The following is a 72,089-nucleotide window of genomic DNA, read 5'->3' on the forward strand; positions in this document are numbered from 1 at the left end:
GTGAATATCTGAGAAATTTTGGATGAGCTTGTAGCTATAGTACTGTTACATACCTCAGGTAGATTAAGTTTGGTTTATCCCTCATGTTTAACTCTCTGTACCTTCAGCAAAGCTAAGCAGGTTGCTCATAGCTGTATTATACATTGCTGCTTCTGTTTTCACAGTAAGTTTGGCCATCCTGAACTTTCAGGCTGTTTTGCTCTGTGGCACCATGCTTGCTAAACATGGTTATCTCTTTTATTTCTTCCATAAAGCTGAAACTTCTTATGCACAGCATGCCTCCATGTGCTATAAAGACAACAAGTATGCATTCTTTCCATGTGTGCCCTTCACTGAAAAGGCACAGAATTATAAAACGGGGCAGTGAGTTCCTCAGTCATCTTCAAAAGATCATATCCAGCTAGAAAATGAACACAAAAGCCCAAAGTAAAGCCCGAACTGAAGCACTAGAACAATCATGTTCATGGAACACACTGGCCTTAATTTACACCTCAGCTTTTGTCACCTAGAGTTTTCTGGATTGAGCATAATGCCGAGTGGATTTAACTTTTAGAAATGGTGAAATGCACCTTTTTGCCTTTCCGTTCACACTGCTGCTGTAAGCACTGGTCTTTCCTTACAAAAATTAAAAATGTCCATTATCTGGAGCTAATGCAGTTGTGCAGAAATAGAGGGTTGGTATTGGCAAACTGTAGCTGAAATTCTGTGGAAGATCAATAAAAGGAAGTTTGATTCCTGAGTAGTAAGCAAATCTGGATACGAATTCACTATGAAGGTCTTGGCTACTAAGTACCTTTGAAAGTAGTCAGGGAGGCTGATTTTTGTCAAGGAATTGTTGGATGTTACGCATTCAGTAAGCAGCTATTTTATGGAGGAAGTTTTAAATTAAATTTTATGATAACAAGTTGTTAAAGGTTTATGGAAACAGCATGGCTAATTTTATATGCATTATTTGGAGAGCATCATCATGGAAGCAATGAACGAACATAATTTCCTTTTCCAAGGGAAATGGTTGCTGCAGTAGAGATAAGGGGTTACAATTATAATGACAAGTAATTGAGATGATTTGAAGAGAACGTATTCAAAGTTAAATATTTCTGAAGTTTCTGTATTTTATGTGTGTGAACTGTAGAAGTACTTCCTGAGCTTGCTTCTTCTGCATAATTAGAAACAAGTTACATTGTTTCTGGTTGATAAGCCATTAGTTACTACTGTGGTGCTAAATTTGCCCTTGTACCAAATGACCCAAAGGGGGAAAGCTGTCTGATTACAATAATAGCTTTTAACAATCGGATTTACTTAGCTAGATGTTAATTGATCCACTTACAACCTTCTGCAAGAAGAGTTTGTGAATGTTACACAAGACTGCAGGGAGCTGCAGGCAAAAATTAGAAGACATCTGGTGAATTAAGGGTCATGAACTGCCAAGTTCTATTGAAGGAAAACTACATTATAAAAAAAGGTCTCGGTCAGTGCTGAACATTAAAAAGAATTATGCAAAGTTTAACTGTGGATAGTGGTGTGAACCATCTCCTTATTGTGTAGTTTCAATTTTCACATGTGAAGGAAAACATAGGTGGTCTGAAAAAAATTAAAATCTGTTATAAATGAGAAGTTGGAGTTAATTCCTTATTTTCCATTGTTCTCTTCTTTCCTTGGGGCTGAGGAGTGGAGAGATATCTGGAGAGTGTGCATGGTTATGAAATCGATAATTTAGAAACTTGAAGGAAAGATGTTTCTGTGTCCAGTAATCTTTCAAGAAAAACAAATGACTGATGCATGGAAATTTGGCAACTGGGATATCCCCAACCTTGTATAAGGTCATAGATAACATTTTAAGTAGACAGCTATTTGGAATTTCACTTAAGCAGAGCAGTATTTTTAACCTGAGACACACAGGTTTCTTACTCTTTTCCCTCTTCCACACCCTTTCTGTCTTATTTAACTTTAACCAGATTTGACCTACACCGCTCCAAATACAAGAAAACTTGATCACCATTTACTGCTGGTCTGTATATCAGCCAGGAGGGATATCCATTTAGTACTGGAAACAGCTAGATGGCTAACACATGAAGGAAAAACAGCTTCTGCATGTATCTGGTTGCTAGGTTCAAGTATAATTCCTAGACTCTTCCTTGGGCATGAGTATTACATATTGCCAAGAAAAAAATTTACAAGGGAATTTAAGGTAAACAATTGCATTACATATGTCTGTAATTTTTACTAGTATGAGCCACAGCTGTTGCAATAGTAACACAAGGATTTACATGGAGAGGGAGTATATTTCACCTGTTTATCACATAGGGATGCTTAAGTCTTCATGGATAATAATTTCTGTGTACTTTCTGATGTAAAGTAAAAAACAAAATTTTACAAAATTGAATTAGATGTCCATTACAGCACATCTGGTGCTACACTCCCAATATATATAGTACAGTTGAAATACCATGGCTCAGAAAATTTGTCATCCCTGCTCTACTAACTTTATAGTTTACGATGACTGTTTCTGAACCTACATTTCTTCATGTTAGATCAGGATGATAGCTTTTCTTAACAGGCTTAATAATAGTGCATATTTAAAAAATATCTCTGGTTAGTAGAGAATGGAGACATTTGTTCCCATTTACATGTCTAAAATTTCTCTCAGTCTCAGCACAGGGTACCCAAAGAAGTCAAAAGTAAATCTATGCACAGGAGTTGCAGCAGAGTAGGGAAAGGTATGTTCCCGCTTTAGAACAACTCAGACTCTGCCATAGCAACTGCCCCACTTCCCTGAAAATGGATAATAACCGTTGTTTCAGGAAACGCTTGTAACACTGTGCCACGTGGTAGAGGTCTGATCCAACCAGGCACCCTGTATCCTTGTGTCCTTTTGAACTTGATGTGAAGTGGTGGTGCTAATTGCATATCCGGTGTGTTGATAGGCTGAAAATATGACAATTTGGTTTGCAAATTACTATTACTGTAACTAGTGATTAAATCAGCATGGGAAACTTCTAGGCCAATGCTTTGTTACATGAGGGTTATGATGGGTCTTAAAAAAATCTGCAAATGATATTGTACAAAGCAATGCTAGTCATATATTCTGTGTGCTGTGTGTACAATTATATACAGTTTCTAGCAATGATCTATTAGTTTCTCCATAGTAAGAAAACAAAATGAATGGGCACATACTGGCTAAAGCAAAAGAACTGCCCCTTGACCACGCTTCCGTAAGTGCTGTTTTCCCAGACTACTGATCCATACGTTTATTTATTTTGAGAAATCGGATTTTTAGTTTTGGTGGAATACTTTCAGTGAAGTCCTTCTCCATTGGAGCTGATGGTAAAATTCTCACTGGCTTCAGTGAAATCAGGATTTAGGTGTAAGCCACATGCTACAGCTTTCAATCGCTTCTCTACAACTACAATTCAACAGCTAAAACAAGACTACATGGAGGCCTCTTGCTAAAGCTGTGGAAAGGTGATTTCCATTGTAAGTTAAAAAATTAGCTTACAAGTTCTTAAGCTCTACTATCTTGTTTTATACCAAACAGTGCTATTATGGCATAGTCAAGAATTATGGTACACATACATTTATAGCGTTTAGTATCTTTAATTGGCATTTCTAAAAAGTTTTATTTGCAGTTATTTCTTTAAAATGAGTTGTTAAAAATATTCTAATTTTACAGTTATAACGTGATCTTCATTGATGATGTTCGTTACTAGCATTCGGAGATTTGGCGGTAAGTCTGAAAATTCTACTGTTCTTCACTTCTGTATCAGCAGTAGGCTCACTGTACCTTCTTGAAGACCTGCTTACACTTGACTCCACACACTCTTATTTCCTAGGAAGAGAAAATAATTAAAACCCCCAACTTTTACATAAGACACATGCATTATACATTCATGTGTATGTTCAGCTTAATTTGAATCCACAAGTTTCTATCAAATTAGATTGTGTGGCTTATACATATTTTAGCCTATTTTTAATCCTTAAAGAATCCAGCTAGTCTGAGTTTGTTTTCTGGTGAAAGGTGGAGTAAGAGAAGTTATTTTGGGATCTCAGATCTTAACGGGCCAAATATGTTCCTGGTGCATTATTCTCTATTTGCAGTATGTGCAACTGCTTAGGTTTTTGAAATGGGCATTCTCTGTTTTGGACACCTAAGTTATTTGGGGATGGATGTGAATAACTGGTTCTGAATCTGTTGATGACTAGTAGTCCATTCTAACAACACAATGGTCATGGCTAGAAAAGGACAGGTAGTTGTGTACAAAGGATTTGATCTAGGTCTATAAATCACAGCACAGCAGTGAGTTTTGACTGAACTTGACCACACTGGATGCCTAATGGTGTCTGCTGTTCCTTTGCATTCCATAAGAGCTTTTCAAAAATCCCTACTTGCTAGTCATTGGATCACTGTGAATGGTGCATAAGCAGGTGCAATGATGCTTACATCCTGGGCACTGATTTGTGAGGCCTACTGTTGTTTACCTAATCTCACTGAAGATGCAGTTTAATCTTCTCCATTACAGAAACTATTTAAGTCAGACCTGAGACATGCACACAGTATGTGTGGGGATGTGTGGAGGTGCTGACTGGTTTTAGTGGAAGAAGTAAAAAGGGTGGAACTTCTTAAGCGACATAAAGACAAAGGTTATGTATGACCTGGAAGATGGGGTGTATTTTCTATTTCAAGATAAGAGTTTTAATAAGGCTGTCAGAATATTCTGAGGAAACAGGAGGCAGAGTATCCTGGGAAGTTATGCATATTTTCTTATGGGGGACTTTGATAAAATGACATACTTAGAAAACCTTACACTGACTAAACAACGTTATTGGCATATGTTGCTAGTCCCTAGTAAGAGAAGGTTCTTCATGATGAATTGATGAAACAAGCAGACAGATACAGTGATTTTAGTTAGGATGTATTTTGTTCACTTCTGTATAGGTAACCCAGACGCAGGACTGTGCAATAAGGGCTAAGAGATCTGCTGACAGTGACAAAAACTACAGAGCAGAAGCAATCAATACAATAGAAAAGGACAATAAAACTCAAAAGGAAATGGAGAATGGTCAAATAAGTCACTCACATAAAACAGAATCTAAGGAGGAAAAAGAACTATGAAGTACAGAACACAGAATGAAATGGAAAAAATAGGAGGCGATAAACTACTAAAGGATGTGGTACTACTCTCTACAGAACTGTGGAAAGAATTAAATTAACACTTGGTTCATTGTGTAAAGTTCAATAGGATCATAAAGCTATCGAAGTATCAATTTTTTAGAGGTAACTTCCCATTGAATCAAAGGACTCTCAAGAGTACAGGGCCCAGTAATCTCAGCTGGTCAAAAATAAGATACTAAATGGGACTCTCTTACTGTATGTTTAATGGAGAGAGTTACATTAACAAGGATTCAGAGAAATAAAGAGGACATCTTTTGAAGTTCATGAAACATGAAGAGTGATAAAATTGAAATATTGTGGACTGGCCTCTGAAATACTTCATTACTTCCTTTGCATGAAGTAATTTTGTACTGACTGTTGTGTACATGAGAGACAGATTGAGATAAATTGTACAAGTGCCAATCAGTGCATGGATGCCTGCATGAGCTGGCAGGTATGATACAGAACTCTTTGCAGCCTTCTGAAAAAGCAGTCTCAGATCATTCAGGTTACCTTGGGGTACCTAAAGTGGCACTAAACACATATGTTTGAGCAACTGAGTCTGAATTTATGACTTCTAAGATCAAACTCTTGACAGGGTCAAGTATAGAAAGTGGTCTGGCCTAGAGGTCCATGGCTAGGTTGTATGGCTAGAGCATGAACCAGAGTAAGGATAGCAGAATTTGGGGGTGAATAAATTGGTGTTGCAGACAGGACATGGGAAGAGAGAATGACTGCGGAGCTGGCAAGGGACCGAAACCATGATGCCAATACAGAGAAATCTAAGGGTAACTAGTGCTATTGCTTCATATATGTGCAGATGAGTGCAGCAAGGTGTAAGTTGAACTTCTAGGCCAGACAATCTATGGCTAATTGCGACCTGTTTGCTAGCATAGAATCTGAGAGGGCTGATGATTGGTGTGGTGGCACCAACTGTTGTGAAGCTGGGAGATAGTGTGCAAATACTGTAGTGTGTCTGTGTATAGATAGAGTGAATACGTATACACAGCAAATCCTGGAGTTTCCTTTTTATTGCTTCCCCCTACCTTCAGTGAGCCCACGACCTCAGCTATAAAGTGATCACTTACACAGTAACTTTCTCCCTGCCTGCGTTATATCAAGTATGTAGTCCAGATGGTAAGATCTGTCATATACATTCCTTTCCTGAACTGGTTTTTGGGACTTCCAGTATTTCCTGAAAATTTTGTTTAGTAATAAGGGATTTGGGGTCCTTTTGCAAAGATTTCATCACTCTGCTACTGATTTGAATATTTAGAGAACATCAGTTTAGACTGTTGAATGCTAATAGAACTGAACAGTGAACAGAAATGGAGGTTGGATTTTATTATCTCAGCAGAAAGACTGCCTTTTACTCACATTGATGAGAGAGTGAGGATGCTATAAAGAGATACATGAGGAAAGAATAGGCATCTTCTTTCAGGTCCTGTTAACTTAGAAAGATAAAAATGATGATCTGAAAGAACATGACATTTCAAAAACTTAATTGCTCTTTTAATTCTCTAGGCTATAATGCAGTCTGGCCTGTAATTATTTTAAAAGAACAATGGTGTATTTTCCCCTTATGGCTTATTGTTGGATGCATAATTTCACTAGCTCCCATTCTGTGTATTTCACAGACTGTATGAAGGACACTGTTAAATGTCTTCCACAGTGTAAACATTTCAAATTGGTATGTCTGGACAGATAGCTAACACAGAAAGAGTACTGCTTTGAAATCAGGCAGTCTTTGTAAGGGACATAAAAGCATAATGGCTCCAAATGAAATTGTTGCTTTAGAAAAAAGTCAAATGCCACACCGATACATAATTATGTCACAGTGAGCCAAGATAACACAGCACACAGCCTGCTGAATTACATCTAACCATTTTAATAGAGTGGCACTTAAAACCTGTTACATGATCTTACCAGGTGCATTTCATCTCCTTCAATCCACTGAGTCCAACCACGACCTTCTTTTTCTCCATTCTGCACACAAAGAAGCTTATCTCCATCCCAAGATACAGTGGTCTAACAAAACAGACATGTTCAGTGTTACTGTAGTATTCTCTGATATTATGATTAGTTTTCTTAAAGCAAAACTTCTCTCTAATATAATAAATGATTAGTGTGTCTCATAAGAGGAATAATTGTAGTGTTGTAACAGGATAATTACAAAAGAAATGAGCTTAAATAGAAAGTTGCTGCCCAACTGCCTGTCAAAACTTAAAAGGATGAGATAAAGCTGTTTAAATGCAAAAAAAAATATCCTAAAAATAATTGTGCAAGAGTGCACTCCTCTCTCCCTGTGGACAAACACAGCAGCAGAATGGATGTGCGGCCTAACACCGTATTTGTAAAGGGAGCTGAAAACTCCAGATTCAGTTTGTTTTTCCACTATGGAAGGATTCCTCAGCTGCTCTACCTGAAAAAAGTACCCATCTACTGGCATCTATGGATGAACAAAGCTTTTAAATCCTGAGCTGTTTTTCCCCATGTCTTAATCTAGCTTCTGTCATCGAGCAGAGTGGTTTTGAAGTATCAGCAAATTGGTAACTTTGCCAGCATCCCACTTTGTGTAACTGTAGCTGGAGAACTACTTGAGCCAGGACCAGCAGAATAAGAGTAAGGTGTTGCAGTGATCTTTTGTGAATATTGGTGCTGTCCTCAGTAGTTCAGCAGAACCTGATTCATAAAACTACTTAAATGTATGAGGGTGCATCCTACAGCTTGTCACTGTGGTTAGCCTTTACTGACAGTTTACCTTTCACGTCTCCCTAACATAAAGAGAAGCAATATTCTGTAAAATATTTAATGAGGGAAGCAGAAGAGCAGTGACAATTTGTGCTCCACGAGGATACTTTAACATCAATATTAGCATATGTCTTTTAAATCAGCTTGTTTGAAATGAATCTGAGGACTAAATATGGGATTACTGTCTACCTTGTAAAAGTCTTCAGCCACTGACGGTATGAGTTGTTAAATGTGGAGAGAAGATGAATTCTGATCTATCATTAAAGGAAAACTTACTGCATCCATCTTGTGTAGTTTCTAAGAAAAGAAATCAGCCTACATTTGTCATTCTGGGAACTAAAAGCAGTTCAACATTCAAGAACTACGCAGCCCTATTTATTTAATTTGTGTATGTCACAAACAATTAATTCTTAAATGATAACCATGATAGCCACTATCTTTAAATGAGTACAGCCAGCAGTCTCCACCCCTGGGAAGCTTTAGACTAAACAAGCATGGAAAATGAGTCACTAGAAAGAGTGCCAGCATAGCTAATCCTGGGCAAGGCATTGTTACTGATCCCATATAGTCTGTTTTCACCATATGGGGTCTCTGAAAGAGAAACTCATGTGTCCTTGCTAAAAATCTCTCCAATTTGGAAAATGCATTCACAAATTCTTCTGTTCCCTCTTTTAAAATTATGTACATAAACCAAGCAGTAGATCACATTTAAAAAAAGCCATATCCTTTTAATGTATAAAGGGCTAATGCAGGAAGGAACAACACATTTGGGTAAAGCCATAGTAATTGTGGTCATCATAGTTTAAATCCTCTTCCATATCTGTTTTTAATCTGCAGACATTCAGCTGGAGACAGACGATAACAAATAATACTAGTAAAGGTGGAAAAAGTTTAATTTAAATGTTAACAAATCTAAGAATTTCTGATTATTCTAAAAAATGAATATATTAGAAAATGAACATTATTACTACTGATGACTTGTAGATAGGAGGGATACTGTGGAATGAAGCCATTTTGCTTAGTAACCGCACTTATTTTTCTCCACTGAGTATTAGCTCAGCATAGTTTAATCATTAGACTAGCTTAATAGTTAAATTTTGTGGGTTTATATGTGAATTCAAAGGCAATATACCACGTAAGGTCCAACTTTATTAGTACTACTAATGTTCAATGTCAGTTATGAAAGTTACTAGTCTTGATAATATTCACTAGTTTCACTTGGGGGCAACTGAGAATGTTTGTAGCAGCACAAGGAAACATTATCTTTGTCAGCCTCTAAGGGTGATTGAAATAGTTTCATCTTAGAAAGCAACACATTTTTTTCTCAGCCTTTCTTGTTTTTCCAGTCAAGATTAGATACTACTTCTGGCAATTTGGTAATAACCAAAAAGAGTATAGTACCACATACCATTAACCAAACTGTTTTATCAGCCAATATTCTCGGTTATTATCCTCTGCCTTCCCTTTGAGAAATATAAATACTGAAAGGATATGAGTAAACCATACAGTTACTGATTTTTGTATGTAGCTATTTTGCTATGAAGGTTATAAAGCACAGAATATATTGCAGGAGAACATAATGTCCTCTTCTTTGTTAGCAGGATCAACCGCTTCATGAGAGTAAGATTAATCGGTAGCATTTTTATCTTTTCTTTATGTCAAACTGTAACGTCTCATATAGTAAAAGGCACAACTAATACAGAGGATAGAAACTTCTCTTTTAACTCAGATTGAAGTAAGCTCTTCTATTCCAAATATCTCTATTGAGATACACATTGAGTATTAGCTGAGGTTGGAGTTGCCATGGCTGTTATATAAGCAGTGAGTGTTGCGAATAGATAAAGAAATGCTTTACTTTTTATGTAAAGTAACTTTTCTTAGAAAAGTAGGCTTTTATCATTAACCATGTGTGGTTTTGACTATTTTGATTATAGCATGACCTAAGGTTTGTCCAATTACAGAGACAGAGCTACTGTCTCCTGTCTGCAATGACTGAAAATCTTTGCCAGGGTTTGGGGAGCACTGCATCCCCGGGCAGACAGTTCCTGTTCTTCATCTTCCTCCACAAGCAAGAGAAGCAATAAACTTTGAGGACACTGGAAAGCAGCAGTCTCCTGATGGTAACAGAATGAACTAAATGAAAACGTACTATTTCTCTAAAACTGGACTTCTGCCTTTTTGAGCATCTTGTACTACTTGTAGGATAAATAAAAGACTTCATTTCTTCCTTTCAACTACATAGTACACAACATCATAAGGAAGCTTAAGCTTTGCTTACTTACATGATCATACTTAAACCTAAGACAAATACTTCTTAGATCAAATGCATATAATTCTGTAGGAAACTTCAATAGAAAACAGATTAATGTGATTAGTCAATAGTGTGATTAAAAATACTGAAAAAGCACATGAAAAGTTAATGAAGTGAGATAAATAAGAGTGAGTCTTGCCTCAATTCAACTTTTCTCAAAAATTCTAACCACCAATATTGCACATCTTTTGGATTATATACTCTTTGTTCTTGAGGTGTAATAAATACAGAATGGAGCTCCTCTGGGAGGTGAAGAAGTCTTTGAAGCCTGAGAACACAAAAATGTTCAAACTTTCTTTAGTTGTATGATGTGATTTCTGTAGTCTTACACTTTTTTGGTGTACTTAGATATTTTCCTTTTATTACTTGGCCATTCACATACTTTTGTTAGTGATTTAATCTCTGTGTTACGAAGATTTAAATACATGTGCATAGCAACACCATCTTCCTGAAAATTAAAGCTAGAAGAAATGATAATTAAAGTACTGTTTTCAGTTATGAGACAAGGTAGATTTATTAAATGACTATGTATTGGCATTTTATCTAGTAGCAATAACAGCAGTGAAGTATTGCAGAATTACAACAGATACTACTTTCACCTTCTAGTGACAAGTCATACTGACACACAGCCAGAGATACTGACTTTTGTAATTTACTGAAGCTGTTGTCAAACTATTTTATCAGAGAACTTTGCATTTCCCAGTGATGTCTAAATGCAAAAACATTTCATGCTGACTTTGCACAATGTTTCTTATTCCAATGTTGACTCTTCCTAGAGTGTTTGCTTGTGTCATATGCTCTGCAGTTGAAGATACATAATGTATTTGACAGGTGAATGAAAGAAAATAACATTTTTTTTAAAGTAGTGCATGAACATTTTTTGTTAATGCTGCATAGATTATTGATGCATTGCATTTACAAATATGAACTGCAGCTACCATCTTTCATCAAAAATGTGGTATTGATTTCTCATCTGTAGGAGAAACACAGTTCTATTTTTCTTCTACTTCCCATCAGAGTGTTGTCTCTATATTATGGTGCAGCAAAAGACTGCAATGCTCTAAACTGCATGACACACACTGTGCTCCATCTCAGCCCAGTAATTCTCTGCTTATGAGAATGACCAGTCATTTTACAACTGTAATTATGATTTAAGAAGGATTAAACAATGGAAAGTAATTGTTTTGGTCAGATGACACAGGAGAACCCAATTTGAGATGTGTCCTCTATTGTGTTTACAAATAACACTGAAGAAAATATCCTAGAATTTTTGGTTAAACACGGTAATATATCCAGCAAGGTATTTAACAGCTTCTCAAGATAAAGCATTTTCATCTGTACTAAGCATCAAAGTGAAATAAAAAATCTCTGGTAAGCAGTCTGCAGGGGAAATTTTCATCAAATGAGGTGTTAATGGAATAAATGAATGTTGGTATCACTGACAAAATCTAATGTAACTGTGAAAGGGCATTGTGTAATGTTGTAGTCACTACCTATGACCTTCTGTGTAGGAGGCATGCTGCACACTGCTAACAGGAGGGCTACAACCATGTTCAGAGTTTGCCATCTCTCCATCCTCTAACTCCTTTCATCTCATCAAACTGGCATCTGGCAGGTTGATGACAGACAGATAAACTACTGAGAAAACAGCAAGAAACCCCAAAGAAAAATTAGTGGTAGGATTCTTGGACTTTTATCTCAAGATACTGTTGCTGGACAAAGGCTATACATATTTAGCCATCCTGTAGCTAAGTTGAATGATAAAGTCTATACCAACCTTTCCTTCCCTTACTGATTTTAGTTAACCCTGTAGAAGCACGTATAAATCTAACTTCCCATATCGTCATTCCTGTTTTCAGCCATGCAGCAACAAACTCCCAAAGTTAACTCATAGGAAATGGTTGGTAGTACAATACAATTAATTTCTCAGCTGCTTGTGGGGCTGCAGATGTGATGTCTCATAATAGGCATCTATAGTTACAGGACTCTGAAACATATTCATGACATTACAGACTTGCTCAGATTGTTATTGAAAGACAAGCTGGTTATAATGCGGGCATTCTGTACCTGACTGATAAGCTTACAGAAGTTCACTGTAGTCAAAAGATGAGACACTTCTGGAAGCACTATTTTGCTTCTGTGATTGTCAGCATCTCCATTGCTACCAAAGGAGCTTAGGACTGAATTGACAAATTTTAGATCAAAGGGTAAGCTGCTGTCAGATAGGATCAGATCTTAAATGTTCAAATTCCGTATTTTGAATGCTTGCTCATAAGAGCAATGAAGGAAAGCAATGACTAGAGACATGCTCCAGGGAGTAGGAAAGTAAATGTGTCAAAGCTCCAGGCTATGCAGGTGACAATATGTGGGAGGAGGAGGAGCATCAATATTTCTGATAGTGCATACTGTTTTATTTCTTAGGAATGGTGGATTTTTTTTTTCTTACTGAAATAAAATTGTATACAAATAATACAAAAATAGAAAGACTTGTGTATATCCTATGCCAGAAAAAAAGTACAAAACAGCACATCCAAGTCACTTTGTGCAAGGATGAGAATTGATTCTGACACTTACTGTTTAAATTAATGTGTATAATTGATTTATCCTCTGTGTAATTTTAGCAAGATGCAATTGTACATAACAGTAATGATTTGTCATTTAAAATTGGATTTGGCAAGTCTGGTTCTCAGGTTTATAGCTGATTGTTTATGATTGCACTTTCTGCATTCATAAATCTCTGAGCTTTTTAGGATTCACAAAAAGCTGAAATGCTAAGCCTCCACTACAAAGCTTCAGTATGTTAGCATTGGTTTTGTGACTAACTAGCTCAAAGCTTCTGATTAGTCTCGGGTTTTAGATGTGAATCCAGCACTGCAAAATTTGAAGTTAATGACATCTTAAATTATATGGCAAAAGATTCTAGAGATCTCATTTGATATCACTCTGCAAATGTGCTGAGCGTATCACTTACATGTAATAAGCAGTAATGCCAAAAGAGCATGCAGTGTGAAACAAGGCAGAAAAAAGGAAACTTCCTCTTTACTGAGACACAGAGACTGAATGAACCAGAGTTTTAGAGAGGCTGAGACAGACCCAAGAGTGGACCTCTGTTCTCTGGAGCCTCAGAGGGGTTGACTGGAGGACTGCTTTTTCTCACTCGTGGACAGCAGTTTGTATAAGGTCAAAAGTAGCAACAGAAAACCACATGAAGACTACCTCCTTTCAGTTAACCCCCCCCTCAAAAGTCAGAGATTATTCCAATGAGGACCTGGGGAATTCACAGTACTGCAAAAAGAGAGGGCACTAGATTTGAGAAAAGATTACTACATACGTACAGGCAATGCAAACACACACCTCCCAGCAACAGTCATTCTAGAATAAAACTTGTTCCAACAAAGTATATGAGAAAATACTTCCAAGCCAAAAAGAAAAGGACAGCATTTGAAGAGGTAAAGAAACAAAATAGTTAAATTAGAGGGATCAAGTAAAGACATACTGCTGATCTTGTGTCTTACTAGACAGGCAATTGATATTGAATCTTCTCATCCTGTGGGGGATCCCTACTGAAATTCCAAGTATTGGAATGTTGTTTGTTGGTTGTTCTTCTGGTAGCAAAGTCTTTATTCCAGTACCTACTCTAAACTAGATTAACAGCTGTGAATTCCATTTGTGGAAGAGAGGAACCCTGCCTAAATAGTTAAATAAGCTTCATGAACCATGTGATTTTATAACAGGGCTTTATTCTGACCTTGCAGCAGTATAAATCAAATTATGTCCAGAACAACTATACTTACTGCATTTTTCCTGAATACAAAACTAGAGAGAAATCAGTTTCACATTAGACATGTTTTTTTATTTAAAACAGAGCCATGATCAATTTTAAACAATTTACCTCCTTTCACTAGGATATGGCACATGTAACTAGCAGTGGTTTGTGTGACAGGCTTGGTCAGGTGCCTATGCACCTTATGTGGCTGTCGTAAACCTTAAATGACTATATATTTTCAGGAAGATACTTCATATGATAAGATGTATGATAGATCTGATGAGTGAATTCTACAACTCCCAAATCCCCCTCACCCTAACCCACCTCAGCAAGGCTTCCAATGATAGAACCCTAAACACCCATTTGATAACTTAATCCATGGTTATATTCTGCCTGTATTCTGGTTTGGTTAACTAAATGGTTAATATGTACAATTTCCCACTTCAGTTTCAAATTCTTGCTGTTTTATCTGTTTACCAGTCCCTGGTCATTGTCATTTCCTTACCTTCAATGTAAGAAGGAAATTACTAGGCCAAAGAGCACAACAAGGCTCTGAATTACTGAAGCATCCTTCACTCGCTTAGCCAAATATTCAGTTCTAATACAACTAATGCTGTTTTCAGTTATACAAGAAATTCTGCTGTTCTATATTTAGCACATAGAATCTTCCTTGATTTTTTTTAAATAGATCACTTGCCCTTAGTCTCTGTCAAAAGAGATTCATTCTAGAGAGTGTGAGCTAAAGCAATTCAGTCTCATTCAAATGCTTGAGCAGCAGATAAAAATTACAATGCAAAAACTCTCTGACTTTAGCAGAAAAATTATTAGAAAAGTAAAAATTCTAGGGAAGTATTTTTTGCATCAGAGCTATCCCATTATCAATCTGCTTTGATTCACTGGGTGCAAAGACTTGAAACGTGAAACTTCTGCCTGCATTTCAGCCTTTAATTTTTTTCATTTAACTTTTTTACAAACTTTTGACTGATGTACTAAGCAAATACACTGTGAAGGTACATAAGGCTAACTTTTCTGCTTAGATTCTGCCTGTTCTCATGCTTACTGGTACATATTTTTCATTGCAGATGTATCCTTGGCTTCGCTGTTTATTACTGATGGTGAAAAGGTAGGCAAAATTATCTGGTGATGAATGAGACATACTTTTGGAGATGCTTTTCAATCAGGTCTTGCCTCTTTTGTGCACAGTAAATTTTTTTCCACAGTAAAGTTTATTTGCATGAAACAAGGTTTTATACTTAGGGGAATACCTGAGATGTTCATTAAATTAATCTCAACTAGAGGTTATAGAATTTATCTTTAAAACTGAGGAAAGTTCGTAATGAGGCTGAAGCTTCACTGAGAATGAAGATATCAGGATCAAATACTCAGTTCAGGAAATACCAAAGTCATAGTTATCCATTTAACTTTAAATTTCTATCTTGTACACTATACATCTGATAGATGTCACCAATTAAAACCATGAACAAACTCTTCAAAGTAGTAGGAACTTTATCACATGGTCCAATTCAAACTTCACATCGTATAAGAAATAATTTAATAGTGCCTTTTTTAAGGGATGTCTTTCTATACCATCAAATGTGCACCTTGTAACATTTGCAAAGAATAAAAGATGCTCCTGAATACGTTAGCTTTCGTTTTACCTTTGTAGTTCACGCTGCCATTTAGGGTTTTTAACAGCCCTAAATATTAAGTATGATTAAACTTGCAGAAACACATCTTTCACAAAATTAACAAACAAATAGAGAAGCTCTTATTTAGCTATTATCTAGGAGATAAAATCTCTGGGGAAATGCTCCAGGAGAAGCACAACAGCATTATGGGAACTAAGTGAATGCAGATGTCTTGTCTGCATTTCTTAAGAGACCAGGCTGTGCTGCAGATTGCTTCATACATGGTTTCAGCAATGCTTAGAATGCATTGAGTATCAACTGTCTTCTTGGAAGTGCCTTGCGCTGTGATTAGTGATCTCTCCCGTGTTGTCAGCTGTCCTAATCTTTGGTTTTACACAACAGAGAAATTGCATCTTTAACTAAACTAGCAGGGCTTTTGAGTTTCTTGAGATTTCAAAGTAGCAAATTTTCACTTCCCAACAGAAACAAAGCCTTAAAGGAACTGATTTTATGAACTGCTGTTACCTATATCCCTTAAGAAAACAGAATCACCTAAAAGTGTGTTGCATACAAGAAAGTGACCATTTTGAACAGACTGCTAAGTTTTATCCAGCTCAATTAACTCACTGTTCCAGAAAGTTCAGATAGGTTTCCAGGAGTGACCAAGCATAAAAATGAAAAAAATCCTAACTGAAATGAAGGAGGGGGCCTAGCCTATCACAGGAGTATCAATTCCTACTGTCAAACCTTCAACTTCTAAAATAAGTACCAGCAAAACTTTTTAGCCTTTACTCATCTCAGACAGTATCTATTTGGGATTACTGTAGTTACACTCTACCCTGACTGACTCAAAGACGTGTTTTGGAACTGAAAGGTGAGCAGAATTTCAGTGAATTATACACAACATCTAACCTATTCACTGTTCTAATATTATTTTTACTGATATGTTAACTCTATTTAGATGATATATTCTTCATTAAAAGAAAAAAGTGATCTATACCTATTGGATGACTTATTTCTAAGGTTATGCTTGCTAGTCTCCTGATGATTGCTCTGCTGTACAGATTAATGTTTAATGTGTAATTTGTCTTATCCATGTTACTTTGTACTTCTGATACATTGAGCTACTTGGATAAAACTTGCCCAGTGGTCTGCTCAGTCCACAATATAAATAATGATAATTGATTCACATTGTCTCTCATTAGACAGGTTGACTATTAACGATTAAGCCATTTATGGCATGCAGTCTCACAAGCTATAGATGAGAAAAGGAAACACCAAGAATGATATCCAATCTTTGCTTTCATGATAGCTTTTTTTTCATAACACCACTCAGGGAGTGGTCCAGTATCTCTTCTATCACTCCATGACCCTTCTCTGACAAGAGTCTTTCTGGACCATTGGGACCATTGGAGTTATTTTGCTGCTTAACAACTGCAAGTGTTGCCTGATGTGGTTATCAGGTTTGGGCTGCAGTGCCTTCAGAATGACAGCTTCTTGTACTGTTTTGCCTTTGGGAAAACTGAGGTCTCAAGTCAAAAAGAAATCTTTAATAAGAAAATTAAACTATAAAGTATGATACATTGATACAGGCAAATAGAGAACCAGTGATCAGTGACCAACTGTACAGCTGCAGTTGGTATCTGTTGTTGGAGGCCATAAAGGGACATGGAAGATTTCTGAAAGTTTTTGTGGAGTTACGTGCCCAAGTGATTCTTAACTAAACTAACAGTCAGGGTTAGTGACTACTCCTTGGGTTCTTTTGGAAAAGGCAAAATGATACTGGTACTTTCTGCTTCCAATGCTGAGTGAGCATTTTGCACTAAACAGCCAATAGATAAAATGTTTAAGCAACCCTTGGAAGTAGGGTGAACTAGGTTCCACTCCAAACCAAATAGCTGTTGACTAGAATAATCTTTCTCTAATTTCTTCTTTCCGGTTCAACAATATGAATTCTTCCCTATCACTCAATTTAGCAAAATAGCATTGAGAATTTTGGCCTGTTACAGACGATAAAGTATTTAGAGTATTTGTCTGTTAATTAGAAGTTGTGTGTTAAATCTATTCAGCATTTCAAATGCAGGACTATGCAAGGGCCACATTTCCAGGTCTTCTGAATTTGATTTTTTTAGCGCAGTGGTTGTCTGAACTCATTGCAGGAACATGCTAGACAGCCTCAGGGCACAATTACTTATTTCTGCCATGTAGAGAATGTTTTAGTTCTCTTTTAGATGGAGTTTAATAATGTCTAAGTACAGATAAAGCTTAGATGGAGACAGTTCTGTATACACACAAACTAGTACTTCACCGACTCAAACACTGAGAACAGCACTTGAGCAGATGTTTTGAACGCTGCTATCTTTGACAGTGATTTAGCCACCTAAGTCTAAAGTCTTGTTTTGGGCTCATTACTGTTCAGTGGACCTGGATCTCACCATCTTGACTAAAAGCCTTCCAGCAGTCAAAAATGCATTATGACATTGGGGCACTTTCCTATACACAAATACACATTGCTTCCATGAATTCTGCATTCTGCACTCTATCATGCTTCTACACTCTCTATCAAGGGGTACAGAAGGATTAGATGAGGCACTCACTAGTTTGCCATTCTTTTTTTCTCATCTTCATGATCCTTCCCTTTCCTGCCATCACCCCAGCAAAAGCAATTCTGCATATCCTAGTGTAAGAGAACAGTATCAGTTTAAATGGCACTACTTAAATGGCCTATTAATTTCTCCTTTACAGTCGCTCCCAAGATAATTTTATTTTGCGTAACAACTTCTTCATTGTGGGATATTGCAGGTGTCATGCTTTCAAACTAACAGGAAAGAACTTTGTATTCTCAAGTTTTTCCCCTGTTAATTGGTATTTTTCAGCCATAAGTTAGAAAATATTGTCTCTCTGGCAAGCAAAAAGAGCTCATAAGGCAGAGTCCTAAGTGTTTGCTTATTGACTGCTGTAAGATTTGTTCCAGTAGGCTAATTAATGCATCTGCTCTAATGAATACACCCAGGAAGGAAAGAGCACAGGAACAAGCACAAGAAAGAAAAGCTGCAAATTCTAAGCACTTAGCCATTCTAATACATGGGGAATAGTGCCTGACCCTGCAATCAATGGATTTCCTTTACTGGGAAACATTACTCAGTGAAGAGATTCTGAAAGTCTGAACCTAAATGTCTTTTTGACCAACAAATATCCCAATATAATTGAGTAACGTTTCACTGAAGTTACTATTCATTCATTGATAAAACTGTACTGTGCTCCTGATTAAAATTAGCATTCCTTTAATGTAAACACATGCTAAAAACTGTGTGCACTTCTTGGAAACTGGGAAGGACAGAAATAATTTTAGGAATAGACACACAAAATGGTTAACAGATGTGGTCTGTGAATGGCCTCAGATTACTCCTTTTTTTTTTTGTCCATTGTTACAGTTCTAATTCTTACCATGCATTTGCGATCATCCACCCCAGCTAAATCCTCCTCAAACTCCTTTCCTACATCAAATTCCATGATGTAGTTTCTAAAAGTGCTTAGCGTTTTAATGATCATATGATCCCCATTCTGAAGGATTTCTTTGTCAGGTTTTAGCAAGTTTGCTATTTTTCTTACAGCAACATTTACATCTGAAAAAGAAAAAGAATTATTTTAATCTAGAAAAATCTACTGCAAAAAGAAGCTTGTAGCTCTTGGGAGACCTAAAATGAACAAAAATAAATGTCCAGATCTTTCTGGCCAGCTTTCACATCAGGAAAACTCCATAACATAATTATTTTAACTTTAATAAGTTAATGTTTTGATTTTATGATTATATGGAATCCTAAAAAATACCATTTGTATTTGACATTTAATAAGGCCTTTGATATTTATATCGAAATACTTTCACTTTATATCAATTGCAAACACACAAAATTACATTAGATACATTATTATCTCCTTATTATGCACAAAAAAATTTTACTGTTTCTCAAATTATGGTTTTATTTTAAAGTTTGAAGTCTGCCACTCACCTCTCTAAGCTATGTAGTTTAATCTCTGTTAATGTAAACTTCAAGACTGTAAAGAGTAGAGGCTGCTTAAGACAAAACAATTTTGCATAAGGCAATTCTTAGAGTGCATTCCTGAAGAAAATATTTCTCACAGAAAAGATTTGACTGTACAAAAAAAAATAATTTGTGTAAAGATTATGACAGGTTGCATTTATTGATTATTTATTAAAGAAACATGAAGGGAACCTTACCCAGAGCTTTCAGATACTCCTCAAAATTATCATTGCTGACCATTTTCCAGTAACCATTGAAATCTGCAGGCATCTCTACTTTAGGTAATTGTCAAAATCAAAGTCTCGGAACAGTGTGTTGATTCTGCACCACACAGCTCACTGCCCTTCTTTGTGGTGAGTTTGAACTCTAGTTTCTTTTATCTCTTTTTTAGACCATGTAGCTATGCAAGTCCTAATCCGATTATTCTTGAAGTGTTGCCTTTAAATCCCTCCACAAGGCTGAACCTCTGAGACTTCTAATGACAGCAGGATGACTTGATTTAAACAGAATGAAACATTCACCTTCCATAAAACTTCTGGAAGGGTACTGATTATCCGGAGATCCATTTTAACCATATTACTCTTCATTTTTCATGTCACTCACAAAAACCATTTTAAATAACTTTAGTTTAGGATATTAGCCAAAGCTATACAAGTGCTTATCTTGTATGCTTTTTGAGGTGAATCCTTCTTCCTTGCATATGTTCCAGCTACTTTATGACACCTTCTTTTCATAAAATGATCATACAGACCCTTTTAGTGAAAGCGGTTTGTGTCTGGCATGACTTTAACTCGTTCCACAAGCTCCTTAATTCTAGAGAACTAGAGTGGAAGCTGTTTGGCTAAATGAGGGCTCGAAAAGGGCCAGTAAAGTGGAAACTTGTATTAAGAAGCAGTAGTTAATTCTGTATATTGATAAATGCTACATCACTATTGAATGTATGCTTACAGTGAATTTAAGCAATATTGAAACACAGAAGTAGTACTTCAGAGAGATTCAATATTCTCTGAAGGTGTCTTCTGTCAAAAATGAGATAGACTGAATCTGCAGAATAGGCAACATAAGAGAATGGCTTTTTCTGGCTAACATTAGGGCTCAAATACCAAGACAGCCTCTTATGTATTTTATTTTCCACTGTGTATCTTCAAATGGTACAGCTAAAGTTCCTCTTGGATATGCTATCTACTCCAGGGCTATAGCAATTACTTACTCTTATAAAAGACTGCATCAGAGAAGCAAAGAAACCCACTTTAACTCTGGGGATGAGGACTGTCTGTCATTTGTGAATCTGGAGGCTTAAAAGTGACATGAACGGTGCATGCAGTTTTAAGTGCTTGCATGAAAGAAAGGTTTATTTCCATCTCTTGTTCAAACTGCCAAAACACAAAAAAGTTATTCAAGCCCCTAAAAAGTCAAAGTTTAGCAGTAATATATATTTAAAGATATACATGCATATTAAAAAAGTTATGGTTCATTTTATTTTGCTGCTTCAGAATAGTAAGGCATCTTCATGCTAAAACTGTCTGTAGGATTACAGAATTACAATTCAGGAAAGTACTGTGTTTGACTCTTAAGTATTACTGGAGATTAATATTTATTGTTAGATCTTTTATTTTCACAAGGAAGCTATTCTTTATATATTTTAAGCTATGTAGCTGAGCATCCTGATTTGTTTAAGCATTAACACACACAAACCCATGAATTTAAAACACCACATGAATTCCGGAAATTCTGGATTGATGATGTTCTCCTCATTAACAAGAAACAACTTTAAGAACTTTACATGGAAAAATGCCGGGTCCTTCCACTTCACACACTACAGACATCAGTCATTTAGTGGGTTTACTGTTCTGTTATGCAACTTAAGAGGCTGAAGCAAATCACCTTCATTCTTCCGCTCACTCTCTTCTGTGTAGATATTATGCTGTGCAATGTAGGATATAACAGAATCTGGTATGAGATATTTTACGCTTAATCCTCTGCACAAGGCATAGCGTATCTGTGTTGCACTGATTTCATTCTGAATCCATTCTTTCACCAGAAAGATATTGTGCTGAAATTTAGTTAAAAGGTCTGATTCATTGATGTACTGAGCAGGATCAGAGCCAGCACGGCTAATACAGACCAAACCAAACTTTTCCACTATTTCTTTGATGTGTTCTTCCTTCCAGAGATTGGGTGTCTTAAATGTCTGTAGAAAATCAGCCCCACAGAGCAGCTTTAATTCTGGTAGAACTGGAAAGACAAAAGGAAGGGAGACATTTCTATACTTGCTCAATTTTCTAGGAAGTTTATACTTAAAATTGGTTTTAACTCATCAATTTTTGTTGTTTTTTTGTGTTTTTTTTTTTTCTTTTATAAAATAATTTAGCTTTACTCCACTTTACTTTCAAAAGGTTGCAGGAAAAATTCAACTTGGATTTTATATGTCTGGTCACAATTACTTTATCACCTACTTCATGTCCACTCACAGCATACCAAATATTATCTGTACAATGTTAAAGGAACATTATTCCTCTACTCAGGGAAGCCAAAAAGGGCAAGAAGCAAATAAAGAAGAGAATTATTTTAGCACAAAGACTAGACTTGGTTGAACCTGGCTACTAGAGTCCAGCCTTCCCTGCTTGCTTTGCTCGGGTACTGTGGGAGCAGCCCCCACTAGCGAGGCCCTTGCCCCCGGCACTGTCACTGCAGACGGCTCCCCAGCCCGTCGGGAGCGGCTGCCCTGCTGCACTCTGGCACACAGACACTATGTTTGCATACTGTCACATCAGCCAGAGAACAACCTAGAATTTCACTTGGCTTTGTGCACCTGTATCATCTAAAACATGACAGATGGTATCTAATTTAACAACCCTTACTTGTACAATAAGCTAGTTAGTTGACCTATTAATTTTCATCTTATTTTTAGAGATATATGAACCAGTAGTGTATTATACAGATAATATTTTGTGTCACATGGCCATGGCATTTTCATTCCAGTATAAAGAGATCTAAAGCCAAATTTGCCATACCTTAAATAATGACCAACAACAATACTTCACTAGTACATTATTTATTATTTTCTCTCCATTTTTTACTTGCTGCCTGCTGCCTAAGCCCCAGTACAGAACTATCTCTTTCCTCAACGTCTATTCTACAGCACTCATCATTATACCATCCAAGTATTTTACAAACATTGACTAGGTATCTTCACAGCCTTGAATTCATGTGAAATGAAGGGGAAAGATGGAGATGTTGTCTCCATTTTACATTTATTTGTGGTCGCAGACAGTTAGCACATCTGCAAGTCTTATACAAACACCTTAAATCAGCCACTCAAAAAATAAGAAACATACCAGTGATGATGCACGAGAAGCATACCTTAAGTGCCTTAAGATACACTCAGTTTTGCAGAGGTTTAGTCTATACCATTGAGTTAACTACAAGCCCTTCTCTTCTTACACCCCTCACTACATACCTTCTAACCCTTACAACAATGGTGGCAGGGGTACTGTGCTGCACCTTCCTGTGCTCTGAATGCAGCATTACTACAGAAGAAGAGACAAGGCTACCCTGAAACATTCATGCCTGACAGTATCACCATAGACTGTCCACATACTTAAAAATATAATTCTGTTTTTTCCTGAGAGTTTATAATTAGCGTATTTGGTAGGAATGTGAAATTTTTGTAATGGCCTCCTCCCCCACAAACCACCCAGTAATTTTATTTTGATATCCACATCTGCAAGGTTGCAACCTTTAGATTCAGTGCTCTCAGCTCTGACACCTGAGCTAGTGCAGAACTACCTGCAAAAGTTGTCTGTGACCCCTGTGTGGACCAGGGCTACAAGAGTATGAAACTCTGAATGAATGTCCCAGATACTTCTGACAGCTGATGCACAACGAGACACCAAGAACCTTAGGATTCCCACAACCCTGGAAGCTCTATCATGATAAAGCTGATCTTTGCTAATTCATCCCTTTCAAGCTGTCCTCTGCCTATCTATTTCCTCACGCCAGTTCTAATCTTCTTGTCTTTTTACCCAGAGATTCTACTCTTCCTTTCTAGTTCCTGTCCCCTGCTTTCCAGGGCCTTACCTGGCTTTTATGTCACACCTTGATTTTTACTTAAGAGCAACCTCCACAATAAAACAGTACTCTGTTCCAAGCTGTACTAGAGCTATTGTTAGACCTTTTATAGTGTTGATGGTTTTTCTCTGAATGTACACGCATTGCAGTTCTACGTTACTGGAAGCTAAATTAACAGATTGTAGGCTTTACAAAAAGGCTGTCAATTTTACAAATACATCTCTGCATATCCCCACATCTGTGCCAATGAGAAAAGTGTCTTTGGCCTTTCAAGGGCACTTTGCTAAATGATGATCTGCAGCTTCCACTATAGAGAATGATATAAAACCCAAATGGCTGCTGCAGAGCTTCATTTTTTGATAAGTACAATAGCTTTTATTTCAGGCCATGGTCTTTCTGGTTCAGGGAAATTTTTGCTTGGTTTTGATTGGCTTAACTCAGTCAATGATGGCAGACGGAAATGAATTGCAATTCTTTGAAGTGTCGTTCATGGGAAAAGGAGAGGATAAACTAAAGGAGAAATAACTATTAACACAAAGGAAGCAGCTGGATTTAAGGTCTAATTAAGGGAGACTGCTGTTGGATTATGCCAGGGAAAAGCATTCAAGAAGTGACAACAAAGTTGTTCATGTAAGGCAACTGAGAGACTTGAAGTGCCGGGAATTCAATTAAAAACGAAATGAAGACAATTAACTATCTCTTGTAAGCAGAAGAAGAAATATTGCACGTGAAGCTATACTGGGTGAATCAAAGAGGGACAGCAAATCCCTGGACACTGAAAAACAGAGAAGAAGAACTCTGTAACCTTGTTCTTTTCATCTTCATCCTGAATGACTAGCACCAATAAGCTATTCTAAGTTTATTAAAACTGCAATCATTTGTCTAGTCTATAACTGTCCTCAGTGAACCTTTTTATTTGCAATATATATATATTAAAGTGACCTGATTATGGAACAAAACATATGGAACAAAATCATGAGGTTCAGCAGCATGCAAAGAAACCTTGGTGGGCATACATTCAGTAGAAAAATAGTATATTATAGAATTCTGCCACTACTTAATTGAGCCATCAAGCTGATCTTTGTGAAAATTCTGTTAGGTGACTGAGCCTTTCTATAAACTTCACAGAAGACCCCAATTTAACAGATTTCATTGTTAGGCGGGTTGGGTTGGTGGTTTTTTTGGTTTTTTTTTTCAGGGTTGGGTGGGTAACAGTTGCCTGCCATTAGAAAGTTTGGATGTATTCTGCTCTGGAGGTCTCGGTAGCTGTTGATCATTCCCCACACCATTCTGTTAGTAACCAAAGGCAGTGGGGACAAACCACTCCACTCCTTCTTGGTGAGCGACATGTTTAATATGGCCAAATCCGTATCACTGCCCAGTCAGTCAAAGCACTGAAGGCAGAAAATGTAAGTAACAAGAGGATACTAGCCTTTCTCTCTTCAAATAAACTGACTCATCTTTGTGGATAGCTGCCAGGTCATATTAAAAAAAAAAATTAAAAAAAAAATCCAACCACTATGTGCTAGACAGAGAAACCTGTTTCTTGCTGTCCTTCTCACCCAGTTTTTGCTATGCCTTCTGTTTTTAGAGGAAACCTGTGATAGCTGATTAATTCTAGACTTTATTGGGAAAGACAGTCTAGATTAAACATTTGTTTTCTTGATAATTTTTACACAAAATGCTACAGAGCTTGAAATAACTATAGCGAATAATAGTAAAATAATTTTTTGTAATGGAAAATTAAAATAATCTTTACTACTTTTACACTAATTTTCCTCAGTGTAGCAATGTGGAGTAATCTGATTTATCACTTGCCAACAACCATTAAACCCATCAGACACAAGATTCCACTACAGTCCAAGTGCCTTGAGACTTATTTTCTTCTACTATCTATAAAGATCTGAGAACTCATCTTTTGCACACGTTTGTATAACCACAAACAACTTAAATGCATTATTTATGTCTAAGAAGCGCTGCAATACTACAAGAAAAACGTAATGTATTACAAGTCTAGCAGTATCCTAGCAAGTCACAGGGCTAGGGAATAGGATAAAATCGGAAACCCAAAACTGACAGTGTTTCCAGAACTTCTGTATAATTCCATGTACTTCTAATGTCAATAAAAACTTTTCTGTCCAGAAATGCAGCAAATACCAATGCATCAGCATCGCTGGGGTGGTATCCATATACTTTGTCCATTGTCTAACACTAGAATTACACTTCTAAGCAAACCCTATACTCTTTGATATTTTTTATTTATATATTCTATACTTTGCAAAACCAGCAGGGCCAAAACATACATCTCTGACACAGCTAAAGAGATGCTTATAAAACCAAGAATTAATACAACTCCAAAGTAAGTCTCTTGTCTATGTGGGAGTTACTACAAAATAACTGCACCAGTGGTCATGCTGGCATTTGGCATGGCTTGTTATTAGCAGGCAGCTCCAACCCTCAAAACTTACCAGTTACTATGTTCGACTTGTTCATCAATTAGTCTAGTCTGGTAAAGCTGCATTGTCTTTAATGCTAAAGAAAGAGTTGTGTTTATATTTAGGAACCAACCTGAGTGCTGGTAAGAAAGCGAATCCTCTGTAGATCTTTCTATGGGCCGTTTGTTTTTCATGAATTCCTTCTTGAACTGGAGCAATCTGAGTGATTCATTGTAATGGTGCCTGCATTTAAAATAAAGGCTTCTGTGTGAGGTAATCCTCTCAGAGATGCACAAAGCGATTACCTGGCACTTTCAGATTCAAAAACACAGTCTGCTTTTATGCACTTTGGATTTAAACATGATTTGTTAAGAATTTAGCATATGCATTCTACCATGAGATTAGTATCAATGTAGTTAACATTTTGCAGAATTCATAAGAAACCTGTGTAATGGCATTCTGGTTTTCAATTCCTTTTTAAAATTCTACCATTATAGCAATTTTGATAGCAACATTACATCTGAAACATTGTGGAAGTTTTTGCTTGAAAAAGGATTAAGTCACACTTCAATCAGTAGATTTAATTTCTTGATTAAATACAACCCCTCATGATGATGTTTCTATAATGTGTGCTCAGAAGTTTCCAGGAGGAGACATTTTTGTTCTCTCACATCCTCTTCTCCACAAAGACATGTTCCCTGAGTTTTCACCTTGCAGTTTTCCCTTTCATTTTAATTAAAAGAATCACAATCCTGAGAAACTCAAAATATACAATTGTCATAAGATTTTTGACATCTGCTGTGCTTCTAATTTTACTGAGCTCAGACCCTTTTGTCATTTTTTCCAGGTTTTTATTACTTTATTCTTTTGCTGCTCCTGATCACTGCTCCCCCACTGCAATAGTGGTATTACCACCTTATGGTAGTGGCCCCTTCTTTAATCAAGGTGGCAAGTGCCAATCTCAGATCCAAACACCGAAACTTTCCTTCCAAATCAGCATGGCCTTGCCTGTTTAAAATAGTCCTTGACTTGCACCATCCTGAGCCATGCTTAAGCATTGCTCATCTGGGCATGAGCCATAATTCACAGAATCAACTAGGTTGGAAAGAACCTTGAAGATCATCCTATTGTTTCAGGACACAAGCTCATGGTTAAACAGGACAAGTAGACATAGACTCAAGCCAGTGTCTCATCTCTGTCTAGTACATATATAGCCAAAGTGACCATCAGGCCTTATATAGCTGTATCAAAGCAAAGATTATGAGTTGTACAGTCCAAATTCAGTATGTGCACAAAGTCATAGATAATAACCCTTTGAATGTCTGCTTTAAGGAATGAATTCATAGTTTAGCAGTTTAAATGTACACTCTTCAAATCATGCAAATACTTTTAGCCACTTGCACAAGTGTCAAGAACATACACCTAGACAGGTTGCATAACTATCTCCAGCAATTTTTGATGCTCAGCCATTGACTAAAGAAACTACATAGACAAGAGGTGAGGCACATATGGTAGTAGAGAGAAGGTAGCAGTAGCTTGGCCTGCTATTTTTAATCCTGCCTTGTTGTAAACAGGCTGACGCTATGTATAGTAAAGTACACTAACTTCGTATCATGGACTGACATTCTTGGGCCACGATTCAAAAAATAAGAACTCTTGGCAAAGAGCTCACTGTAGGACTAATGTTACAAGTACTGCAAAATCTTAACTGCCAAAAGGTCTGTTCAGCAGGTGTTTTAAGCGCTGGGGCAGGGAGGGTTACGTTATTTTAAAGATACACCAAAAGGGACAAACCAATCTGTCAGTTTATCAAGCATTTTCTGAACTCTGTATGAAGTTTTGAGTAACTATTTAATTAAAACAAGCACAATTCAATAAAAGTTGGGTAAGATAGGTCTTTGCCAATTCTACATTAATTCATATTATCTCTGCACCACAATCAGATCTACATTACCAGAGGAATGAGTGTAGTTCTTTGGTTACTGACAATACTGTTTTCTTGTCTAGAAAGAATATTCAGAAACCAAAGCTAAGTGGGAAATAGCTCCATCATGTTCTCTACTCCTCTCTAAAAAACCGCCTTGAGATAATCTCCAAAATTTCCATACTCAATGTAACAGGCAACTAATAGCTCCACCACAAGTGGAATATGAGCTTTGCTGCTTAAAATTATTTTATGTCATAAGTATTTGGAAGCCTTGGCAAAATCCAGAGATTTTGATGAAATATGACAAATTCACTGCACTCAGGTAAAACAAGTACTGTAGGAAAAGGCCATTCATGTGTCTCAGGACACAATGTTCTCCTGCAGTTAAGTGTATAATTCAAAATACTGACAAAAAGAGACATTTAGGTACAATAATATCTTCTGTCTTTGCCTTGCAATAGCAAAATCTCTTTCTATTGGTACTAAAGTCTTCTACCTGAAGGAGCTTATGGTGAAGGCAGCAATTGGTTCTTAGTTCTCTGACCAGGGAAGAATCTACAGATTAATCTTCAACACCTGTGAAGAAACACAACTTCACAAAAAACTATTGCCTATTTATACTTGGTAAGGATCTAGCCACCTCTTTTTTAATACTCACGTATGGCAATTAAAATACAATATAAAGCCAAAGTACCTGCACGTGCTATTTCATGAGGATGCCACTTCCCCATTCAGGGGACAGGTTTCAGCATTAGATTATGGCACTGGTTCAGCTCATTCGAGAAAAAAATGCTTTAAGCTCATTTCTCTCCTTAACAGGCATCCATGTTAATGTTCTGTAAATTTATTTATAAAACTAGAGGTCTGCTTTCTAGAGTGGCAGGAAGTTGGGCTGTTCATACCAGAGTGATACTGATTTCCCTGAGCAGAAATTTATATATACAGGTTTTATTTATTGTACCTCATATACTAAAGGACTCTGAAGTGGATTTACAATTTACAAACCCAGTCTTGCAAGTGGTACTCACTTCAGCTAGAGCTGTGCAAGATAAAAGCCTTTCTAAGTAGGATCACCTGATCTGTAAGATTTGTGGCTGCTTCTCTGGAGAAAAATAGTTTTACAAAACTGAACTTTAAGTGAAAAATCCCATACCCAACCAATACTGCAGGACAGACCTTTCTGTGATTTCTCACACTGGAATATACAAGTGTGATTAGAGAAAAGAGATGTTTTCTGCAAAGACAGGCTAGTGTTGCATAGTCTTTCTGCCACTCTGATCCTATTCTGCTGGCTGGAGAAAAGGGGCAAAAGAAGCAACTGGATGTCTATGTTCAGTCAGCAAAGCAAATAAAGCAGAACTAAAAGGCTCTACTAGTTGGGGGTTTTTTGAAAGTACATAGGGTATTCTTATGTATGTTTTTGTAAAGTAACAGGTCTGGTTTTTAACTGCATTCAAACAGAGCCATAAGAGCTTTCTGGGCAGTTGTTGGAAGGCACATTTTAGAGCCTTAAGCTATACACACAACTGTTTCCACGTAACCTAGAAAAATGTGGATAGAAATGAAGAATCATTGATAGTTCTTACAGCGCACTTGATTTCTTGAAAGACATTCATGAAGTTTTTCACTTTAACAGTATCTGTTGACTTCTGTAGCATCTATGTTTCCAAAAAGTGGTTAGCACATGAAGTTTGTCTTTTCATACCTTGCCCCATAATGCATTTATTACCAAGACCAACCATATGGGGAAGAGACATGTTTCACGATCCTTACATCAAGTTAACAGGTTTTGGACAAATTGTTTTGGTTTTCTTTCCAGCACAAAACCACAGTAAAGTCAGTGATTTTGAAGAAATCATCAGCAGTTATGGGCTTGGGTTTAACTTGCCGTTAGAGTTAATAAGAAAACTTTTCAAGGATGCATGAACAGATAAACCTGCAGGCATAATAATGCCAAGATAGCTAATCTGGAATAGGGGTGCTCCTGAAGAATAGGTTTGTTTATAAACTCTTACTTTCTGATTAAGATCTCTAGATTACCTGCTTAGAGACTTAAAAACAAGAGAAATAACATGAGCTAAGAACTTTGCTGTGGAACTTTTCAGTGACTTAATTTTGCAAGACTCTTTCTTGGCAGAGGCTTTCCACATGCATCTAACTACTTAAATGGCTCAAGTGCAACACTGGTGTACTGCATAGGTGTGGGGAAAGCCTACCTGCTTTGTACTAGGAAAGGAAAGGCTTCAGAGAGGGAGTACCACACTGACTAAGCAGCCTTTCTGAAGGAAAGTGATGTGAATTTTCATTGCTCACAGATCTAATACTTCATCTCACAGCAGATGATGCTATAAAGAAACATGTCCTGCTTTGCTTGGGTGTTTTACAAAGAGTGAGTTCTGTGCATTGATCTGGTAGCCTGGGAGATTTTTGGCAATCAGTAACTTCATAAAGAAATGGAAAAAGTGATTACCTTAATACTTTTACTGTCTCTGTCCATGTCTCCTGCTCACTCTCCCATGGATCAGCTCGAATCCAGTCAGATGTCTCCAGTGCTAGTTTAGCCATTGCTATCCGGTGCCTTGCTGAAACCAAGCCTTTCTTTCCATAGTCATCATTAACAGGAGATATTATGCCTTCAATCACCTGATACCTTCCTTTTGAAAAAAGAAAAGAAGAAAAGAAAAATAGGTAATCTTCACAGAATCTTGAAAATTTTAGACAGAACCTTGGGATTTAATCTGGTTCAACCTCTTCAAAGCGTGGTTAACTTAAAAGTTATAATCAGCTATGAACAACCTGATCTAGGTATTATTTTTAATATAGAAACAGCAATTTCAAAAGTTAAAAAGCATCCTTCTTGTTCCTCTATGAACTGCTCACAATTACTATCAATATGTTTATCCTATTAGATGTTTCAAAAAGGAAAGCTGGATGAACATACAATTTTCAAGCAAGTAGAAATGTTTATGATTTATGATGCAAACTATCAAAAATGCTAGATATAATTAAAGCTTTATATTCCAGTAAGTACAGCTTTTATATAGCCAGAGCAATGGATAACTTAACTGACCACTGCTTTGCTCTTAATCATCTGATGCTTGCTATTTATCAAAATCATCGTGTCTTTTCATTGTGTTAAAGCAAGAATTACAGCATATTACTGCAGCTGTGATTAATGCAAATCAGACAAATCAGAAGATTCAAGAAGAAAGATGGGGCTAATGGAGTCTAAAATGAGACTTACAGCACTATGCTCTAAACATCAGCTTAGCAGCCATTAAAGACCGTTTCTATCTGACTGATCATGTTAATTAAATTTGAAAATATGCCCATATTTTTCTACTCCTGTAACATAATGTAATCATTAAAACAACAAGTCCTTTTTGTTAGAGTTTGCAGTTCTGGCCTTAAAATCAGGAAGCAAAAATGTAGCTCTCATTTTAATGAATCGGCAGGGAAATAAAGCACTGATATGAACTGCATCCCTCAAGAAACAGAGAGGAGAGAAAGGGTATTTCAAAGAAATGGAAATGGAACAAAATTATTTGTAATATAACACATGCATTGTAAATAACTATGATAAATATGATCCTGAAGGAAGAAAAAAAACCCCAGACAACTTCCTTTTTCCTAATTCCATTATGTCAACAAAGAAACTTAAAGAAGGTAGCAAGTTCCCTCCGCTGCTTTGTAACCTCATAAATTTCTGATATGATACTGGCACATGATATTTTAATATTGTAAAATGACAATTTACTAACTTCACATTTATTTTGACATAATAAGGTGAAAGTTTCAAAAGAACTTAAGCAAGCTGGACTTAAAAACCAGCATCAGAACTCAGTGAGTTTTACAGGCCTGTCTCCTATTAAAATGTCAGTCCAAACTATCCTCTGTTTAAAAAAAATTCTCATTATAAGCAAAATGGTCAACAGAGCAAGATAAAATTTTGCAGAAACATGCAAAAATATGTATAAAATTAAGTCCATCTCTTGACCTGAATCTGGAAAAATTTTCACTTGACTTACAAACAACAATTAGTCGCTGATACTTTGATTATATACACTGCTATAACAAATTCTCATTTAAAGGGAAATTACAGTTTGAATTCATTAATATGTTGCCCTTATTAAAAGGTTTTTCTTACACAGTAATTTTCAACTTTTCAGTTTCTACAGATACAAATTATTCCCTTATATTATAAATGAATACATTAAATATAAAACTTAAAACTGTGTGAGAACATGCTAGCCAAGAATGACTACAACTCCACCATATCCTTGTGAGCTATAAAGATTGCAGTCTCTAGTCTGGCCTAGAACTGCACAAATTGGATGAGAATTTCTGATGCCACATCAACTTGTTCCAAAGCATAAATGAAACCAAATGGATGAGAAAAATCAAGGTTGCTAATATTTGAGGTACCAAAAGTCAAATACAATAACTGTTTGACATGATTCACAACAACTGAGTAGCCCAGAACTATGCACATGAGAACCTTTCACCTAAAAATACAAGCTTTACCCCTCAAAATATAGAGGAATATTTTATTACCGGGTCTAACTTGTGTCTTCTTCAGTAATTTCACCTATTTAAATTCAATTCATTAATTTCACCTATTCAAATATGTCCCTCAATTTTGTCAGGCATGCAAAGAGGAAATAATTAAATTCTGATATCTTTTTTTTGTTTTGTTTTTAATTTCCACTACAGTTGTCTTCTCTGTCCCATAAATTATTATAGGTAGTTTCAAGCCTTCCTTGGTCCAGAATTATCTTCAAATTATATTTCTTTGGAATGTTATTTGTTTTCATCACACAGTATGTTATTGTTGCTTGTCCTAAGTATGTGTAAAAATTCTCCAGGCCCTTACATGGCTCTATTTTTCAAAACATACCTATCAAAAGCAGCAGAAAATTTCCTCTTGCTACGAACTTATCCTAAGCAGTTCTTAGAGAATATAACTGGTTAAAAAACTAAATATAACAAAAGTGATGAAACAAAAAAATGTCCCTCAAACATGTTAAAGTAGTATTATTAATGCAAACATGTATTTAGTGTTCGGTTATAAAGGGCACTGTAAATTGTCACAAACACAAATTGTAATGCTGAATTAGTTTATTAATACTAAATCAAATTTATCAAATGCCAATTTAATAAAAAATTATATGTGTGCTTTGGCAGGGCTTTTAAAGATATAATTTAGTCTAGTATTAAGTCTGATTTACTATTAGAAACTATAGAAAAAGTAAGGGAATAACCACTATAGAAAACCAAATAAAAGAAATACTTCTATACATTTAACTCTGTCTTCCTCTCATGTCACAGGAAAATCCACAACAGATTGGGAAGCTCTGCAGCTTTATGGTGTTATCCTACCCAGCGAGCAGGAATGACCACAGCGCTGTTCTTCCTTGGGTCATCTCCAGAGCAGGTTGCAGAAGGACTTTGTGCCCAAGTGCTGCTTTACTTCACTGGTTTTCCAAGATGCTATTAAATAGGTATTATGGAATAGTAGTGTTTCAGGATAAACAGAGTTTCTAGAAACTTTACTCCATGTTGAACAGGGCTGACAAAATAAAAGCCTCTTCTGCACTTCTGTGACAATTGAGAATTAGGCACACCAGTTTATCCAGTCTGATTACTTATACCAAAGTAAAAGTAGTATATCTGAGATAAAAGTTTAGATTTATGGCACGTCACTACAAACATGAATGATGTACATTGGTACTGCCTAAGCAATGACAGTATCAAAAGATGCATGTTTCATGTTAAGCTTACTATGTGGAAGACTTTTATGGTTTCATACAACTGAAACCAGCAGATGAGCCAACACACACACACTTTAATGCAGTTTGGTACCTTCCTGTTAAAACTCTAAAGCTTTAAAAGTTTCACTGCTGTAGGCTTACATTAAAATATTACAGACGAATGCCAATCTCATCTCTAGGTTACAATGAAACTCCTTATCGTTCAGTATTCAGCTCTCAACTTATACTTTATAATAGAAAAAACTAGAGTTCGACTCACTGATGACATCAATTGCATATGACACCAACTCAGACATGCACATTTTCCCTTCCTGAAGATATGAACATGTTTAAAGACCATATAGCTGTCACTGACAGGGGAAAAAACCCCAACAAAACCCAACAAAAAACCCCAACAAAACCCCTCCAAAAACCACACCCAAACAACCCCAAAACCACCAAACCAAAAAACCCCAAACAGAAAAACCCCAAAAAATTCCTCCAAAATCCAAACACCAAAAAAACCCCTACAAACTCCAAAATCACACCCACCAACACAAACACACCCTACCCCACCCCCAAACACTGAAAACCAAACACGAGAAGAAACTTCCCTGCAAACTGCACACACCTTAATAAAAATTACAGTTTTTAACTCGTTGCCCAAGGTTTCTGTCCTATCTAATCTAAAGGCTGTAAGCATGAGCCAACAAAATTCCTTGGCCTAATTTATGTTTTTTTTCTGGATACTGCTCCAGTTTCCTTTTCAGCACTGGACAAGAGACTAACTTCAGTATGTAAGTGCATTAATGTGAACAACTGCAGGGAACAGGATTACAAAGTTTTGGTTTATTCATTAAGCCTGTTGTAAGGGCATAAAGTTACCCACATATCTAAGATTTAACAAAATCAGGCTGATGAACAGTTTAAATTTTACTGCATAGTATGTATGCAACATCAAGTACATAAATAACAAAAATCACTTGGATTGCTGAGGAGTCAGTCCTCCTTCATGAGGAAAGTGGCAGCTATTTCAAGATGTAAAATGATATAAAACTTCCTGTCAGAAGTGAATGATGTTGGAAAATAGTTACAATACAAGCTCATGTTCTAACCATCCAAGATGCAACAAGAGCTTGCATTAACTTAAGTTTTCATTTCTTCATTGAAATAACCACTGATACACTTGCTTTTACAAGTATGGTTAGTTAACTGGATTATTTAATTTCTTTTATCAGCCTTCTGTGTGTGACTACACATACATTAAATTCACATTATAAAATTCTGTATTGAAGTAACAGTAATAGTTTCCCTTGAACTCACAAGAAATCAGCAGTTATCCTCTCAGAACTCTCAGCTTACTGATGCTAGGAAAATAAATACAAGGATTTTTCATTTTTCCATTTAAACAAAAATGTTATTTTTATTTATAGGTTACAATTAACTGGGGTGGAGTGAGGGATATCTAACCTCTTTGTTCAGATGACATGTAGGGGAGGAAATGAAAACAAACCCACCAAGTAATGACTAGATACAAGTAACCCCCAAATTTGAGTTGTTCAAAACAATTTACACACTAAATATCAAAAAGATCCTATGCTTACATTACCATGACATGTATGTAGAGATTCCTAAGCATGAAAAAGGAAAAGAAAATAGGCAAGACTTCTTTAACTTCATGTTCAGTCACCTTCTCTGAGGGGATTTCTACAGAAGGAAAATCAAAGGGGTAAACAATTCAGCAATCCTTGCACTGAAAGTCAACATAAACAACAAATACATCAGAGCAGTAAGGGACAATCTTTTAGGATAGCTCCCATAGGATGGATGACTTTACCTTCACCGCTTCAGAGTGCTTGAAAGATGTATTCACTAAATTAGATGAGGTGTGCAAAAATTGTAGTGACAGATGTCATATGAGTACCTAGACAAACATAAATCATATCCACCTGGTTGAGTGAACTACAGGGCCTGAAGGTGCAGATTTACCTCTGTAGTCAGACAGCCACACAAATACACTGCAACTTCAGGAACTCTACTCCAGCAACGGAGTAACTGAGCGTGCACAATGATCAGTCCTCAAATAAATGCTGAATGATCACCACACATCACATCTATAATAAACATTTTGTATCAAAGCTTCCAAATACAGCTTCACTTTTATAGAGTTCACTTGATTTGGACAAAAAGAAGGAAAGGCAGTTTCTTGACAGCTATGAAAATTAGTATTTCCTCCAGAAAGGAAGGCTAAAACCGCTATCTCAAGAGCAAAAATGTGAATAAAGAGGGACTGTAGCTCTACTCACAGGACACCTGATTCTGAAATGCTCTCATCCAAGCTGACTTTTGCCATGTAACATGACTGCAAAGAAATGGTTCTCTTCAGAGATGCTACAAACCAGATGGCTAGGAATCCAAAGTCAAATATATGGGCATAACCCAAATACCACTGCAAGTAGGGGACACCCACCCCTTATTCCGCTGGGCTCCAGAGTAAGACAACAAAACTTGTGCAACAAAGATGCCTCCGCTTCTTCCATTTTGAAAAGCATTCCTTATGTTCAGAAAAAGGTTAGGACTTGAACTGTATGCACTGGTAACAGTATTCAGAAAACTGAATTTTATGTAACAAAAGCGTTTTCTTTAGGGATGTGGCATATCTTGAGATATCCTAAGACTTATGCTTTTGCTGCTTAAATTTGCACCTCTGCAAAGTGCACCCTATAGCTTTAATTCTTTCTGAATGCTAAGCCACATGTGCATCCCTCTCCTCTTCATGTGTCTTTCAAGGGTAGAGCCTAATAGCAAGAACCAAGTACTGCTCTATTTCAGCAAGCACTGCTGCAAACCTTGTAAGAAAAAAGTTTCATTTTCATTTTAAAAATTCAATTAATTTTAACGTCTCTCAATATTTATTGTATATGTATATTTATTGTATATTGTATAGCTAGTGAGTAACTACTGATGATCTGATCCTATTCCAACCATGCATCTGTATTGCTAGACACACTACCAAAACAGTAGGATCAAACCAGGGTTATTTTGTGTTGGTTTCAAATTCTGCTTATCAGAACTGTTGGAGGAAAACAGCTCAGTCTGTGCATTTATGATGACTTGCTGCTGTTACAATCTGTTCCTATCTCTTTTTTGAAAATACCAGTCCATTTTAATCAGATGCAGCCCCTGAACAACATAAACTTCTAAATTCACAAGGCTGGTTAGTGGCTAAGCACTCCTCGAACTTCTTAGGTCTGTTGCCCAGTGCTGCACCTGACAACGCATTGATTGTGTCGCATTTTTCCCAAGTTTTCATAAGATAGTAACTCATTCTCCTTCACCTCCCCCTTGCACCTGTCCTGTCAGATATGAAATGCAAGATGTTTCTATCTCCCTTCTTTGCCCTCTATCCCTGTTGGTCTTATGCGGAGAGTTGGTGATGTAAGCATCCACCACTGGCAATACCTGGGAAACAAGGTTTTAAACATGTTACATAGGTTGATTCTAGTACTATTTCTTTGGATCTTACAGTCAAATGAGAAAGGCAGTCAAAGAGAAATAAAAGCATCTGGCAGCAGATATCAACAGACTGGAAAGGCATTTACCACAGTCAGTGCAAGTTTCAAGAAACATTTTTAAAACAAGATTCTAGCTATGTGTGAAGACCTGTAAACAGTCAAATTCACATGAGTAGACACAAAATTCAGATAATCATTAGAGTTATTCAGTCACATGTAGCTACGTCTGTTATATTTTAAAAGCGGCACAACAAGATGTGTCAACCGATATTAACAGAAAAAGGATGAGCTGACATGTGGCAATGAAACTGCTGATATGGCTTCAACTATCAGAAACTCAATAAAATTCTCTACTTAAAATAGGGATGTATGAAAAATAAGATTAGACAGCATCTGAAACTGAAGTGATGTGCAAAAAGCTGGCAGACGAAATTACTGGAGATGTCAGCCAGGATGCACATCAGGGATAGTCATGTCATTCAGAGCAGTAAAACCTGACTGCGAAGTCAACTCCAGCCAGCCTACTGCACAACTCCTCATTTCTGCCCGATTTCTGATTGAGCAGAAATACTGAAGTAGCACCAGAAGTCATTCATTCTCACAGGTAGGAGACATCGCCCCTCATGCTAGTTATTTTTTCACTCATGCTAGTTATGTTTTCAGGCAGTCAGTGTGTACGTTAGCTCAGAAGTGCACTGTTCTCACTGAGAAGGGAATCAATTTGAATATGGCAGACCACTACCTCACTTCAAACAAGGTTTAGTCATGTGTAACCAGTGTCATCCAGCCCCATCATCAGCTCCCAGTCTACAACTAGTGCTTCTTCTTAGCAAATAAGCTCTCATTTTTCCTCTCCTTCCCTGGGTAACCACAGAAGCAGAAACAGGACCTGGGTGGCAATGGTTCTGTCATAAAACAGTCATCCAAAATCGATCATTTTTATAGCATGTTGCCAACCCCTTCTGTCTGAACCACAGCAAGAAAGACCATATACCAGACTTGTATGTATCCATACATATAAAACACATATATCTACATTTATAGTTACTTCAAATAAAGCTACCTCTACTTGGGATTGGTAAAATTTCCACAGGCTCACTGAGGATTCTTGGTTTGCAGATATCCTGGGTTAAGCATTCAGAAAGCACAATGATGACAGCGTAGGCAACCCAGACAGAAATGAAGTTGCCTTCTTTAACGCATGAAGTACTTCGACTAGAAAGATTCCACACATTAAACCAAGAAGTCAAAACACAAGTCACATCCCATCCAGAACTAAACACTAACGTTAGAGAGGTGCAATGTAACGCACAACTTTAATTTCAACCTTTCAAAATGTCATTTTTAATATGATTTTCACTAGACTTGTTTAGGTAAATTGCTCTGAGTAAGGGTTGGAGTCATCTCACAGACCCTAGAGCAGACTAGACAATGAATTGTGATTCAGACAGAAGCATAATTCATTTCCCAGTTCAATCCTTCTTTCAAGGCAGAGAATTAAGTTACTGGACAATAACACATGACTTAAATAGAAGTACCAATTGGTCTCACATTGCTTTTTTTACTCCATGCACACCCACACAGTAAAAACAGTTATAAAATTACAGTGAGAAAAGCAAATTCAAATCCATTTTTAACCCTTTATTTCTCATTCTGCAGGAACAACAAAATCATTTTACAGTTACAACAGAGATTCACAGAGGCAGCCCTCAGAGCCAGTTGTGTAATTCTTCCTCATTAAAGTCAAAGTATTCTCACAGTATATGGCAAGCATGTAGTTGCTGTGTTTACTGCACAACGGTATCAGTGGGTCACTAGTTTCTCTCTCCTCCCCACAATCTGACAGCCAAATTCCTTTTACTATTATTTTCTGCTCAGGTTCCTCTCTCCCTCCCTCAGAACTTCTTTGTTAAGGTTCCAGTAAACTGTCATTTCCTTCCAATCTCTTCCAGAAACATATGTGTATGTTTTAGCTGCCAGATGGAAAAAAAATAAAAGTCTCAGCAATTAAGTAGCTGATCAAGCTTAGAGTTCAATGCTTCTCAGTAGCTTTTCTGATCCTTCTTTAAGTTCCTGATGTTACCCACCTTCCTCCTTTGTTGCCGAAACCTTCTAACCTGCTGACATCTTGCTTTTCTGATCACCTTTATGAGGAAATTATTCTGCTAGGGGAGATAACTTGTACCTCTTAGTGAAGATGGATAATGAATAATTAACGTTTCATCTTTTCTCCAGGTTCAGCTGGCTGTCAAAACTGCTAACTGTAACACTTCTTCATATTAAAACACAATGTATCATAAAAGCACGAAATCCAAACGTAAATGTTTCTTCTCAGTTTCAAAATTGTTAAGCATACTCTTTCATAAGGCTCAGTCTGTTCCATGAATATGATCTTAAAACCGTTGATAAAACTTTCAGTTTATTTGCATGAATGCTCATTATGATACTTGTTTATGTACCAAATCAAAGGAAAAGGTAATGCTAGACTTCCTATACTGAATATGTCATGAAAGCTTCACATTGAATGATCAATAAACTATACTAAAATTAAGCCAGCTGTAAAGTGACAGCTTATCTATAGCGTGTGTTAAAAATCTTTACTCCTTTTCACAGTAAAACATGTATGTTCGTGGTCCTAACACACCTTACTGACCTGTTTGATGCAGGTGATCTCTAGCCACCTCAAATAAACGCATATGCATGTTTGTGATGGGGTTAAAGGAGCCACAGGCTAGAAGAATGAGAGGTATCCTGCTCTTCATTCTGACACCAGAACATTAAAACTCCACCCTAAAAAAAAAAAAAAAATTAAAATAAAAGATAAACTTGACAAAGAGCAGTCTGCCCACTGTTCCTCAGTCTAAAAGGAGCACTGTTTTCAGACCCTTGTATTCCTGGAATGCTAATAAAGTATCAGAAGATCAGTCCTCTGTATCATCACAGCACACAGGAAGTATTAGCTCAGAAACATGTGTTCTTGCTATTAATTTGGAGACCATCAACAAATTCTGTTTCCTCACATACAGAGATGGCTAGAAAGTATTTCTAGAAATTCATATTGTGACCTGGCCTCCAGCTCTCTCCATCAAGTAACAGTCTTCCTGCAGAAGACACTTGCATCCCAAATTTCAGAAGTCAGTCTTGGGTTAACAGACTGAAATCCGGTATGGATTCCGTGTTCTGTTTAGTCAAATCCTGTTCTCCATCTGACTGTACCAAAGCACTGTAGCTCAGAGCCTACCTCTCACTGTTCCCAGTCCTTATATTCCCTTATTTTTTTTTCCCTTTTCTAACTTAGAAAAACATAACAATAATAGTTGAAGCAATGTCAAGTTGATGTTTTATAGCTGCCAACTCTATCCGTTCCTTACAGAGGATTTATAACTTTGAAGACTGTACCATTTAACAGCATTCAGTGCACCTGGCAACAAGTTTTAATATTTTCACTTGTGACATGTTGGTAGTTTGCAAACTTTTTACAGAGAAAATTCTTTGAAGCATACATGCTATCTGTACCTTGAGCATCTAGTACTGAATATACATATAAAGATACTTTTATAATATTTTCATTTTACTTTACTCATTTCTCGTATTTCCCATCATACTAAGGGAGATATACTGGGGGAGAAAAGATCCACTGGCTGTACAGCCATTGAAAATTAGCAACGATTTTATGATCTACAGTTGGAGCAGCTGTAGGAAGCACATACCACAGCACTCTCCTCTGATTTACTATGCCTGTGTAGACACTAACAAACTCATATGTGAAAACTATGCAAACTTTACAGGTTCTTTATTCAGAAAAATCTAACTCAAAGTGTCCTTTTGTTCAATATCAGCAGTTCTGTAAATGTATCTTCATTGTATAAGGAAAGGTCTTTTTGCCTTGAAACAGGTAGCAAAACATTAGTAGCTGTGATTAGCTGCAAAATAAATTATTACTAGAATATCAAAGTGTTCTCCTATAGTCCCAACTTTTGCTAGATAAATTCTGTTGCTACAGATTAGTCAATGCTGAACTCTAAATGATACATCAATTAATTCCAGACTAAGAATTTTCTAGAAGTAGAAACTTTTTGCAGTCATAACTACAGTGATGTTGCTCAGCATCCAGCCCTGCAAACAGGCTTATGCAATCTTATACAACAACCTAAAATGAATGACAGAGTCACATAACTTTACCCAATTAACAAGCAGTATCAGTAAGCCCCTCACATAAACAACTACTTGTTCAGGAGGAAAAGCACAGACCCATTCTCCCCTATTACACACAGCAATAGCAGCTCTAGCTCTGATATACTTTCTTCTGTTCTGATGATGTGTAGTTTACATTTCCTTCACTGGTTTTGCCATCTTGAAAGTTATAAACAGATTTTTTTTTTATTTGAAAAGAAGCTTTTAATTCTATAGACTTCTCTATTTCTCACCTGAAAGAGATATGTTGGATGGTTTGATTGCAGCTCTTACTCATTTATACCTCTGAGACTAGTGAAAGACTTCAACCTGTAATTCTTAATAACAACCAGAGAGTACTGCTCATGGAAACTGAAAAAACAAATCAAATCAATAACAAAAAAGACAAAAAGAAAAAAAATTTCAAATCAAGAATGTACTAATAGTAAACATGTAGTAAAGAGGCGTTTGAAAAGGTATTTTGGTTCATAGATACCCCCCCACACACACCCCTATATATAAAATGTCTATATATGTAAATAAAAATTGAAACAGCAGTGTTTTTATTCCTACTATCCTTTATTTAGTGTATCCTAAACTTATTCAACAGAGCTATAGTGCAACTTTTCAGATTTCAAACAAAACTCCAGTTGCCATCTTGGCTGGTATTAAGTAAGGGTTTAAAATCACTAGAACACCCCCCAAAATAACAGGAAAAAAGGGACATAGCTGATTTTTCAGCTAAGCTCTCTTGAGAAATCAGAGGAGAAAAGTTTAAATACAAAGCTTTAAGCAGAGCAGAAAGCCTCTTCACTTGTTCATCTTACGTGATGCAATGGCAGTCACACTTTGAGTGCTACAGCATCCCAGTCTTCCTACAGTTACAGACTGCTCAAATATTCACTTCAAAGTCATATGCATTTTACCTACATGCATGAAGCAGACGGTCCTTAACTAGTTTCACCAACTGAATACAAGCTACAAACAAGTAGGTGACCATGCTGTTATCATGAATTTACTGAGTGTGCACCTTGCACCAGGGGAACAAATTTCTATTTCATATGTTCCATAAAAATAAGGCATTAAGCCAGTCCTGAATACTTCAATAAGCTCTCTTGCCAGATGGCCTACAGACCAAGAAAGCCGTAGTTTCTGCACCAATTTAAATATGATAATACCAATTTGCTCCTATTAGTTGCTCTATGTTTGCAAAAAAGTCACCCAAGTGTAACATCAGTAATGTACTTTTTAAAATAAATAATCAGGGATTAATTTGTTCCCTAGCAATTGTCCCTACAATTCCATTACTGGCACCCCATAAAACATAGAAGAGTTTCCTCCTATTGCTGCTCCCAAGTCTAGGTAAAATATGATGTAGTTTGGAAGTTGTGCATGGATAATTCAGCTGTTAATCCAGTCTTGTTGCAAGGCTGCAAAAAGAAATTCCAATTAAATCAAACATGTATCTTGATCTCTAGCAGGAAAGGAGAATTAAAAATGTACAATGCACGTAGCTTGGGATGGGAAGAAAGTACAGAGTGTCACATCTAAAAGAGGGCTGCAAAAAATAAAGCAAACTTTCTCCTGGGATTTCTTTGGCACTCAACTTTTAGGAGTGCTGCAATGTAATTATGTTATCAATCAGCAGAAATGGCAATTATTCAGCACTTCTAGAATTCAGGTCCTTATCTCTGTGCTTCCACTTCCATAACTGTGAAATCAGAACTAATGTTCAACTATTTCAGAGGCCGGACCTGGCTTCACACATACCTTAACTGAAGTGACCAGACCTGTAGATACCACCTTCTTCATGTCTTCTTCCTAATTCTCCCTGTAACATCTGTGACAAACTACTGCTTTTATGTATAAGATACATACATGAAAGTGCTCCATAATCATTACATGATCATCTCAAGGAGCCTCTGAGGGTGACTAATTCTATAAAGGAATCACTTTTGTACTTACAATCACTCTGACGACAAAATACTCTACCTACCCAGGAACCAAAAGGAAGAGAAAAATCTAGTTATAAACAGTCAGTATTTGTTTTGAAGAAATTCCAATACTGGTATCACCCCTAATTTAATAAACATACTATATGCATTGCAAAGAACAATGCATTGTTCTGCACGTGGAATTTTAGGACTTCTGTCCTGCCCAACAGGTGTGTACCTTCCCAGTGTATTTAGACATTAAGCACAAGCTCCAGAAAAGGAATGCAACGAAAACTTCCAAGAACAGGCACTTTGCTTCATATAATTTTCTAAGCATTCTCTTATTGAGTTTATAAAGTGGTATTGTTAACAAATCAAATTTGTTATATGAAAAAACCCAACCTTATTCTTTTACAGTCTCTCTTGTTGGTACTAATCAGTAATTTTTAGATGTTGGTGTTAAAAGAGACAACCCCCCCACAATTCTTCATTTACCGCAACTACCAAATTCTTATTCAGGAAGCAGTAGTAGTAAATTGGATGGTAATATTTCATATTGATCAGGTATTCACTACCTGGAAAACCAGTTTCAAATCAGTTTCTTGAGAGAAGGGGCAGAAAATCATTGAAAAGTTCCATTTGTACTGAGGCTCTCCCACCCTGGCATAACTCCTGTACCTCTGAACTATCTTCATATGATTGAAGTAATTTGCTGCTGCCTTGCTTAAAAAGGGCAAGATTTTAGCAGAGTTTGCTCTGCTATTCAAGTGTTCGCTGCATCAGTACCATGTCTATGTGTGTACCTCAAAGGATGAAATCAAATTCAAAGCACCTGAAATCCCACTGGAGAAAAAACCACAACTATTTTCTTAAGAATTCTGAAATACATTCAGTGTAAAAAGTTTCTTAAAGCAAGAGACACAGATACCAGACTGAGCTATGAAAGCATTTTTTGACTGAGATGATTAATATTTTTAATAATTGCCTATGATATTTCTACAGCAAGACTGCACCTTCTACTTTCAACTATTTTAAAAGCATTTGACAGAAAGTTTGGGAATAAGTCAGTTAACATCACTATCATTGAGCAGTATTAGCAAGGTTTGTATGTTTATTTTAAGAGTATAATAATGGACTTTATTTTTTTATGTAATTCTGGTTTTAAAAGAAAACAACTGCATTTTATTTTTGCGCAGTCAGTAAGCTACATCTTCTGTTAGTTCAGCTTTCCTCCTGACATGAGAGGTACTGCCTTTTATTGTACTTCTAATCATAAAAGATAACACATCTTTTGTCATCTTTTCTGTCTGTCTTCAAAATTCATAAATAATCAAAGCAAGAAAAATCACATTTCTGACCAGAGACTGTGAAGTTTTTCTGCTTTGGAACACTGTAAGTACTGTTTTTAATGATGAAAGAGATCACTTTATATAAGAATAAGGTTCAAAGAAGACAAGTTGCAGTATGTTCCCATTTCATGCAATAACTGTGTACAGCTTCTGGTGAATGCTTCTGAATGTGTGTGCTCTGTCCTGGGCACATGTACCAACAGCCCTGGCCAAGCAGGTGTCTCTCATAAACACCACTTACCTTACACGTGAGCATCTGCAGTTTAGAAAGCTTTCAACAGTATGGTACATCATGTGGCACATATGCACCACATAAAATGTGGTACATAAAAAGGCAGATAGATTCCTTTGAATGAGGAGGCCACATTTAAACTATATAAAAGATTTTATGATGGAAAAGTCATTATAAAACTCCTGCAAGTTCTTTTTCTGTTGCCTACATTCCTGCAATATGTCAATAATAGATGGCGTTACAGATGACCACAGTTAAGTTCTGCTGAAAGTCAGTAATTACAGCCATATCTGATTAATTATCAGAAGCACAATGGAGTGCTGAGCTGTGCAGTCTGATTCATCAGCTGTTAAATTAGTAAACTGGAGGACAAGACGCTGATACGTGCACACTATGAGGCAGACTCACCCTCCAGGTAAAATTCCTGCAAAGAGAAGAAATAACACTTTTATCCTGTGCTAGGATTCAGTTTATCTCCCTCTGCAAGGGTGGATCTAGACTAATTTAGATGAAATTTAGATTTGAACAAGTTCAAAGCTGCCCACATCCATTCTTTTACTGGGCCACATCATTACCTCATATAAATTCATGTAGCTGCACTGAGCCCAGCTGAGTTACACCTGGTGACATTAAAGATGTTATGGTTGCAAGACACATTTTCAAAGTCGGAAAATAAAAAGTACATTTTAGTAGCTGACCCAGATCATAGCAATCCACAGTACACAAATATCCCTTAAAAATATGACGAGATATCAGATTTTCTCATGCAGTTACTAATGAGAGTCATTGCAATAATAAAAGTTACTCTAGTCAGTAAGTTCCCAGCATGTGCTATCACTGAAATCAATCTTCCACAACAGTGACAAATATTTACCTGTATAACCCCACCTTCCACTTTAATAATGAACACAAGTATCTGGGTGAGAGAAAAAATGAAAAATGTATAATCTAGGGTGATATTTTGTTCACTTATCAAAAAGTTACTCACCCCAGCCAAGAAGAATTTTACAAGGTGCACATAAATATTACACATTGCCTAATATGACACTCTAATCCTCTAAAATAGCTTTTTCAGGGCCACATGATGGATCATATTATTGTTAAATTCCAGTGACTCAGGTGCATTTCATTTCTTTGACTTTCATTGGAAAGCCATTAACAAAGTGTATGATAGGATACATGATTTTCTATTAGATTCAGCATTATCAAAAGTATGAAGTTGCCCCTTCCAATCCCCACACCAGTCAGAAAATTCAAGTTCCATAGCAGTTTCCGAATCAGCTTCAGAGACACCCCCCAAATCTAATCATCTCCAAGCTCATTGCAGTCCTCACTACAGCAGCAGCTTCTACAACCTTATAAAAATCATCTGGGCTTTTGTACATTTATCTGTGAAAATGGCCCAAAGCACAACAAATACTGTCTTTGGTAATGCGTAGGGTTCTTTTGCTTAAGATAGAAGATTGGCTTAATTTTGGGGCACTCGCCATTTTTTCTTCAGCCCTAGCAGCAATTTTCCCAGCTAATGGTAGTGACCACAAAGCTACTCATGGACAAGTTATCTCACAAAAAACTGTAACATGGCTGTGGCCCAAATTCCAAGTGCCTTGGTGGCTAACAGAGAAGGCAGCCTCAGCAGAATTGTCTCTTCCTCTCCTGAGATTAGAATCCTCCAAACCACAGTATGATACTTTACTCTGGCCATTTCTTTATTTCAGGATATATCAGTGGGGAAATCCCTGCTCACAGAAAAGCCAACAAGACCTCTTCATTATTTACATCTCTGAAATCAGCTTAAACATGATTTACACTTTTGTCCTTTTAATGTTTTTTTTTCTTCTAAATAAAAACTAGTTCTCTGGCTTTAATTTCCATTCCCCACTGTTTCTGCTTCCTTGCTAAAAAGAAACCACAGCCAAAAGGCACTAAACAACAAAAAAAATTCACCACAAGAAGCGTACATGGACAAAACATGAAAAATAAAAATAATTAAAGGACCACAGGACTCACAGTCTGAAATACATGTTAAATTTAATTTCCAGTTAATAATGAACATAGTATCACCTTAAATGATTTTCAAGTGCAAAAAATGTGAACAGAGTAATTCATTAGCACAACCTTAAAAAATTCTCATCACACACAAAACGGCATCAGTGAATTCAAGTCAATGACAACAATTTTTTAAGCCTATGAGTTTTTGCAGGTTTATAACTAGAATTGCACAGTGGGACAGAGAGATGCTTCCATGATAATATTCTGTAAAATACCTTTTCCTTAATAGTCTTAATCTGGACCTTCATCCTACAAAATAATCAACAGCTCAGCAACATGAAACTCAAAAACCACCATTAATGCACATCAACAGTAAACTCCCAGCCTGTTAACATGCATATATATATGTGCGTTTACTAAACATTTTGACATTGTCAGATTTATCTGTTGTCTTTAAACAGTAAAAATATAAAGACAAACAGAACACTCTTACATTCCTTCTCTGTATTTTCTGGGAAAATCACAGAATAAACCCCATTTTGTAAAAAAGACTAACTGCCTTTAAAACATTCAGCAATGCTTAGACACATAGGTCTGTAGCAGTTTCATCTGATTACAAAGCTGATGATACTATACTAACCCAGAACTAGACAGGATATAAGTAAAAAAAGACCAGCTTGGCAAACTACACACATTCAGTGATTGCTGGCAGTGCAGGATCTCAGCATGCATTACACAACAGCAGTCCCTGCACCTTTTTGTAGCATTTCAACAAGGTCAAGAGAATACAACCAGCTCCTGGCATCTTCTTGTATTCACTGCAGTATGATCTTTATAATTACTTATCCAATAATTCCTAGTGATCTCTCAACATCTAACAGTCAACTCCTTTCCTGCTCCTTGTGTCCTTATCACACTAATGAATAAGCTTTTTTGCCTTCTACAGTTGTCTGAGTAACCAATAGTCATCCTTCTATTTGCATTTATGAGTCAGTTATCCACAAAGATTTCCAGAAAAAGAGAACACATGCAGAACTCAAATCTAGGGGGGTTATTTTTAAGCAAACTGCTGATTAGTGAAATCACCAACTTGTCTGTCAAAACAAACTCTTAGTAAGACTTCAAGAGTTCCTTTTGAGAAGCCATTTAGAGTGATTTTCCCATCAACACCACCTGCAATTTTTTTACAATTAGCAAAATACATTTAGCAGAACCTAAGGCAAATTTAGAAACAGAAATACAGTTTGCAGACATACAGTAGATATCGATACAGTAAAGAAGGCATCTTCAGTTACTAAAATCTGTTCTTATACAGCTGGTTTTAAAAGATAGCAAACTAATGAAACCCCTAAAAGTACTACTGGACACAGAAGAACACTGAAATGCAAAATAACCATATATAGCAACCACAGGGTAATGCAGGATTTCCAGAACATCCAGCAAAACCAAAGTTAAAACATCAACATCCATAATCCCACTGCTTACTTTTCTGTTTCAAAAGAGGGATAACTATTTGCTATCTACTATGTTAGGAGCAACTAACTCCTGACACTGTTTGTGTACCTAGGAAAGAATGTCTCATTATCTCTACAGCTACATGGAAGAGGTCTTCTATCAAAGAAAAGAATTAAGGCAAAATGAAAAACTTGACTAAGAAGGCTACGTTTCTATGCTTCAAGGTTTACCTGACCACTTCCAGGAAGCAAGAAGGAATTCTTCTGCACTATATAGAAATGCTCAGTTTAAGTGTATGATAGGTCTTCTCATTTTCCTCTAAAACTTCATCTATTAGTTACTGCCAGAAGCAACACACCCAACTCAACAGCTGATGTTAATAATGAATATATAAAGCTGCTGTTTGAAACCATGTGCCCTCTTGCACCAATTCAGTAGCATCCTGGTGTCCCTAAGTGTTGCATACTTGATAGTGAGAAAGCTATTTGCATTTAAATTTTTTAGCCATCAAAATGAATAGCATTCTGTGCATTTCTTACACTAGTATATGAATTTGCTTATTAACACTGAGGATTTTGCATAGCAATGAAGTAGTTTAAGTAAATGGCTCCTAGGCTCAAGAGTTCACATTGCTTGTTATCTTTATATTTTAATTAAATGACTTAGAATTCTACTTGCTTCATCTTCTACAACCAAACAATTCAAGGAAATGATACAAACATGCATGTGCACTGCCTATTGTCCAAGATGTTTTGTTTGCTCTAAGAATATCTCACCTGCACGGGGATTTGTATCTATCCAAGGAAAAAGAAGTGAGATTCTGGAACAACTACATTGAAATTAGTACCTAATTACAGTCACAATCACATTCCAACAACACATTCCAATCATCCTAAATGTTTTTAAGTTCTTATAATAATGGAAATAAACATTAATAACCATACGGTTATACCATCTTCAGAAACTTTGACTGCACCTCCTCTGCTTTTTGGTGGCAGCCAAAAAGCCAACAAAATGCTGGGCATCATGAGGAAAAGTACTGAGCCCACCACACAAGGTGTTTTTTTAGCACTACAGAAAACATGGATAGGCCCATGTTTTGACTACTGTGAGCAGTGCTCGTCTCAGCTCAGAAAGTGCAGTTCAAATGGTCAAGTGAACAGAGCTGCCACTGTTCAAGAGAGGCAAAAAGTCTGGGACTGTTTGGTTTGGAGGGGAGGAGCTTGGGGGAGGCTACAGCTGGGTTTTATAAAATGATGAAGGCATTAGATAAAGTGAATGCAAAGCTTTTCTCTGTGATAGTAGACCTAGGGAGCAGTCAGTGAAAGCAACAAAAAAATTTTTTTTGTATGCCAAAAGAATACACTAGGAGGATACATGCATGTAGTGTCCCTAGCAAAGGAGCTGTGGCCGGGAATACAAGGGGAAACAAGTGGCCAGGTTAGCTTCCCTAAATTGCATCTCTTCTCTCCATTGCCTGAGAGCGATCGCTGGGCTGGACAGGCAATGTCCAACACAGTATAGCATTTCTTACAGTTCTGAAGATCTCCATTATGCTTTGTAAGCCTATATGGCTAATTTCTTAGTTTCTTCTAATTTTTGGTGGGCAGTGGGGCTTCTACAGCATTTTGAGTGGTGCCTTGCACTAAACCCACAATATGGGCAAAAAAAATATAGTTGTGAAGCGGGCTCTTGAGATTCAGGCAGCCCTCCTTCAGGGCAATAGTGCCCTGCAGGACAGGGCAGACAGCTGCGTTAACAGCTTCACCCAGTCAATTTAAGCGGCTATGCCAGATGCAGCAGTAGCTACTTAAACATTTTATGAATTAAGACTTTAGAAATCATCACTGCAATGAAATCCCATTTGTCTCATTAAGCTATTTTAAAAGGCAGGACCTGAAATAGCTCAACTTCCCCTTTGACAGAACTGTCACCTATTGTGTCCTTAGTTCCCCCCCCCCCCCCCCCCCCCAACTCTGGGCTTCTCAAAGGTCTTTCAGATCATCGGAGCACTAATTAGCTTATCATAGCTACACTAAATTCTAAAATTTGCATTTCTGAAGTTAAAGGCATGAAGCTAATTTACTGCTAGAATCACACAATGTAACTAGACTTAAGTAGCAAATAATAATGCCTGAAAAATGAACTACTCTGGTATATTGTATTGCTACAGAGCTTAATGAAAACAAACATCAGGGATCATTTATAAAACCAAACAACAGCTGCTGCACAAGGGGGGAAACAAACTCTTACAATGAAGTAGAGGAGACATGAGTAAGTTACACAGTGAAAGCCAGGCATTAAAAAAAACAATAAACCCCCCATATATCCTCTCATTTTCTTTAAATCTCACTGGCACTTGAGTAGGTGTTCTGGAGGGGGCAAAAAAAAAAAACCGCTTTAATTCGTAATTTTAAATATATATCTCTACAGTCCCGGAGATAGGTTTACCGTCTATTTGACGTAGAGAGTACACCCGACTTCAGCCCCTGAGCTGAGCGGCCTGCACGGCTTTGCACAGCGCTCCGGGGACAAACTGCCTCAGCCTGACCGAACTCCCGGCTCCACCCCGGGCCGTGAGGAAACCCCCGCCCCCGGGGCCGCTCGCCCCCTGCTCCGGGTGCCCGGGCCAGGCACAGCCGCCCGCGGCCGGCCCTCGCCCTGCGGGGCGCTGCCAGCCCCGGGCCCGGGCCCTTGCGGGGAGCCCCGGCTGCCGGCGGAGGGCGAGGCCCGAGCGCAGGCGGCTACCGGCGGCCTCCCCGCAGGGACGCGCGGCCCCGCCGCTCCTTCCCGCCCCCCCTCCTTCCTCACCGCGGCCGTGGGGCGCCGGGGCGGGTCGGGTCGGCCTGTGCCGGGCCCGGCGCGGCCGTGCAGGACAGGCGGGGGTGGCGCTGCCGCGGCGGCGGCTGCTGCCGCTGCCTCCCCCTTTACCACTCCGGCGCCGCGCCTGGGGCATCGCCACTTACCCTTTGGGGAGCGCTGTCGGACGCCCTCCTCTTGTCGGTGGTGGTTGAGCTCCTTTATTTGCCCGGAGGTGACACTCCCAAGTTTTGGCTTCCTGCTGTTGTTCCTGTTCTTAAGGCCGGGCTCTGCGGCGGCAGGGTCGCGCTTTCAGGGTGGCGAGAGCCATTTGCCGCCAAGAGAGTTGGTGAGTGAGCTCTGGTGGCTCTCTCAGAGGCTCGGAGTAACTAAGCTCGGCTTTGATGAATAGCCTTGTAGAGTCACCTTCGTTTCCATCAGCTATTGAACTCATTTTGCAAAATACACAAATGTCATAAAACGTTAAGTACATTCTAGCAAAAAGTGAAGTCCAGAGAGTTAAGTGATTTGCTTATTCTCTTTAATTCTCAGGCATGTAAAAATCAGTTTCTTGAGATGTGTCAGAATGTCACCAGTTAGTTGTAGAATCTACCCTAAATCTCCTGGTTTTTATAATGTTAAAGGGAAGCACAACTATTCCTCTTGTCTGACATTGTGGTTAAAAAAAAAAAAAAAAAAAAAAAAAAGGACCGTGGGTTGTATTTTTAACCTTTACTGTGTGAAATGCACATGCAAATGATAAAACTGTGCTTCAGACCTTTGGTTGGCCTTGCCGAAGGCTGGCCAAGGGATGATTCCAGCATCTAGGTCTTTGGCTTGTGACTGGGAGCAGGGTGTATATATACTTTTCAGGCGTAACTCTGAAATAATAAATTAAACTTCCAAAACCAAGCACAAGCTATAATAAAAAAAAAAAAAAAAAAAAAAAAAAGGTAAGTATATAACGTATCATAACTTTTGCTTTTAAGCATATATAAATGTGATTTTGGGTCTGCCTAATGCTAAATTTCTCACACAAGCAGATGATCCCTGGAGCTGATACTTCAGGATGATAGAAGTGGCAGTGTGGGCAATGCTGAAATTGTGTTTGCTTCTGTGTGGCTATGTATTTCTCCATGACATTTCCTTGCTCTTCTCTCGTCCCACCCTGTTTCCATGAAGTTGTATTTTAGAATACAATTTATAATTTAAGATGTTAGGGAAATACTGTTGTTAGTGGTGGAGTGATTTTTTTCATCATTTAATACAGAAAAATGTTGGACAAAAAGACTACACTAACAATTCCTTACGTATAAGCAGCCTAGACTATAGGTGCTCAGGCTTTAGAATTCTATGGGATTAGATAATGGTGAAAAGCCAGATAGGCGGTTTTGAAATTATCTGATGTGTATGTGTAAGTAATCTTCCTTAACCAGGGATCTACGACATTACAGAAACAATAATTCCCTCAACTCCCTTCGAGAAAAGTCAATTTCAGAAAACTTTACAAAGCTGACATCCTAGTGTGTAATGGATTATTTATTTTTGCTGACCAGGTTTACTAAACATATAAAGCTTATTCTGAAAAGGAGTAGCTAGAATTAAAACCTCTTTGTAGATTTTAAATTGCTATGTGCTCTGGGAATAAATAAGATTCCCTATAAAAGGAAAAATGTGCTTCATTTACAAAAAAGAAGACAAGAGATTAAATCTTGTGCATCAAGCTTGAAAACTAAGAGTTAGCATTGGAGTTGGCACAAATTGGTGTGGCTCCAGTAATCTCCAGGGCAACTGTTCTATGCTAGCCGAGGTTCTGTTGTTCACCATTTTTGTTGTAAACTGAATCATAGTTGTAGTAATAAGCATTTGTTGCTTTTTGCCTTTAAACATAAGCTTTCAATTTCCAATTAGAGTTTTTAAGAAACTTTAATAAATAAAATGCTTTTTGAACTGAGTTGTATCTAGAATAATTTGCTAATGGTAAACAAACAGAGCAGTAGGTCTGATACTAAACTGTTCTCCAATGAGCCCTCTTGAAGTGGATAAAATTGTAAATTGTGCCTGAAGTGCAGTGATGATATGGGAAGAAAGGAGTATCAGACAAGAAAGTGTTCGAGAGCTGAAGCACCGAGATGCTGCACTACAAAGGGGAGAACAAACGACCATGGAAAGTTCCTAGATGATTATGAAAGATGAACTAATTAAAACCTGTCTTCCAGCAATTAAATTAAGACAAAGTTACCACTACAAAATCATGTAACATTCTGACAATTACCTAAAGAGAATGGCAATCACAGGACTAGCCTCTGCTCTTTATCACAGTAGTCTTATCTTCATGGGTTTCAATTCTGGACTAGTTCCAGTAGGAGTTTAGAGCAACAATACTATTCTTTACGCTTCTATTACTATTAAGTAAAACATAAGTTAGAATACCCATGTTAAGATATAAAATTATGAGTATGAAATTCCAAGCCAAGGTTGTTCCAGATGCTATGAATCGGTAGCTGTATGAAAATTTGGCATTTGCTGTGGTTCTTGAGACACACAGCTCCCTGCATCTTACATAAGTTATGCACATCAAGGCTGTAGAATTAGGCCTTGTAATTGTAAAATGTGCCAAAACGGTAGCACGGCAAGTCAGCATCATCTTTCAGTTCTTGGCATCTGGCCTTTACTGATGTGTAGTTCAGATCTGAAAAATTCTCTTGGGAGGAGGTGGAGAAGACAAACATGAAAGAAGTGTTCATTAACCTGTACCCTCCATAACAGAAATTGGAAAGCATTAGCTTGAAGTCTTGGCTTGGACAACGAAGCAATCATTCACTCAGCTTAATCTATGAAGTAAATACACAAGCTTTTATTTTTAGATTACATAAACGCTGCAGTTACGGTTAGTTTGAACATTAAATCAAATATTACAAATACGGGTGGAGAAGAAAATATTAACTTCCTGCAAATGAAAATCATTCAGTTACTTGATTGCTATGAGAATTAAAGGCAAACATTAGCAAATCCATTATTACTGAGGCAAGTGGTAGAAATCAAAAGGCTAAAATGCAGTGCAGAAACAAAACAAAGCAGGCTCCCGTGTGCTATGTTCCTCTGAAGGTGCAGAAGATAAATGAGTAGAGGTAGAGACAGGGCAGAATAAAAAACTTTATTTGAAAGCTAAGAAAAAAAAAAAAAAACAAATTAAAAGGTCTCAAGTAACAATCATAAAACTTTTTAACTTGGCTGCAAGGAAGACTTATCTAGAAGATAAAATACACTGAAAGGCAGACAAATAAAAATTTCTTGCTTGTTTTAGACTCTGTGATGATCAAAGCAGTTTTTTGTCACAGGTGAACAGAATGGGATATTTGGTTCATTTTTTCTTTCTCTTTTGTTAGAGAGTCTGTCACCCATGCATTATTAGTGGGGTTTTTTTCCTTAATTCTCCATTATTTGTAAAATTCTGTGAGTATATATCAATTATATTTTGGTAGGTATTGTCTTCCATTTGTTTTGTCTTTTGGTAATTGATTTTACTTACTTGTATTTTGAATTTCATTGAAGTTAAAATAGCTCAATTTGTTTGCATAATGTTTCAGATAACATTCCATATTACCTTTCCAGCACAATGGTATTACTGGTTGATAAAATCTCAGCATTAGGGTTACGTTTGGTAATTTAGTGACAAAAAATTGTGCAGGGTTGTATCTGGAAGTAAGAACAATAACATATACAGTTAGAGAATTTTTGTAAGATCATTTAAAAATCAATTTTTAATGTAAGAAACTTGGCAATGTTTCTTTCAAGTGGATTTTATAAAAGTATTTGGCACCTTGCTTTTAATTCTTAAACTCTTTGGGGTATCTGTTGATGGATGTTAGCATCCTACTGTATTCTTCCTCTGTAACTTACAGAATTTTACCTGCATGTATTTTATTTTATTCTGTACTGGAAACCACGGCATCATTTTTGTCAGATGTCAGCTTTCCAGTACTTAAAGCCTCTACATCATTGAAAGTTTGAGATTTAATAGTTCTGCTAAGCTGGAAGTGGGAGTAATACTGTTATCAGAAGGAAACCATTCCTGTTTTCCTGGTATGGCTCTGTTCTAATTCAGACTGGGCCAAGACAAAAAATGCAGGTAGTTTCATGTTTCTGTACAGCAAAGCTACTGTGCAGCAAAGTGCTGATGTCCCCACTGTGGTACACAGGCAAACCAGCAGAGTTAAAACTTGTCTCGTGGTGCAGTTCAGTACTGGCACTTGCTGGATCTCTGTGCGTTGGTGCGGCCGGACAGACGTCCCTGTGCCGCGTGGGGCAGTGGCCTCGCGAGGGAAAGGCCGTAGGAGCACTGCTGTGAGCAGAGCAGGGCACCGGGAGGGCCAAGTCAGCGGAGTCTCGAGAGCAGGAACCTCAGTAGTAAAAAAGGTGTGGTGAGAAAACAGTGTAAACTTTGCATCTGTTTACCAAGAATTAAATTGGATTGAAAAAACCCCATTTGCTTCTATACTGATAGATGACAGTAATGTACCCCTTTGCCTTTGTAGCCTGAACAGAACCTTTCTAACTTTACACTGATATATGTGAGATGAACAAAGCTTTGGGCATTAAGATTCTGTTTAAAGTGCAGAGAACAGTCCTGTAATGATTGGAATAATTATAATTAAATTACTTTTAGTTAAAATATAACACTAGTCAAAATTGAAATGTATCATGGTGGCATGTTTATTCTGATAATGTTTTGGCTGCATAGTACTCGCTGATCTCTTGTGCAGACAGAGCAGAGAGAAAAGAAAACAAGTCTAATACTGGAAAGCATATGGGTTTTCATAAAATTGGGTACCTGACACAATTCCATTCTACAAAGATACTGAGAGGATTTTGTGTTCTTTCAATGCAGAACAAAGACTAATTTCAAAACCTTGAAGGTTTGTTGTGAAAGAGAGCTCTCATCTCTTGGGGAGCTCTGTAATTTTTAAAATAGCTTCTCCATAACACGAAAGTTGTGTAACCTAGAAAAATGGGTATAATATGTGGATTTCATTATTGCTTATCTGCTGTAAAGGCTCATCATTTCCCCACTCTTAAGTAATGGACATAATCCAGGCTTCGATTCCTGCTGCTATAGCCACACAAGTTTGCTGAAACGCTCAACTTGGTTGATATTTTCTGAGAGCAAACTATAGCTGCAGGTTTTTTTCCCCACATGAACTCCTTTTCTTCTCCTCTCCTACTGGTGTCAGGAGGAAATTGAGGGAGTTTTTACCTGCTCATAACTGATTTTAGGGTTAGTAGGCCAGGATTTTTATGGACAAACAAGTGGTCAGTAGTGTGGGTTTTTTGTTTTGAGGAAGCATTGCAGTGTCACCCCTCCCACAAGAGAATTCCCTCTGTGCCCACATGGTGATGGTAGTCACGCTTTTCGAAAGCTGTATAATTTCACAAGGCAGGGGAAAACGTTATGGCCAGCTGCAGCTTCTTAATGTCAGTCAGATGCTTGCCTTTCCTGTGTAGCTGATACTGCCATCCTCCTCAAGGACTATTGATGCACAATATGGTTTTAATTAAAAAAAAAAGAATAATTAAATTTTTCTTCATATTTGTACACTTTTAAAAAACATGCAATATTGTACTTTAAAACAAAAATTAAATGTGATGTAAATATCATATTTTACCCAGTTTTTAACATAGTTCTTGGTTTCTGTTATCTTTGTCAGCTAGGGAATTTCTTTCTCAGCCCCCACCAGTCTAGTTTTTAAATGGCTTGGCTAGAAGATTATTCAATCTGTTTTATATAAACTTTAAACTGATATGATGAAGCATAAATATAATGCTCAAAATCTTGATTTCAGTATAATTTAATATAAAGGGTCTTTTACAAAGCAGTATTGTGCAGTGCGAAGCATCAAGGCTTTCATCCATCTTTATTGTTTCTCATTTAGGCCCAGATCCACACTTACGTGCCAGATGGCAACTGCAGAGGAGTTTCAAGTTATGGCTGCAATAGATGAGAAGATAAGTGCCCCTTGAGGAAGGGAAAGCCAGATTGCATATTCCTTTCAATTGCACCTGATGACTTATTGCTAGTCGCTAATTGGCTTGTCCGTACACAGGCAAATCAGAATCTGACGGCAGTGCCTGACTTACACGTAGCTCTGCTCTTCCTGCAGAGATCACTGGTGAAATAAACCCTTGCAGAGAATATTTTATATGAAGCTCTGTGAAAAGCAGACCTAAGGTGTTTTTTTTTTCCTTTTCATTACTGCTGTGTCAAGATTTTTTCCTTCAGGAGAGCCATAAAATCTTGCGTAACTGTCATTGTTAGTTATTATTGCAAAATGGAGTAGCTGACTATGATGTGCTAAAAATTGACAATATATGCATATTAAAAAAAAGAGACAGAAAACTACGATAAGTAGGGCTTGGTCTATTTTTCATTAAAAATATGAATGTTTTGATCTTCCTTTCCCACATATTTTGAGTGCATTTTTATTTTAGTCCTAAGTTGGGCATTTGACAAGTTATTTAGGCTGCATACAGAGAACCAAGAGAGCCAAACTATGAAGAGCATAAAATAACTCAGGAATGAGAAACTGCTGGTTTATTTTCACTACTTAGAAGCCATCAGCAGCTGAAATTTCTCTAGAGCTAGGACTGTGTTGTTGCTTGTCATTTTGTTGATAAAAGACAAAATCTGTGTGTAATAGTACAGCGTATAGCCAACCTTGTAATAAGCCCTTTAAAAGGTGAAGTATCCACTTAGAAAACAGCATCCCTCATGCAATGAAATGACAGTAATTTTCCAGCTAATGCAGAACCTGCATTATCTCCCAAAGTCTTCAATTGAAAGCATTTTCCCTGTTATCATTTTCCCTAGATACATTTTCCTCAATGCAGTGACAACAGTTACGTGCAAACCCAGCTTTCTGTGTTCTAAATGAATATTAGTTGTCCTGAAGAAAAATCAAGGAAAACCAGGTTCTGTAATTCAGATCTTAATGTTCAGTGTCTTTTTTGCCCATGCATCTGTAATCACAGTCCCAACCAAAACAGAAGTATAGGTGTGAAAGTGCAACATAGCAGGGCTGTCACACTACATAAATAGGTAAAGAGCATATCTTGTTAAATAAACATGAAGTAAAATAAATCACTGGGAATCAATGGTACTTCTCAAGGGTATTATTAACAAAGAAAGGTGTGAAAGAGTAGAAATATTGTTAAGTATAACAGGACCACATTAAACATCTAGAAAAATCATTGGAGAGTTTTGCAACACTAACGACTGTGAATTGAGTCCACATCTTGTAAGTTACTGTTTGCTTCAGAAAATTGCTAAATTGACTTTTCCTGTTGAGGGCTCCACCAGTAACAGATGAGACACAATCACAGACAAGCATCCAATCAAGAATGAAGCTGTTTAATGCTTGGATAGCTGCATAGGCAAACCAGCAGCCATCAGGGAAATGGAATTTAGACACTGCAAGTGTGTTAGAAGTCAATGAATATAAATTCCTAAAAATCCTGGGTCAGGACTTTTCAGTGGTTTTTTTGGTTTTTTTTTAAATCTACACAGGATCCTGACCTAAAAGATAATGGGGGACTCGCAGCAGCCCCACTGCTACAGCTGAGCCAATAGCTTTACACCTGACAAGACCTTAAATCCCTTCCGTATAAGTGAAGGAATTACCTTACTCATCAGCAACCACAGGTGGGTGACAAACAGCGTTTATTTAACAGAATGGAGGAGGTTTGTTTTGTTGGTTTGATAACAGTAGTGAAAGGTCATTTATTCAATAGAATACACAGGCTCTGTAGGTAGCCCTAAAATAGAGTTTAACAAATGTATCTGGTTGGGTATGCCTTGAGCTTGTAAGTGTGAGTTATTGCTGTGATGGTGCATCCCTTTGAATGGGGCTTTTGAAACGGTGCGCTTCGATAGGAACTTGGGAGAGTAATCATCATAGTGGCTTCTATCACAGCTTTGGCGAAACTGTGATCCAGTTTAATGAAATGCCTCTCAAGGTACAGCTGCATACTGGTGGATAAAAATGTTTGCAGTACTTTGTCATCTTGCAAAATAAGGGGTACTTTGTAGTCTAAAGCATTCCTTAAACCCTCTGAGGGAAAATAAATAACTGCAGAGTAAGGCAAGAAAGTCTGTTATGGTTTGGAGTGAACACTTTGAGGTTAAAAAAACCAATTGGGATGGATGGCTGGGAAGACAGCAAGAGTTAAGGTAAGCTTTCCAAGAGATGTTTGAAATGGTAGTATACTCTGCAGTTATCTGAGAATAAACACTTACTAATCATAATGATAAAGCAATAGTACATTCTGTAACTGAAATACCTTAAAATGCTAAATTGAGTATTTGTTTACCATATATTACAACATGATTTGTGTCAGCCTGTATATGTTATAAGGAAGTGTAACAGGTAAAAATTATTATATAGAAGCAAGCTTTCACCAGAGTTGACTGATGGAATCAAAACTATGCAGGCTTCACTAATTAATTCTTAATCTTTCTCTACCCCAGTGACCAGAAGCAACCCAAGGTGAAAGTGAAGACAAGCAAATTTGGCATAAGTAAATGAAATGAGTAAGACTTCCTATAGTCCCTAATCATCCATAGGATATCACTGACCTATCACTGTGTTCAGGGGAAGGGGTGTGTCTTGCAAGAACTGGTTAACTGGCTAATATATTAACATCTATGATTTTGCAAATCAGGATAAAAGTAAGAGATACCTTACTTCAGGGCATTGCTGTTTTGCTGCTAAAGCATTGGGCATTGGTTATATTTGGAAGAAATTCAAAGGCACCGTTGGGCCAATAGTGCAGCTATGGCAAAGTGACGTGAATAGTTTTTATGTGACTTTATTGCTTTTATAGGTGCTGGCTTGACTATCATACTGTAGACCAAGTTCACCTTTAGACATACAGCTTCCAAAGATGAAGTAGCTTGATTACTGTACAGCTAAAAGCTAATTTTTCCCAGTGGAGAAGAATTACTGCTCTTTCTCCTTGAGATTAAATGTAATTTGTAGAAAATTTAATAGATTGTTTTCTTCAGTCTTATTTTTCATTTTCAGCTAATACTGACTGAATTGAGTTGGGTTGTGTGGCCTAAATCATTAAGTTTGTGCTCAAAACCACCAAGGCTGATTGATGTTTGTTAGGATTGTTCAGTAAGAACAGAGGTGATGGAGATGCTTTTTTTTTTTTTTTTTTTTTTTTTTTTTAGTGAGATGGAACATCCTATATTTGTGAATAAGCACTTTTGTTACAAACTTTTTTTTTTTCTGAGCTGCCAGTGATGGGGTAACAGGTTCGCATGGAACAACGGGGACTTTGTTATGCTGGCTTTTCTGCCACAGAGGTATTCATGTGTATGAGTAATAGCAATAGTCTGTGGCGCTTTTTTTAACTTGGTGTTTTAAATACTCTAACCACTGTTTTTATTTGTTAATACAACATGTCACACACATCTCTGCAAATACAACAATGAATAATTCCTTTTTTGAGGTCAGACCTGTTACAGAAGGTACTGTTTTCCAGATAAAGGTTCAAGGTGCTTTTCAATGAATCGTTGCTCTAATAAATCATTTTGTATATATACTAGCATATACAAGTTAGGATATTAATTTCCAAGCAGTGCCTGTCATGAATATGTAGTTTAAAAAACCTGAGATGAATAAAGCATATGGCCTTTACGTTTCAAGACCATATCTGTAATTCACTGTACATTCATGCTGATACACAGACAAAGGTGAATTAGTTCCAGACAAAAATGCATCAATGCTCTATTGAATAGTCAATTATTAAACACAAAATGGAATCTGTGGTTATCAAGGCATGCTCAGAATGTGCACAGGGTACATAATTTGCACGAGAATGGAACACAATCAGTTTATTTCTAAAAAATCCAGGCAAAATTGTATTAACATGGGATTAAAATAAGTTACTGCTTCTGCTGTACTATGAATGGACTTTACTTCATTTACCCTCCCAAGGAGCTAATTTCAGAGTCTTATTATATGTATAAACCTAGAAAAATAGCAGTAAACAACAGGATTTTTACTGCCCTCAAGAAATACTGCATCCAATTTTCAGTGTTCCATTTTGTGGAGAAATAACTATTTTGAGAACCACACATGAAGGTAAATGTTACAACGTAAATGTTCTGGCAACTCTTCTTGTAGCAGTTTAGTTGAATAAAATGAAGAAAAAGAGTGAGTAAATCATTGCTGAACGATGAGAAGAATCTCATGAATGGCACCTGCATGAGATTTTAAATATTGTTCGTTCACCTAAACGTATAGTAAAGAATTTATTCAGAGAAAAAAAAAGTTTGACAATTGACTGTTGACACTGCCAACAAACTATTATTCAGGCTGTGGCTGTTTATTATTTTACTGCAATTATATACCATGATTAATGCATTGGATCATTAGTCAAGTACATATTTTTGATTAACATTAGGCAAACCGCAGATTTGCTGCAGTATGTTTAAAGGCACCTGTACTGGGTCTGGCTGAACTGGAATCGGTTTTCCCCTATAGCAGCCCTCACGGTGCTGTGGTTTATGCTGGGAGCTGGCAGGTGTTGACAGCACCCTGGTGTTGTGGCTGCTGCTGAGCAGTGCTTACACAGCACCAAGGCTCTTTCTGATATTTTCCCCAGTGGGACGGGGTGGGCAAGATCTTGGGAGGGGACACAGCCAGGACAGCTGACCCAAACCGACCAAAGGGATATTCCAGACCATATGACGTCTGCTCAGTATAAAGCTGGGAGAAAGGAGGAAGGGGGTGGGGTCACCCTTGGTCCTCCGAGGCAACTACTACGCGTATTGGAGCCCTGCTTCCTGAGAAGGCCCGACATCGCCTCTTCATGGGAAGTAGAGAATAAATCTGTTTGCTTTTGCTTCCGCGCGCGGACTTTTGCTTTGCTTTGCTTATATTAAAACTGCTTTTATTTCACCCACAAGGGTTGGTTTATCTTCTTTCCCCTCTTTACCCTGTTGAGAAAACAAGGGGAAAGGGGGGGGAAGTGATAGAGCGACTTGGTGGATACCTGGCATTTAGCCAGAGTCAAACCATCACAGTCTATTCTGGCGCCCAACGTGGGGCAAAACAACGGCAGTTTTATATTAAATGTGCTGTAGCTATAGTAGTTATTAAGCAACAAGCTCTTGTGCTGGTCACGGGCTTGTTTATTGCGCTGCTTATCTTTATTTTGTTAAGCTCGGGAACATGCTGCAAGGAATCGGGAACATCATGAGTGGTTTTATTTTGCAGGCTCCCGAGGTACTTAGTCATCCTTATGTTAGTTCATTGATACTCTTTATTAATGCTGTTCGCCTGTTGTGGGTTGTGTGGAGCTCGGTATGCTCTTGGTGTAAGAGAACGCAAATTTTGAGTGAATCGGTGCCAAAATGTGCTCTGAGGCGGCCTGTTCCTGGGTGGCAGGGAGAGTGGAAGGAGTTGGGCAGATTCCTAGGACGGTTATCACCTCCTGTAGCCTGGGATCTCACCCCTGAACAGGCAAGCAACCCCACAAAATTGACACATCACCTGATAGAGGGGTGCCTTGCCTATCCCAATGAGAATCAGCAACTTCTAGCACTTTACTGGGGCCTGGCCTGTGCTTATCGAGCTGCAGTTCAGCACTCTCAAAGGGCTGTGGTTGACATGGGAACTCAAACAATAACAACAACAGAGATTGCCCCAGTAGTAAAAAAGAAACAATGGACAAGGAGAACAACAGGCCCATACCCTCGATTAATAAGGGAGGAGAAAGAGGAGGAAGAAGCTGGTCCTTCAGCAAAGGTATCAGAAGAGGGAATAACAGAACTGAAACAGGAGGCAGAAACTACCCGGTCCCTGACGTCATCAGAACTGCGAGATCTGCGGAAAGACTACTGCCACCAGCCGGGTGAGCGGATCACTGCCTGGCTGCTGCGATGCTGGGATAATGGGGCAGATGCTCAACAGCTAGAAGGTAAGGAAGCCCAACAGCTGGGTTCCCTTGCTAGAAATCGAGGAATTGAAAGGGGAATTGGAAAGGAGACAGCAATTTGCAGTCTGTGGAGACAGCTCCTTTCAAGTGTTAAAGCAAGGTATCCTTTTAAGGAAGATCTTATGGACCACACCCCAGGGAAGTGGGCTACTGCAGATGAAGGTGTCCAGTACCTGAGAGAATTAGCAGTGATGGAAGTCATCTATGGTGATCCAGATAATGATGAAGCCCCTAAAAATCCAGAGGATGTCCCATGCACACGGGCCATGTGGAGGAAGGTGATTAAAGGTGCGCCATCCTCGTATTCTGCCGGCTTGGCCGCAATGTACTACCCAGAAATGGATGCAGGAGAAGGACTAAGATGTACGCCAACTGTGGAGGCAGCCTCTTCCTGGCTTCAGAACTTTGAAGAGAGTCTTGGTACCTCCTCATCTCTACGGGCGAGTGCCCTGGATGTTAGGAGCTCCCCAAGAAATCATTTCTCTTCTGTCCCAGTCAGGGGGAAAGGAAAGCCAAGGCGCATGACACGTGGCGAACTCTGGTTCTTCCTGCGCGACCAGGGGGAGGACATGAGGAAGTGGGATGGTCAACCCACCTTTAAGTTGGAAGCACGTGTACATGAATTGCGAGGAAAGACCCCTGCCAACAAGAAGACATCTAAGAAGGTTGCTAATGTAGCTGGTGTAAAACCACAAGGAAGTAACCAGCGATCTCCCAGATACAGAAAGACTGAGATCACCTCCCTTGATCCTGAAGAAGGAACCTCCGGCCTGGCACAGCAAGAGTCAGACAGTGAGTACTCCGACCAAGAACAGGAATAGAGGGCCCCTGCCTCCAGCCAGGAGGAGGAAAGGGATGATCGGGTGTATTGGACAGTGTGGATTCGATGGCCTGGCACATCAAATCCACAGAAGTACCAGGCTTTAATTGACACCGGGGCACAATGTACACTAATGCCGTCAAGTTATAGAGGGGCAGAACCTATCTGGATCTCAGGAGTGACAGGGGGCTGTCAAGAACTATCAGTATTGGAGGCCGAGGTTAGCTTGACTGGGGACAAGTGGGAAAAACATCCCATTGTAACTGGCCCAGAAGCCCCTTGCATCTTGGGCATTGACTATCTCAAGAGGGGATACTTCAAAGACCCAAAAGGATACCGATGGGCTTTTGGTGTGGCCAGTGTGAATACAGAAAAGGTAAAACAGTTGTCTAATCTGCCTGGCCTCTCAGAAGATCCTTTTGTTGTGGGACTGTTGCAAGTTGAAGAACAACAGGTGCCAATTGCTATGAGGACCGTGCACCGACGGCAGTATCGTACAAACCGAGACTCTCTGGCTCCCATCCAAGAATTGATTCGTCAACTGGAGAACCAAGGTGTCATCAGTAAGACACATTCGCCTTTTAATAGCCCAATATGGCCAGTGCGAAAGTCTGACGGAGGGTGGAGGTTAACAGTAGACTATCGTGGCCTGAATGAAGTGACGCCACCACTGAGTGCTGCTGTACCAGATATGTTAGAGCTCCAGTATGAACTGGAGTCAAAGGCAGCCAAGTGGTACGCCACAATTGACATTGCCAATGCATTCTTTTCAATTCCTTTGGCAGAAGAGTGCAGGCCACAGTTTGCTTTCACGTGGAGGGGTGTCCAGTATACCTGGAATCGACTGCCCCAGGGGTGGAAGCACAGCCCCACTATTTGTCGTGGACTAATTCAAACTGCACTGGAAAAGGGTGATGCCCCTGAACATCTACAATACATTGATGACATCATTGTGTGGGGCAATGAGGCAGAAGAAGTGTTCAAGAAAGGACAAAGAGTAATTGAGATTCTTCTGAGAGCTGGGTTTGCCATAAAGAAAAGCAAGGTCAAGGGACCAGCACGAGAAATTCAGTTCTTGGGAATAAAATGGCAAGATGGACGCCGTCATGTGCCATTGGATGTTGTCAACAAGATAGCAACTATGTCTCCACCGACCAACAAGAAGGAAACACAAGCTTTCCTAGGACTTGTGGGATTTTGGAGGATGCATATTCCAGGTTACAGTCAGCTTGTGAGCCCTCTCTATCAAGTGACCGGAAAGAAGAACAATTTTCAGTGGGGTCCTGAGCAGCAACAAGCCTTTGAGCACATCAAACAAGAGATAGCTCGAGCGGTAGCTCTTGGGCCTGTTGGGACAGGACCAGCTGTGCAAAATATACTTTACACATCAACTGGGGAGCACGGACTCACATGGAGCCTCTGGCAGAAGATACCAGGTGAAACTCGAGGTCGACCATTAGGATTTTGGAGCCGGGGATATCGAGGATCAGAAGCCCACTACACTCCGACTGAAAAGGAGATACTGGCAGCATATGAGGGGATTCGAGCTGCTTCAGAAGTTGTTGGTACAGAAGCACAGCTCCTCTTGGCACCACGGCTGCCTGTATTACATTGGATGTTCAAAGGAAACATCCCTTCCACACACCATGCAACCAGTGCTACCTGGAGTAAATGGGTCGCGTTAATCACGCAACGGGCTCGACTGGGGAAACCCAACCATCCAGGGATCCTGGAAGAGATCATGGACTGGCCAGAAGGTAGAGATTTTGGAGTGCGGCCTGAGGAGGTGGCTCGTGCCCAAGAGGCACCGCCATATAACGAGTTACCAGAAGATGAGAGGCGTTATGCTCTCTTTACTGATGGATCCTGTCGTGTGGTAGGAAGCCAGCGGAAGTGGAAAGCTGCTGTGTGGAGTCCCACAAGACAAGTCGTTGAGGCCACTGAAGGAGAAGGAGAGTCAAGTCAGTTCGCAGAAGTAAAAGCGATCCAACTTGCCCTAAAGATTGCTGAACGGGAAAAGTGGCCAGTATTATATCTCTACACAGACTCCTGGATGGTGGCTAACGCCCTGTGGGGGTGGCTACAGGAGTGGAAGAAGACCAATTGGCAGCGCAGAGGTAAACCCATCTGGGCTGCTGCATTGTGGCAGGACATCGCTGCCCGAGTGGAAAACGTGGCTCTAAAGGTGCGTCATGTAGATGCTCATGTGCCCAAAAGGCGTGCCACTGAAGAACACCAAAACAATGAGCAAGCAGACAAAGCTGCCAAAATTGAAGTAGCTCGGCTGGACCTGGACTGGGAGCGTAAGGGTGAGCTGTTTGTAGCTCGATGGGCCCATGAAACATCAGGGCATCTTGGCAGAGATGCAACGTACAGATGGGCTCGTGATCGAGGGGTGGACCTGACCATGGAGGCCATCTCCCAGGTCACTCACGAATGTGAAACATGTGCTGCAATCAAGCGAGCCACACGAGCAAAGTCTCCCTGGAACAGAGGGCGATGGCTGAGTTTTCAATACGGTGAGGCCTGGCAGATTGACTATATTGGACCACTGCCACGAACACGCCAAGGCAAGCACTACATACTCACCATGGTAGAAGCAACTACGGGTTGGCTAGAAACGTACCCTGTAAATCATGCCACTGCCCGAAATACCATCTTGGGTCTTGAAAGGCAAATTTTATGGCGACATGGTACTCCTGAAAGAATCGAGTCAGAAAACGGGACCCATTTTCGAAATAATCTTATAAACTCCTGGGCAAAGAAACACGGCATTGAGTGGGTGTATCACATCCCTTATTACCCACAAGCGTCTGGAAAGATTGAAAGATATAATGGACTGTTGAAGACTATGTTGAGAGCATTGGACAATGGGGGATGGAAGCATTGGGATATAAATTTAGCAGAAGCCACTTGGCTAATTAATACCAGAGGATCTGTTAACCGTCCTGGGCCTGCCCAAACAAACCCCCTTCATACTGTGGGAGGAGATAAGGTCCCTGTAGTACACACAGGGAGGTGGCTGGGGAAGGCAGTGTGGATTGCTCCTCCCTTGGGAAAAGGCAAGCCCACTCGTGGGATTGTCTTTGCCCAGGGACCTGGATGTACTTGGTGGGTAATGCGGGAGGATGGGACTACTCAGTGTGTGCCTCAAGAACATTTAACCTTGGGGGGAAAGTAATCTGTGGGATGAGTTGTATGTTGCAGGAAGTGATGGAGGAAGTAGGAACGATGAAGAGTGAACCAGACACGTGCAATGACGACCCAAACCTAGCCGGTGCTGGAGTCCAACGGTCAAGCATACTTCTGTCCTGAGCATCTATCTTGACAGATGGAAGCCAAGACACTGAACATCTGAAGAAGTGAAGAAAGCTTATGGAATAGATAAATGAATATTATGTGGGACCTGGGCATAACGTAAATGGTATGGAATAAGGGGTGGAGACTGTATTGGGTCTGGCTGAACTGGAATCGGTTTTCCCCTATAGCAGCCCTCACGGTGCTGTGGTTTATGCTGGGAGCTGGCAGGTGTTGACAGCACCCTGGTGTTGTGGCTGCTGCTGAGCAGTGCTTACACAGCACCAAGGCTCTTTCTGATATTTTCCCCAGTGGGACGGGGTGGGCAAGATCTTGGGAGGGGACACAGCCAGGACAGCTGACCCAAACTGACCAAAGGGATATTCCATACCATATGACGTCTGCTCAGTATAAAGCTGGGAGAAAGGAGGAAGGGGGTGGGGTCACCCTTGGTCCTCCGAGGCAACTACTACGTGTATTGGAGCCCTGCTTCCTGAGAAGGCCCGACATCGCCTCTTCATGGGAAGTAGAGAATAAATCTGTTTGCTTTTGCTTCCGCGCGCGGACTTTTGCTTTGCTTATATTAAAACTGCTTTTATTTCACCCACAAGGGTTAGTTTATCTTCTTTCCCCTCTTTACCCTGTTGAGAAAACAAAGGGAAGGGGGGGGTGGGAAGTGATAGAGCGACTTGGTGGATACCTGGCATTTAGCCAGAGTCAAACCATCACAGCACCATTTAAATCAACAAAGAGGTTTGTTGGTTGTATCACCTCAAGTGGAGTTTAGTAGAACTTTATTCTAGGTTGCATTGAATGTAATTATTGGCACAGTTAATGGAGATATTACTATATATATGTTTATGGTTTATAAAAAAATATTTTCTGATCTGTGGCTTTCAAAAATACTTTCTACCAACATTTTTTTCAGTACAAGTGATTAGTTATTTGCATGCTTCAATAAAAATTACAGAAATCCTCCTTTGTATGTGAGATGATTTTCAGTTATTACTGACATTTTATGTATATTAAACAGGAAATGTGTGGTGGAGGTCTTTATATGTGTAAGTTGGTATAGCCAACAAAAAGAAAAAAGACAAAATTGCATAACTGTAAGATATTGCAAGAATTTCTTGGCTAATGAGATTACAGGTGTGAGTTAGTTTATCTGTATGAAAGTAGAGGAATTCAGAGACAGAAGTTCAGAAGTGGAGACAGTCCATACATTGCTTTCTGAGATACGTTTTCTTCTAGAAATTTCTGCTAGAATTTGAAAGCAAAAATTAGTTTTTCATTCTGCAATCTGTAATTCATTAGGGTATTCCATAAACATGCTGACCTTCACTGCATGATTGTTTTGTGAAAGATGCTCAAGACCAGAATAATTTATATGGTTATGTACAAAAATTTCTTAGCCGAGTTACTTGATACATAAGAACAGAAGGAAAGTTTGCAAAATAGGTGGGATAACATTTCTCCATTTCTGCACATGATATTTAAATGCATTTCTGAGTGGATAATGCAGGTGGGAGGTTTTACTGCAGTAAAACACAGAGAGAATGTGCCATGATTGTGTAGAAGATGGTGTATCATGCTTCTGTTCATGATATGAAATACTTAGCTGTTTTAAGCTGTTAAGCATGGCTGCTATCTGAAATAGCATGATATCCTGTGCTAACTTCTTGAAGTTAACTCAAATGAAGTAGACTTTAAACAAAGTTTTTAACAAAAACTTAGCAACTGAGTGTGGTTAAAATTACCAGTCAAAATCCTCAACATATAACGCGCCATTAAATCCTAACCCCCAGCACATCAGTGTTCTAACAAAGCTCTGAGAAGAAAGATCTTTGTCACTAGCCATTTCTTCCACTGGGGATTCTGTAACCGAGGCCTCCAAGTGGGAACCTGCCGTTAATAGTAATGAATTTCAAGCACCTGTAGTCACGGAATTCGCTATAGCTGTCAGTCAGCTAGGCTTTCACTGATGAGCTCATTTATCCTTCTGCTCCAGTCATTGATCAAGCAACTTCTGATGCCATTTTCTGAGTACCTTGTTGATACCACAGCAGATGTAATTGCCTGCTATTATGATTCATGCTGTTACTTCTATTGACCTTTCAGTATTGTTTTGCTCTTCCCAAAGAAGAGGATATTTTGTTAGCTATGGGGCCTTTTTGATTAATGATGTGATCAGAATTCGGTGAGTAATGTCTGGAATATGAAACTATCTTGGTATGAAGAAGGGGCTCCTTTATGTCAGTGAGACTTTTTTGCTTATATTTTTGTAAGCTGTGGGTATAAACCTCAGAATAAGTCTGCATCTGCCTAGTTGTACTTCAGGTAATTATTGTCTCTTATATTAAAAGCCATTCAGGAGGGAGATACTGTTCCAAAAGCTTTCTCATGGATATCCTACCACGTCCTCTGAAAGAAAAGGTACAGATCTGCTTATGAATTCATTAAGTCCTGAGGTAGCTCAGATGTTTGGGAACAATGTGTCCTGATGTTGGCCCTAGCTTTCATACCTCTATTTAGAGGGGGGATGAGGATGTGACCAGTTACTATTCTTCACCTTAACATGGACTCTGCATGGATTTTATTATCTGTTTGGGTCTTGGGGAAGGTGGTTATTTGAGTTCTGACCCTGAACAAAATTTTGTTTCCTGGAGACCAAGAGAGTCTGAAAAGACATATCATTATCCCCCTGTTTAAACAGTGCAGTATTTGAACATAGTGACTCCAGTGAGCAAGGACTACTATCCTTCCTCTGTAGCTCATCTCTCATTTTGTTTGCAACTTGCCCAAGTCTGTTCAGTTAGCTTTATGATTTTGCCTATCCACATTACCTGTATTATTCTTTCCAGGTTCACTTTCCTCTTACTCTACTGAGCAATTTTACTGTTTCCTCTAATGACTGCTTATGATAATCTATGAAATGTTTGTAATAAGAAAATTCCTCCAAACATGCAATTATATTGTCATGTGCATTTTTAATATAGCAAGACAGACACAAAAATCAGGATTCGCATACTTAGCTTGTCAAAATTATAAGCTAAGTCTTGTGTAAACTAGTAGCTGTTTCAGCAGCAGCAGAAGGAAATTCAGCCGATTTTAAAAGATATTTCCTAAGTGCTGCTTGGAAAGGAGAAAAGGAAACACCAATTCTGCTGAAAATATTCATAATATGCAGAGCAGTCTAGTTAGCTTGCTTCTTTCTCCCCCTTAGACATCTGTAATACAAATAAACAAAAAAACAAAGCACCAATTCCATTTGTCCCAGCATCCCCTGAGCTTTTCCAGGCTGCAGTATCGTTATCTTAGCAGAGCTTCAGCCTTGTTGTTGGTTCTACATGACTAATCATTTTGCATGAGGGCCACATCTGCTCTCTGGATCCTGGTGCCTGCATGGTCAAAGATTGTGTAACTGCATAATCTAGAGTGATGTAACATTACTGTAGTGTTAGTTCTTCATGTTGCTAACGTTATAGAACAAGAAAAGAAAAGAATGTACTAAACCAGCTCTTTATCTCTTTCTTCTGTCCTATCCAGACTTTTCTACAAATGTTCGAGGCTCATGAGTATAACAAACAGATTTTGATTTTTGTTAAAGCTATAGTAAGTCTGCACCCCGTATGTACTGCTGAAATTCGGTACTTCATTCCTTCCTGTCTTCAGTTTCTCTGCCTTCTTCCTGGTGGTAGTATTTGTTGGTAGCAGAGTGTGACGCCAGCACAAAGCCCTTAAGAGTTGCATAAGTGAACCACTTCAGTGCCAGCTGCAGGACTATTAGTCTTTTGGAATCTAATACTGTAAACCGCAGTGGAAACCATGACAGATTTCTTTTGTAAGATTAAAGTTATGAACATTCAGTGTAAAGCGTGGCATCGAATAAAGAACTGGTTAAAAATAAAATTACAATTATGCATGAGAGGAGCAGTGTCTCTGGAGGAAATACTACTTGCATATACAAAAAGGTTAAAACATCTGTGTCTTTAAACTCTAATTTCTGTTTATCTATACAATACAGACAGTCAAACAACTACAGAAAGGGAAGAAGATTAGAGTAAAACAGTAGTAAAGGGAAAGAAAAAAAAAACCCCAAACTTTAATGTATGTTGACATGGAAATGCAGTGAGTGAGTTCAATAGTGCCATATTTAGAACAACTCCATTTCTCTGCAATTTGCAAGAAGTGGCACAGCGAGGTGAACAGTATTGAAGAAGAAAAAAATGTGCCTGACATTCTTACAAAGATAATGGACTTTCTTTAAAAGAAGTCTTAAAAATCTCCAACAAAATACCCAGGAAAAAAAAAAAAAAGAATAGGTAGGGAATGTAATACCTGATTTAAATCTTTTCACATCTAAAATAAAGCTTCTTAACCCAAGAACAGTTCAGCCATCTGTGGATATGATATTCCTAGAAACAGGTATATTAAAGGAGGGTTAAGTTAAAGGAAACATAATGAACATTTAATTTATTCTCCTCCAGAGTTTCCTGAACCCATACGTAGCAACGCTGAATTGCGAGATAGGCAATGAAGGGCTTCTCTTGTAAAGTTTTCTGCAGTGAGGATGTAGGTGCTCGTTATCTCTGAAATTGCTTTATGGAACTGAATTAATATTTCCTACTAATTTGGCTTTCTTTAAACATGAATAATTTGAATCAAAGCAATAGTAGGAAAGCTGGG

The 72,089-nt window shown here is 38.2% G+C and overlaps 2 protein-coding genes across 6 annotated transcripts; both read right to left on the reverse strand.

Moving 5' to 3' along the window:
* Positions 1-3,555: 3,555 nt before the first annotated feature.
* Positions 3,556-19,961, reverse strand: RBP1 (retinol binding protein 1). Of its 3 annotated transcripts, none has more exons than XM_074912739.1 (5): positions 19,846-19,961; positions 19,053-19,231; positions 7,076-7,177; positions 6,527-6,593; positions 3,556-3,826 (listed from the first exon to the last, which is right to left on the reverse strand). In XM_074912739.1, coding segments are annotated over exons 1-5 (423 nt in total). In that variant the 5' UTR covers positions 19,919-19,961; the 3' UTR covers positions 3,556-3,824. The 3 variants fall into 3 exon arrangements, with proteins under 3 accessions (XP_074768840.1, XP_074768839.1, XP_074768841.1); XM_074912738.1 differs by having other exon boundaries at positions 6,527-6,600; XM_074912740.1 differs by lacking the exon at positions 6,527-6,593 and having other exon boundaries at positions 3,559-3,826.
* Positions 6,526-51,326, reverse strand: NMNAT3 (nicotinamide nucleotide adenylyltransferase 3). Of its 3 annotated transcripts, none has more exons than XR_012634098.1 (6): positions 40,000-40,136; positions 30,552-30,735; positions 26,288-26,397; positions 19,846-21,883; positions 7,076-7,177; positions 6,526-6,600 (listed from the first exon to the last, which is right to left on the reverse strand). XR_012634098.1 is itself a non-coding variant. In XM_074912737.1 (6 exons), exons 3-6 carry the CDS (start codon positions 40,106-40,108, stop codon positions 21,474-21,476), a joined length of 813 nt encoding a protein of 270 aa, XP_074768838.1. In that variant the 5' UTR covers positions 40,109-40,136; positions 41,774-41,891; positions 51,293-51,326; the 3' UTR covers positions 20,657-21,473. The 3 variants fall into 3 exon arrangements, 2 of the variants coding, with proteins under 2 accessions (XP_074768838.1, XP_074768837.1); XM_074912737.1 differs by lacking the exons at positions 6,526-6,600; positions 7,076-7,177 and adding exons at positions 41,774-41,891; positions 51,293-51,326 and having other exon boundaries at positions 20,657-21,883; XM_074912736.1 differs by lacking the exons at positions 6,526-6,600; positions 7,076-7,177 and adding exons at positions 41,774-41,891; positions 45,044-46,277 and having other exon boundaries at positions 20,657-21,883.
* Between the last annotated feature and the right edge of the window lie 20,763 nt (positions 51,327-72,089).

This window comes from Athene noctua, chromosome 8, assembly GCF_965140245.1.
Source record: "Athene noctua chromosome 8, bAthNoc1.hap1.1, whole genome shotgun sequence".
Classification (NCBI taxonomy): Eukaryota; Metazoa; Chordata; class Aves; order Strigiformes; family Strigidae; genus Athene; species Athene noctua.

Coding starts and splice junctions, on each gene's coding strand:
- RBP1 (XM_074912738.1), bottom strand. CDS start 19,918: ATGCCTGCAGATTTCAATGGTTACTGGAAAATGGTCAGCAATGATAAT. Junction 19,232..19,845: donor GGAGTATCTGAAAGCTCTGG/GTAAGGTTCCCT, acceptor TTTCTTTTTCAG/ATGTAAATGTTGCTGTAAGA. Junction 7,178..19,052: donor TGGATGATCGCAAATGCATG/GTAAGAATTAGA, acceptor CTGTTTTGTTAG/ACCACTGTATCTTGGGATGG.
- NMNAT3 (XM_074912737.1), bottom strand. CDS start 40,108: ATGAAGAGCAGGATACCTCTCATTCTTCTAGCCTGTGGCTCCTTTAAC. Junction 30,736..39,999: donor AGATCACCTGCATCAAACAG/GTCAGTAAGGTG, acceptor TTTTTTCAAAAG/GAAGGTATCAGGTGATTGAA. Junction 26,398..30,551: donor GAGACAGTAAAAGTATTAAG/GTAATCACTTTT, acceptor TTTTAAATGCAG/GCACCATTACAATGAATCAC.